Source organism: Rhinolophus sinicus, linkage group LG02, assembly GCF_036562045.2.
Source record: "Rhinolophus sinicus isolate RSC01 linkage group LG02, ASM3656204v1, whole genome shotgun sequence".
NCBI lineage: Eukaryota > Metazoa > Chordata > Mammalia > Chiroptera > Rhinolophidae > Rhinolophus > Rhinolophus sinicus.
The window spans coordinates 118,198,001-118,270,089 of NC_133752.1; the positions used below are offsets into that span (position 1 = coordinate 118,198,001).

Genomic DNA, 72,089 nt, shown 5'->3' on the forward strand with positions numbered 1-72,089 from the left:
GTTCTGATGGTTAACAGAATACCTGCTTGCACATTTTTGTGCTTTCTAAAATTTTCTATAGTGGTAGGTTTAGAGTATAAATGGCAGGTGCAAAATATTTTAAGAGATTAGTTTAGTTTGTTCTCGGTAACAATACCGTGTTATTGCTCTCTTTGTATATATTGGCTATTAATTCTATAACTTAGTTATTGTCCAATCAATCACTGCTTTGTAATCCTCAAATTTTCCTCATGTCAATATAAATAAACAAAAGTAATTATACTTTGTGGTCTTGTTTTGCAATAATTTTTAAATCTGTTTTTCAAAAATATTTCTAAATTTTTAAATTTTGTCTAAAATGATTAGTATTTTGAATTTAGAGTTTATTTTATAATAAAATTAAATTTATAATATATTCTTCTCTTATTTAAGGATGGATCATTGTCATAAGCAAGGAAATTCAAAGACTTTTTCAACCCATAGATGCATTGCACAAAATTGGCATTAATAAATTAGAGATTTCTCTAAGTCAAAGAAAGGAGAAATTTACTCCAAAGTCCTAAAATGTGCATATGCTTTTTCCAGAAATTCCACTTTTGGAATTTTCCTAAAGCTTTATGGCACTAGTACACAAAATTTGCTTACTACAACGTTGTTTACCATAACCATGAGTTAATTGAAGTAACAAACAAAAACATTGCAACACTCACCATTGGGCAAAACTATAGGCAAATTTTGATATATTCATACAATGGGATACTCTGTAACCATATAAAATATGATACAAAGTTATATGTATTAATAAGACAAAATAAGAAAAAATATTTTAGGTGAAAAGTGTAGGACATACGGGACAAGAGACACAGGCAGAGAGAGAGATGGAAATAGAATTCTGTTGTATATATAGGAATGTCTGAATATAATATAAAATATAAAATCTGAACAATGATTACTTCTAGGGAGTGGAATTGGAAAGTTAGTTGGGTGAGGAGTTGTTTTAACCTTAAATCCTGGAACTCTATTAAATATTTCAACATGTTATATCATTCATATATATTATTTTTATCATGCAAATGAATTAATGCAAAAATATAATAAAGCCTATTATTGACTGTTAGAATTATATTTTCATGTAAAATGCAAAGAGAAGTGGAAGCAATTGTAGAATGTGTTTAAAAATATACATCTATATGAGCATGAGGTCTATCAAGAGGAAAGACAGTTCCTTGGCTTGTAAAAAATACTGAAATTAAGAGTGGTAATATGATATATAGATGATGTATTACAGAATTGTGTACCTGAAACCTAACAATTGTCACCCCAATAAACTTTACTTAAAAAAAAAGAATAAAGCTTCACGTCTACCAACCATGACGAAGATACAATAACCAAACCTCAAACTAGAATAGTTTTAGTCAAAAAAAGCTTAAAAAAAAGAATGATAATATGATTGATGTGAGAAGAGAAAAAACTTTCAAATCCACTCCTTTATTCTCTGATTTGAAAATACAAACCACTTACTAAAAAGGCATTTACCATTTAAAATGTGTCTATTGAGAAAAGCAGAGTAAATAGATTAGGCACAACCAATTTGAAGAGTAAATACTTGTATACGATAGTGCTTTGCAAATTTTAAGAGAAAGCAAGTGTTCATTGAAATACTAAAAATTAACAACTATATTATGACACATCTATGTAATATAATTTCACATAGTAATTAAAAAATGGCATTAGAGAATAATTGCTAAGGATTTAGAAAAGTCCACAACTAATTGTCATGTGGAAAAGGATACAAAACCATAAGCATAATTTTGTAACATTTTTGTGAAAACCAAAGTGTCTATGAGTTTGTGTGTGTCTACATTCATACCCTAAGAAAAAATATCAAAAAACAATTATCTCTGGGCTAGAATATGTATTTTCATCTTTTCCCCTGTAAATATTCTCCAAATGTACTAAAATTATTATTTTCTTCTTTTCTCCTGCATTTTCCAAATGTGCTAAAACAAACTACTTTGTAATAAGAAAATTGAAGTATATAATAAGAAAATAGTTTGAAACCCCACTGATGAAAATAGAAATTTCTCCTCTACTAATAGGGAATTGACATTGTATTTCATCATGTTCTATGCTCTCAGATTACTTCACTTATGTAAATGCAGTCACATATTGCTACATACAGACTGCAGGAAAATGTGTAATATCATTCATTTACCCCATAGGGAGAATGAGGTCACAGTTTGTTTAGATGGAGCACTGGTAACACATTAGCTTTAGCACTTCATATGAGAATAAAAGACCTGAGACAGAACTTTGGAAATTTGTTTAATGGTATCCATCAATTAGATGATCTCTGAACATCATTCTAAATTTCTGGTTTTATGACTCTATGAATAATAACTCATAATAGCTATAAGATATTAAGCATTTCAATATATCAATCTTTTTTATTATGCTAACCCCTATACTAATAGCATTATACACATGGTGTGCTGTAATGCTCAGTTTTCCTACAGACATCATCATGTCCATTTTAAAGATGAAGACACTAAGGCTGTCAAGATTACATTGTATTTTGTTTTGTCTTTTTTCACTTTCACTCTTGGTAGTTTGCTTGAGGAAATTTCTAATCTTTCCACAAAATCTGGGTTCTACTACTTTTTCATTTCAGGACTGACATGCCAGAGTTCACCAGCTAGATGGTCACAAGCAGAATCTGCCATCAGATTGATCACAGAAAAGGAAACTGTCAAGTTGTGGTGAGCCTTGAGAAGTCCAGGTGGGACTCAGTTGATGTGGGTGAAATTGTCTTAATGGTGGTCTGCTCCCAGGTAACAGAGGGAATCCAGTTGATGGGCAGAAGGGGTAACTCAATCATTTAACATGGATAGTGACGAAACCTCCAACATGCATTACCACAGATGACCTAAATCTCCTTATGCCATACGTGGCGTATCCACCTCAGAGGTCCACAGTGTGGATGTGGGTGTGTGGGTGCATGCGAGTGTCTGATATACAAGGAAAGAAACTATCACTGAGTTATTTTTTTTCTGCCATTTAAAAACTATTGCCCAGTTAATATTTCAACTTTTCCTCAACTGATAATAATATTGTTTATAAAATATTTTAAATAAGTACATTAACTACCTGGAGTCAGTTCCAATCTGTCCATCCTCTTCCCAGTGGCTGAAGATGTTCATGATTTTGTTTTCCCATTTACTTGTTAGGTGACTTTTAGCAAATTATTTAAACTTTCTGAGTCTCCATTTCTACTTCTGAAAATGTGATAATAACACTTACGTGGATTTTAAAGCATCAAATTTAAAGCTAGAAAAAAGTTATTATTTCATAAAGAAAAATGCTGGGGATAGCTGGAATTTTTCAAACAAAATCTCAGATTATATAATCTGACACACTCAAAGTTAATGCTTAGAATTGTTTTAACTATCCTCTTACAATGAGCCACTTAATTTATGTGATTGGTTTATTTGTCTTCTTTTCTTGATTTCTTCTAAGTTCATTAATTTCCTCTACAATAAAACTGAGGCATTTCTATAATTTTCCTAAAATAATAATAACAAAATATGTTATAAATCACCTATTGTTCTATGACTTACTTTCAAGAAGATTATCATTCCTTTTTTTAACAGTTCTATGACAAAAATAAGTCATTTATTCTAATATTATTTTTTTAGGTGAATGAATTAGTGATCATTAACACTAAATCCTTTTCACAGATTTCATAGTGAAAAAAATGATATATTTAAATTATTTTAAAAAGGGAAAATTCTTACAATTTGGCAACATATTAAAATACCTAATTCAAAGTGTTCTTATAAACACGAAGAAAGGAAAATTTTGGAGGAAAAATCCTACAAATAGAGTTGATACAATCATAAAATGAAATAGACAAGGAATTAAGTAGATCTCCCATTTGCTAGAAGCATGCATCAGAAAGTGAAATAAAAGGTATATCAAAACAGGCCTTTGGGAGATTACAACATTGTATAACTTTTAGTTTTGAAAAACACATTTCTAGTATGCAATGAAGGAAAGATTATTGTTTTGTAATATTTTAGTGTACTTTTTCTTATGTTTTTTTTTTCTTTTTTTGGCATTAAGCTATTGCATACGCATACTGTCCCTCAGTAAGGTTTTGGATAAATTCCTAAATTAAATTCACAAAATAAGAAACAGGCAGGACATTGCTGATTGGTTCCAGACCTGAATAGCATAAAACACATCCCCTTAACATAAGAAGTAAACTGAAAATGTTAATATTTATAATTTGTATTAGAGATATATATATTATTTTTATTACATTTTAGAAACTAATGCAAGTTACCCTCCTGGCCAAAATTTAAGTTAGTCCAAGGAAATCAATATGGATTTCAAGAGCACTGGGCAAAAGGATTCTCAGATTCTGCTCATTTGCATTTTCCTGAAATAATGTATTGTTTATGATTTATGAGACCATTCGATGAACATGATAGTTGGCTGACAGCATCACACTTAATTGTTGCCACAGCTGCAGAAGGGAAAAGCTTTGCAAGAGAAATGTTCTGACTGTAGATGCCTCACTTGCAGCAGGATGCAATTCTTGGTTAACAGCTATGGCATTTGGGCTAGTTAAGCACATCTCTCTTTCCCATTCATTCCACGGGGAATGTACTGGGCTGTCCTTGCTCACCACGTCCACCTGCACTTCGTTAGAGAGCAGAGCGTTCACATGCCACACCATCAGCTCCCCACAATGACATAACTCCATTCAGAGACTGGCGTGACTGGGCTGGGTTTTCCCCCCTTCAGCTCTTGTATCACTAAGAATCTGGCAGCCAGTCCCGTCCTGACAGCGTTTATAGCATATATTGGTGGATTCTTGTCCATAGTGCATCTGCTTTAAGAATTAACGAAAGCAGAGTCAAGACAGTAAGGTAAGCGCTGTTTTAACTATAGCACTGGGGATGCTGACTGTTTGGGACAGTATTTATTGTAACAGGAACAGAAAAAATTCCAGAGCAACGTTGCCAATTGCTATTCAGCAGCATATCCATAGTTTTGAGCTTAACTTTTACACTTTGCTTAACATGTTTTCCATGATTTATGGATTTGAGATAAACTTTATACAGTATATGCTGTGTTTCTTGGCAAAGGAAATTGTAAAACATTTCATGGTTGGAATAAGAAAATATTTAAACTAGACAGTGAAAATGTATGGTAATTAAAATATTTGCTATTTCATGCTAATTAGTTACATAAGTTAGTATTGTCAAACTTAATTTTGCTGCCAAAAAAGGCCATTTCAATCAGTATTCAAAATATTTTGCCATACATATATTGTTAGAGTTTGTTACAATTTGCCATAAACATTTTATGTTGTTATAAAATGTGAACTGAAGGACTTAGACCCTTTTATTTCTGTTTTGTTAATTTTAAAGATTTGGTTTTTGGACATATGCCTTAATGAACATGTTTTGATGAAATTCTGGGAAATATGATTTACTTTGTGAAAACGCATTTCCTCCATAACCACAGGTATTTGAAAAAACTGGGGAAAGTAAATAAAGTGCATTTATGCTTCATAGTGGAGTCATTATATAGCTACAAACTCTCTTTGAATTCAGAGCCCTTGTTTTTATTCTGCCAAAAAAAATATGGAAGTGGTTTTTTTTGTTACTATTCAGTACTCACATTAAGTTACCAAGCTCTATTTTAGTGTAAAGTGAATTTAAAAAGAGATGGAAGCTTATTAATGAAGCAAGACAAATCTTTACAACATGAACATTACTGTAACTTCTAAAGAAGCCGTGCTGTGTAATTGTTCTCATGGCCAAGTCCTGTCAACTACAGTAAATGACTCCATCATTATCTTAGGGAAAAATTTACTGAAAATCTGGTTACATGTTATATTGTGTTAGCTATCAGAGTGTTTCCAGCACTATTTTTTAGGGTTTTATCTGCTAACATAAAGAGCCTTATAATTTCAAGGTAAAGCAGAGATGTTTAAATGTCCTGATACTGAAAATCCTACTTACCCCAAACTACCCAGATTCAATCGCTTGTACCATACTTCTCAGAGGAAGATATATTACCTTATGGTATCTATTGGAATATGGACCCTGCTTCACATTAAGGATTTCCCTCTCAGAGTTACCAACTTCTCCTCAGCAATAACCCTTCACTCCCAAAAGTCCAACTCTATGTCCCATTTCCCTTTACCTAAATATCTGACCCTGTACTTCCCCAAGCAATTAAATTGTGCTTTATTGAGCCTCACCTTAGACTGTTCATATAAGATCAGTGTTGCAAATTGTTTTTAATTGATATTCTCAATTTTATCCTTTCCTACATGGCTCCTAATGCCAGTGTTAAATATAGACTTTCCTCAATTCCCAGCTCTCTCCCATTTCCATTCTGTAAGAGTACTAAAATCTAGATAAGTGAACCATGCGTTCTTCAATTTTGGCATGAAGAAGGTAGAGAACTTGTGAGTTATTGACAGAAAGGAAAACTTTAAATTCAAAACTTGGAAAACAATATCTTTATCAGTTGAATCTCTTTATGGGTTCAAAAATTTTTAGAATTTGTGACATTTTCCCGATTAATAAACATTTGTTTTACTATAACTTACATTCTAAATATTAATTTCAGAACAGTTTTGTTATATGCCTAAAGGTATGAAATGTTAAACAAAAGTTGAAATAATATGCACACACACACAACCCCTCCAAGAATTCTGTTCCTCTTCTTCAGAATCACCAACAATAACTAGACATTTTAAAGGAATGTACTCCCCCTTCCTCTCCCCCGCCCACACACACACTCATAAGAACAGCTTTCCTCCAGACAAAAACCACAGATTGCCCTGTTCTCAGTAAGGGGTTTCTTAATGAGACACTTTAATGATGTGGAATGGTAGGGTAGAGCGTACAATTTACAATTGTCTTCTCATTTTCATTTTTTATGGTTTTGAAGAGTGTTCCGAAGCAGTGTTCGAACGTGGTGGTCAGTAGGCACCTTCCATAAACCTCTTGCAGGAAGGCATTTAAATAGAAGGAAGGACTTGGAGAGACTGACTCGAACAGTTAGGCCCGGCTTACCCAGAAGGGGGCGCATGTGTACGCAATCTAATTCGAACCTGTTCACCATCCCATGAGTTGTAAACGTACTTCCTTAGCCTCATACTTAAATAAAAATTAAAAATACATCATTAGATGCACGAAAAATGCACTATGAAATAAAACACACGTTTTGTAATGAATGTAACATTATAAATCGAATATCCTTTTTCTGAAAGTATATTATTTTATAATAATATGTTTCCACTTTATTTAGGATTCAAAGCGTTTGCCAAAAAATGAATCTAGGTGCGTTTACTCTCCTCTTGGCACTACTCGGTGGTGCCAGCAGCCAGTACTACTATGATTACGATTTCCCCCTATCGATTTATGGGCGATCATCACCAAATTGTGCACCAGAATGTAACTGCCCTGAAAGCTTTCCAACGGCCATGTACTGCGATGAGTTGAAATTGAAAAGTGTGCCAATGGTGCCTCCTGGAATCAAATACCTTTACCTTAGGAATAACCAGATTGACCATATTGACGAAAAGGCCTTTGAAAATGTAACCGATCTGCAGTGGCTCATTCTAGATCATAACCTTCTAGAAAATTCCAAGATAAAAGGAAAAATTTTCTCTAAACTTAAACAACTGAAGAAGCTGCATATAAATTACAACAATCTGACTGAATCTGTGGGCCCACTTCCCAAATCTCTGGAGGACCTGCAGCTTACTAATAACAAGATCACGAAGCTCGGCTCCTTTGAAGGACTGGTAAACCTGACCTTCATCCATCTTCAACACAATCAACTGAAAGATGAAGGCATTTCAGGTGCTTTTAGAGGTCTTAAGTCACTCGAGTACCTTGACCTGAGCTTCAATCAGATGAGCAAACTGCCTTCTGGTCTCCCAGTATCTCTTCTAACTCTCTACTTAGACAACAATAAGATCAGCAACATCCCTGATGAGTATTTCAAGCGTTTTAAGGGACTGCAGTATCTGCGTTTATCTCATAATGAACTGGCTGATAGTGGAATACCTGGAAACACTTTCAACATATCATCCCTGCTTGAGCTGGATCTCTCCTACAATAAGCTCAAAAGTATACCGACGGTCAATGAAAACCTTGAAAACTATTACCTGGAGGTCAATGAACTTGAAAGTAAGTAAAAGCTGTGCCTGTATTTAATTGATGCATCCTCGAGTTTTTAAATGCCTAAATTGTACTACACAAATATTGCATCTGGCTCCATTAAAATGTGAATTAAAAGGCCAACAAAATATCCCTCTAACTGAAGTACACAAGAATTCTAGTGCAGTTATTTTTCCAATATCTGGCCTGTCTTTGGAGTGAACAGATAAGAAACTATTAAGACCATAGAATTTAAACACTGATTTCTTCAAATTTAATATCCTGGACTAATTAATCCTCCTGTGTTATCGCCCAATATGTATCTATTATTATTAGCCTCCTTCATGACTTACATTTGTGTCCTACATTTATTTCTTGGCAAGATCTAGCTGAGGGAGGAACAAACAAGTCCAGAAGAAGCACAGCTAATAGGGGCTGCCAAACCCCCATCCCCCCTTTAACTCCAGAGCAGCATGTCTGTTCTCATGTTCTTCTCTGACATCTTTACTTGGGACTCAACATATTACTCTGCCATCATGGCCTCAGTCTCTGTCTGTTACCCCTATTATGGGGTGTGTGGCTACACAGTGTTCTTATGAAGAATGTGAGGAAGATTAAGGAAGGGAGGAATATGAAAATGATTTGGAATGGTTTTAAAATAGTATTACAGGGCCTCTTTTCTTATGCATCACCCTTCACCCTATTTGATTTTTCCAGTTTCTCCTTCCTTTCTCTTGTAGCTAGAGTTTATTTTTCATTTACCTTCTGGGTGGGACCTTGACCTGATCTACTTGGACTATTTATTCACTCTTCTTGTCTCTTGGGTCATTTTTCAATTTAAGCAGCACAGGTGGAAAATTGACATGTACCATTCCCCACCTTACTCTCTAACAGCTTGGCAGAAGAGAAATCTATGATTCTTGGATAAACTTTTTAAATAAAAAGTCAGTTGGGAAATACTGATTCACACATACAACAATTATATCTGCAAAATAATCTATTGCAATTGAGCATCTTTATGCCACAAAAGTCGGTTCCATTGTCACGTCGGACAAGAATATTGACATTCCTATCTGAAAATTTACAGTGTGTCTTATTAATATGATGCTTTGTATTCTGCAACAGTTTCTTGTAACTCCTAGTAAGGTTACAGCATTTTCATGAGTAATTGCCAACTCTAAAATGCCACATGCTCTTTCTTGTATCTGGAAAACCAACTTGTCATACAATTCACAGTCAGGCTATCAGAGCTGAACCTCACAGTTGTTTCCAATGGAAAATTCACTATCTGGCAATATGTGTGCCCACATTATAAACAATTGTGGTTAGGAGAAAGACTACTCAGACTGGCCAAAATGCTAATGGGATTTAAGATGTTTGAGGGCTGAAGAAATCCTGTTAGATGTGCTGGGTGGAGATTAGCAGCAGGAACAGGCCTTCTGTGAGATAAAGCAGAGAGATACAGGAGAATTTGGAGGCATAAAGACCAGTGAAAGAAGGAGGAGCGAATGTGGGAGATTGGAAAGGTGGTGGATGGGAGAAATGCCAACAGCCACTCAGTGCCACGTTGAGGTTGAACCCCCAGTGCCCTGCACAGATGGTCATTTGGAAATGAGTAGTTACCTTTCTTCCTTCCTAATCCTTGACATTTAGGTATATACATTTCAGGTGGGTATTCTTGTCATTTGACTTTGCATGAATGTCTTTAATTTAGTTTATTTTGCCACATGACAATTATGCATACCAATTGTCCATGTTCTCTTAGATAAAAGAATCCCTTAATATTTCTCTACCATTAGGAAATCTATAGCCAAAAATTAGTTCTCATATTTCAAACTTGCAATGTGAAACACTGGCTTAATCACAGATCTACCTAATGTAAAGTAGTTCAGAAAAGAAAACAAAATTAAGAGGACACCAATAATTATTTAGTGTATATTAGGTGCTAGCACTCCGTGAAGTGCTTTACATATCTTAATTAATTTAATCTTCATGCAACACATTGTGTAAGATATGTTATATCTAATATCAGAAGAATGATCCAAAGTCATCCATCTGGTAAATCACAGAGGTAAAAAATTAATATAAGCCTAAGGCCATGCTTTTCCCATTATTCCAGGCTAGATTAAATATGTCAAAAAAGTTCTTAGATAATATGATACACTCATTGAATGTATTTCTAAAATCAAGCCTTTCTATATCAAGAACTTAGAATAAATAATTATTGTTCTTTGAAAAAATCCATTGAATATCCTGATGCACCATAATTATTTTTATTAAATATCACTGTGTCATCTGGTAGCCTGAAATATTTCTTTTGTAGTTCCAAATCCATAGATACATCAAATAAATGACTTTTTTTTTTAATGGGAAGAAGTCCTATTAGGTATTATTATGGACTTGAGGAAATTTTCATGATTGTTTCAAGCCCATGTAATAAAAACAATTACAGTTTTCCATTCTTTCATTTCTAGAGTTTGAAGTGAAGAGCTTCTGTAAGATCCTGGGACCATTATCCTACTCCAAGATCAAGCATTTGCGTTTGGATGGGAATCACATCACCCAGACTAATCTGCCACCTGATATGTATGAATGTCTACGTGTAGCAAATGAAATCACTGTTAATTAATATCTGCTCGTTTCAGTTATATTCAGGTGTATCCTGGAACAACATTTGGTTATGTGTTTGTGTGTGTGTCAGTTTTCATAGTGTTCATTTTTTTTGTTGCTCTTTATTCCACGAATTTTAAATTCTGAGATAAAATGTTTTGTAAACATTGTGTTACTCTTTTTTTATAGAGAAGATGAAAGGCAGGCCTATTTCATCATGAGCACAGACAAATACACACACACATAGACAACAAAATTAATGCTTTATTTGTAATTTAGTGTTTTCTACATCTCTACTGTCAAATGATGTACAAAGCCTTTTGCTGGTTGCATGCAAGTCAGCCAAGTTTTATAATTCTTAAATCTTAACGTACCCAAAAGAATGGACTACATACACATGAATGTTTGCTGTCTTAAACCAAATTATCATAATATGTTCAAATTTGTTTAGCTGAAAAATAGGTGGTAAATTTTGAGACCAATGACTTTGCAAAATAACAAAATTCATGAAACCATGTACATTTAAAGCAGAATTTATAGTGTTAAGAATTTATATAGTTACCTAGAGAAACTTTTCTAGAATTATTTTTCAGTTTAATTCATGTGTATTTTTTATTATTATTTGCATGTTATGTTTAACAAGCTAATAGCAAAATAAAACATAGCAAATGGCATCACTGTGTTTGACTTCTGTGAAATTCATATTTCTCATATATAAAATACAGCTATGCACCACATCCAGTCAATGATGGACTGCACATATGAGGGTGGTCCCATAAGGTTATAATGGAGCTGAAAAATTCCTATCACCTAGTGACAGCACAGCCATTATAAAATCATACCGCACAGCATTACTCATGTGTCTGTGGTGATGTTGGTGTACACAAACCCACTGCCCTGCCAGGCGTACAAAAGTATAGCACATACAACTATGTGTAGTACATAATACTTGATGATGATAATAAATAACTAGGTTATTGGTTTATATATTTACTATACTACTTATCATTATTTTAGAGTGTATTCTTTCTACTTATAAAAAATATGTTTGCTGTAAAGCAGTATGCCCTGTTCCCCCAGCAGCAGCTTCACACATCCCGTGTTTACATCCGTCTCTTGATTACATCATTTTCTCTTGTGCTGATTTAATCTTGTGTTGTTCTGTGTATTTAGTGCAGCCTAAGTGAACAGTGTTTATAAAGTCTCCTAGTGTACTGTCATGTCCCAGGCCTTCACATCCACTCCCCACTCACTCACTGACTCTCTCAGAGCAACTTCCAGTCCTGTAAGCTCCATTCAAGGTAAGTGCCCTGTACAAGTGTACTCTTTTTTTATTCTTTTATATCGTATTTTTACTATACTTTTTCTATATTTAAATACACAAATACTTACCATTGTGTTACAATTCCCTAGAGTATTCAGTACAGTAACATGTTGTACAGGTTTGTAACCTAGGAACAATAAGCTATACCATACAACCCAGGTATGTAGTTGGCTGAACCATCCAGGTTTGCGTAAGTCAGTCTATGGTGTTCACAGATCAACAAAATCACCTAAGGATGCATTTCTCAGAACATATCTCTGTTAAGTGGTGCATAACTATATTAGACTAGAATTCAAAAACTATCTCTAGCTTGCAATAGTTTACTTATGTTAAACAAAACTTTCCACTCAATAAATTGTCTGCTTCTAGCATCCACTTGCAAAGAGTTTCTAAACACATCTTACATTAGGTACTTAAAAGTATACAGATCCGAGTTCCAGTGTATGGGGGCAGGGTTCCTTACCACCAACAAACAATTATCTAGACATCAGGTGGCTGTCTTACAGTTCAACTCAGTTCTGACCCTATCACTCGAAAGATAGTGTCAGATTCCATAGGTTAAGGGTTCAGACTTGTAAGATTGTCCCACCTGCTTTAGATGCCAATAGCCATCCCAGGATGTTACCAGTACTTCTGACCAACTGGCTGTAAATTAGAAGTTCCTAAAACCCCCTGCTTGGGTTTGATTAATTTGCTAGAACAGCTTACAGAACTCAGGAAACCATTTACTCACCAGATTATCAATGTATTGTAAAAGGATATAACTCAGGAGCAGCCAGATGGCAGAGGTGCACAGGGCAAGGTATGAGGGAAGGCACGGAGCTTCCATGCCCTCTCAGACTGTGCTCCTCTCCTAGAATCTCTGCGTGTTCGTCAACCTGGAATCTCTCCAAACTGAACCCTGTCCTTTTGGGGTTTCATGGAGGCTTCATCACATAGATATGAGTTATGAAAAATCATTGGCCACTGGAGATTGAATTCAATTCCCAGCCCCTCTCCTCTCCCAGAGGTGGAGGTGTGGACGATTAAAAGTTCTGACTCTAATCACACGTTGGTTCTCCTGGTAACCAGGCCACTATCCTTAGGTTACGTAAGGGCTTTCCAAAAGCTATTCAATTAACATAACAGAAAATCTTATCACTCTTATCACATAAAATTCCAAGGATTTTTGGAGCTGTGAGCCAGGACAAAGACCAAAATTATATGAAAAATATAATTTGAATGAGCAAACATGTGAATATATTCTTTATAAGTCATTATACTGCAGTATTTTAATCTCACAAGTTGCTTGGATATTTACTCCTATTCCCATTCCTGTTGTTTTTACTGATTCATATACAGTGGTATTCAATTAAATAAGAAGAGGCTAGGAGATCAGCAATAGCTGCTTGGTTGTTAAGCAAAAAAGGGTGGATAACTACCAAGACAGAAAGCATTGAATGTATATATGTTTCTGAAAATGAGAGTTAAAAAAAAAAAAAAATTAACGTACCTTGAAGCCAATACATTTGTAACATAGGGTTAAAGTTTATAATCCAGTAATAACACCTTTTAGCTTTCTATATTATGGATATCCATGATTCTATACAATGGGAAATAATGGGGCATACAATTTTATAAAAAATAACTTCTACTTTATCTAGTTAACAATAAAGAATATGTTTGGAGCCATTGTGCAGTCAAAAATACACTCATCCCACATAAGTGCGCACATCGTCTCAAGTGTATGTAAAACGAAGGAAGCATCACTCTTGAGTGCGTGTTTTAACAGAACATTTTTAGTGAATTCTGTCCTATGGTAAAATGGCCTATCATCAATGGACCATCATCAATTAAGACTGAGTTGACTGGAAGATATGTAAGATGTACATTACATTAGGTACACAGGTATTTTAGATTGTCATATCTTTTCTACATAAAGGTAGGTTTCTTGAGCTGTGGAAGCACTCTCAGGCCATTTCTTGGTATGAAATTAAAATCTATTTTCTCTCAATGAAACAATAATATAAAAGAAATGAAAATCAATTAACAGGAATGTTATAGACCTAAATAATCTTTTTTCTCTATATCACTTAGGGAAAACGTCTTTTCAGCTGACAGTCTACATCTTTAAAAGCCTTTTATTTATCTCTGTTCAAAGTCATGTTACTCTTAAGCCTAAAAAGCAAGACTATAACTTTTTTTTCTAATTAGTTTCTGGTGTACAAAACAATGTAATAGTTAGACATTTACACCCCTCACAAAGTGATAACCCCCTTCTCCCAATCTACTACCTCTTTGACATTGTATAAAGCTGTTACGATTCCATTGACGCTATTCCCTGTGCTGTAGCAAGACTATAACTTTTAAAGCAGCAATTCCCTTTGTAGTTAAGGTTGGTTGATAAAGACCAAAATCAGCACAAAATGACACTTTCTTATAGAAACATCTGGGGAAAGTGCTAGTTAAATCCTGTTATGGGACAGGTCCACTTTCTAGAAGACAGATCTCATCTCTCCAGGAAAGAACTGGAGAGGAGATGCTTCCTGCTTTCTCCTTCATTCACTGTGACTCCCCTAGTGAAGGAAGAACATGGAGGCTCCTTTATCTGCTGGTCCCTCACCCCACAGCCTACCCCAGTTAGGATAGTGTTTTCCAAATTTCAACTGTATACTCAGCATATTGGAATGCTTTTCTAAATGCAGATTACCAGACACAACGCCCGAGATATACAGACCCACTAAGTTATGTAATGTAGGATTCCACATTTTTAAAGAACATCAATGTTGATGCTTATACTAGTGGTCAGTGAGTGACACACATCTTTCAAAACTGGGACTTAGTGTCAACACTATGATCAAGCTACTGAAATCCCAAACAGTTAAAAAGCAGAAGAGTCCTTTTCTCTAAAGAAGCAGAATAGAAGAAAGACTGCTGTTTGTAATATATATGAATAAATATTATTTGTTTTCGTATTCTAACATATTTACGTTCTCTAACCCTCAATTTATTCATCTGTAAGCAAGGATAAAAAAAGGTAATTTTATAAAGATACCATGAGACAATTCTCCCACCCAGTTGACTCCAAAGTTGCTTTAGAGATATAATACTTCTTGCCAGCTTATGCTTCTTCCCCCTCCAGTGACCCAATTGGTACTTAATCATAAGAGATGGCTTAGGATTCACTTTGATTAAGTTTTCAAGAAGGTAACCAGGAAAAGGGGTTAACCACAAAGTGAATTTCAAACAGGAACATCTCTGTACTAGCTCACAAACAACAGTGATCCAGATTTTGTGTCCTTCTGGATAAACATCCGTGTAAATGGATTAAAGCAATGATGCATATACAGGTTTTTCCTTTCCTAAGATTGATTCCCTGGAGACTAAAGTGGAGACTCTGTTTTTGGGTCCATGAATGGAAAAATGGGCAAAGTCCCTCTTTAGTCTTAACATCTCCATTTGAAAATCAGGGATAAGTCGTGTCTTTATGGGAAGGAGAACTGTGATGTACTGGGGCTTTGAGGTGTGTGAGGAATTATCATGCCCTAATCAGTATAAAATCTACAGCCAGAGGAATGTTGATTTCCTAGTTAAAGTTCTCCAACTGTTAATAGCTATTTTCAGAAAAATTGGAGAGGTTAAAAATTTGGTTTTACAAAGGACTTGTTTGGTATTTTATTTCGCTTGTGATCTTTTATGTTTGGGGTACCAGATTTTTTGTTTGTTTTTGTTTTTCTGTAGCTGTAATTTTATCCTAACGATGACCTTAGATTTTTCTTTGGTTGGATTTTGCAACTATTATAAATATTTGCTTAACATGTTACACACAAGTCAAAGAAAATGACTCATTTTATTTAAAGTGAATGATAAAGCAACTTTACTACCAGAATTAAAATGTGTGTAAAATAACAGTAAAAGTTAGCAGACATTCCATAAGTATACAAAATAAATAGAATTTTTTTTAAATCTAGATAATTTTATTTAATAACTTATGCAATCCATAGCTTTTTGTTTCCTAATAAAGTATAAGAAACTGAACACAGTAGAGTCCAGGAAAGGAGAAATTTACACAACATAAGATGAGTGAGGTCTCATGCATCTTTATCTCACTTTGATAGCCCAAGATTCCACTTCTGCTTTGTAATAGCTCCTTCCTCACATTTTGGTTGGCCCGAAAAGTATCACTTGCATTTCTGTCTTATTCCTTAAAATATACCTACTATTCCAGAAAAGAGAATGCATTCTATGCTTTAAAAAATATTCAAGAGCCTTAGCTACCTTGCCTATGAACGTTATCTCAAATAAACCCTTCTGTAGTCACACTGCCATGGCTTTATTCTAAGAGTTGCTCAATTTTCATCTATATTTCTGAAGATTATCATGTTTTGCCTAATTTCATCATCCACAATGTTACCGGAGTGAGTTCTCTAATATGTAAATCTGGTCCTTTATTATTTACCTGTTTAAAACTATTCAATGATGCCCCATCATTTACAGGTGTGACTCAGGCTCTTCAATGCAACATACAAGGCAGCATACAAGGCACCCCAGAATATCAAAGGCCCTTTGCAGTCTTGTCTTTGGTTCTCTGTAGAGCCTCATCTCTTCCCAGGCCTTCCCGGGCCTTGCCAGGCCCCACCATGCACTATCTTAAATCACGTGATAGTGCAACCATACTTACCAGTTTGCAGTTGATTTTGCTCCAGTGTGTATGCAAATTCTGTCCTTTCTTCCTGGAATCTCTTTATATTCCTTCCACTTGGAAACACCTACCCATCTTTCAAGACTCATCTTAAGCTATTCTTTCCCTTTGCCATAATTCCTTCTGAATGTTTTCAGATAGAATTAAATCTTATATCATAGAAATAATATCCTTTATCACAAAAATTCTTTATCAAAATTCTAAGCAAGAATTAACAATTCTCTCTGTTGTGTCTCCATCTGTAACTTTTTCATTAATTTATTAAACAAATACTTATTTAGCTTCTACTATACTCCAGGAATGGCTTAAGTGTTAAGAATTCATTAGTGAACAAGACCAAGAAATTTTTCCCCTACCAAAGCTGCTATTCATAATGGATATATTGGGTAAATATTAGCAAAAGATCTGGTATAGCTCTAATCATAGCAGACAAAATGCAGTTTAAAATAAAATGTATTATTAGCAATGAAAAGATTCACAATATCACAACCTAAAGTTTAGTATAACAAAAAAAGTATAATAATTTTAAATATATTGGCAACTTATGAAATAGTATCAAAATATACATAGAAAATTGATATAACTATAGAAGGAATTTAAAAAAAACCTATGAGCATTGTGATAGATTTCAAAACATTTCTTGAAATTATTACTATTCAAGCAAATTAAATATCAGCAAAGATATAACAGATAAAGACTACAAAGTTTTCAATCTTAATTAATGGACAGATATAATATTCTATATCCAAAAATTAGAGAATTAACATCCTTTTCAAGTTTAAATAGAGCATTTATGAAAATTGATTTCATACTTGGCCACAAAGCCAAATTTGTTTCAATAAATTTTAAACAATAGGTAGTCTATATATCCCATTCTCAATTGAAAAAATTTATCAGAAATTGAAAAGAAAACATAATTCATATATATTTGGAAATTAAGAAAACAATTCTAAAACACTTACGGGTCAAAGAAGGTATCAAAATAGAGACCTAGAAATATAAAAGAAGTAATAGTGAATATATAGTATATCAAAATGAGTTAAATCTGTGATATAAGTAATTCAAGTATAATTCATACCCTTCAATCCTGTTACTGAACTGGAAATTAATGTTATGAATATTTAATTTAAATAAGAATGATTTTCATTAAAATATGAGATGAAGAAAAGATCTTCACTATCACTATTTCTATTCAATGGTTTATTGGCAGAACTTGCAACCACAATAGAAAAAGAAATGGAGTGAGAATTTAAAAACGACAATAAAACTCTAAAATTTTGTAGATCATATGATTGTCTACATAGAAAACACAAAAGATTATACAAATATATTATTAGAAATCATGACAGAGAGTGCCATTTGTTTACCTATTGAATCTCAGATCCAATGCCCTTTTTTATATTCTACCATGCTAGGGATGAGACTCTACAAACCACAGTTCCTAGGTGCCTTTGCCTGCAGGGGAGACACTGGAGGAAAATTGATAAATGGAAGAAGAAGTAAAGGAACTTCCAGTGTAGCTTTTTTTTTTTTAATGTGTGAACTTGACAAATGATTCTAAAATTTATATGGAAAAGCAATGAACCAAGAATAACCAAGACACACCTGATGGAAAATGATGGAAGACTTGTCTAACTATGTGACTATATAAAGCTATAATAATTAAGATAGTATGGTACTGGTAAAGGATAGGAAAGCTGACCAATAGGATAGAAGAGAAAATATATATCAATTTTTACATTTTTATGGAAATTTTATATATAACAGACATGTCATTGCATGTCACTAGGGAGAGTAGGAAATGGGCAATAAAAATCACTGAAAATAAGGTGAACTTGGATTCTTCATCTCACACACAAAAGTCAATTCCAAATATATTAAGAACTTAAATGTCAAGGACAAAACTTTAAAATGTTTAGAAGAAAAGGTAGATGAGTATATTTCTGATGTGGAGTCAGGAATGATTTCTCAAGACAAATCATTAAGGAAGAGATTGATGAACTTGTACATCATTAAGACCTCTGTTCACCAAAAAATATTGTAAAATGAGTGAATGAAAAAGCAGAAACTAAGAGAAGATAATTGCAATGTTTATAAAGTACAAAGGCTTAATAACAATTTTAAAATGGGCAAAATCCTGAGCAGAGTTTTTTGTGGGTTCTTTTTGTTTGTTTGTTTGTTGTTTGTTTTTGGCACTGAACTTTGTTATTTTTTTAAATTTATGTATTGTTTAATTAGTTTCAGGTGTACAAAACCATGTACTAGTTAGACATTTACACCCTTCATAAAGTGATAACCCTCTACCCCCAACCTATTTCCCTTCTGACATCATATATAGCCATTACAATTCCATTGACTCTATTCCCTATGCTATATCCCATATCCCGTGACTATACTCCGTATCCAGTGACTGTGTAGATTTAATTATAGTTGACATTCAATATTATTCAGCTTCAGCTTCAGCTGTACGGTATAGTGGTCAGGGATCTACACAGTCCATGGAGTGGTCTCCCTAATAAGACAAGTGCCTGTCTAACAGACTACAAAACCTTTACAGCATTATTGATTATGCTGGGTCAACAGGTTGTTCCATTTTCAATTTTTTGAGATACTGCCATACTGTTTCCATAGTGTCTGCACCAATCTGCAATCCCACCAGCAGTGCACGAGGGTTACCTTCTCGCCAGCACTTGTTGTGTGTTGGTTTATTGATGTTAGCCATTCTGACAGGAGTGAGGTGATAGCTCACTGTGATTTTTATTTGTGTTTCTCTAGTGATTGATGATGTTGAACATTTTTTCATATGTCCATTGGCCATCTGTATGTCCTCTTTTCTAGGTATCTATCCAGAGAAATCCAAAACACTAATCTGAATAGACGTTTGACAGAAAACACCATCACAACAACAGAAAGATGTTCAACTCATTAAAAATTAAGGAACATAAAATTAAAACCACAAAAAGACATCATTTTTGCCTATTCAATTGTCAAAAATTAAGTCTGACAATTTAAAGGATTGGTGGAGATGTAACTATTATTATTGGTTAATAATGTGAGTGTAAATTGGCACAACTGCTTAGGTAAAAAATTTGCCATTATCTTTCAAAGTTGTAAGTATCCTATATATCCTATAACCCAGCAATTCCCTTTCCACAATATTTCTCAAACCTTAATGTTCATTTGAATAGAACAGGGATATTGATAAATTGCAAAATTTTAGGCGTGAGCCAAGATTACACATTTTTACCAAACTCCCAGGTGTCAGTAGCTCACAGTGAGTAGCAGAACAAACCCAACATAAATCTTGCATATGTGCAAAAGGAAATGTGTATAAAATACACATAACAATCCTTTAAAAAATAGCAAAAGGCTGGCAATAGCCCAAATATACATCAATAGAAAAATTAATAAAAGTTAGAATACCATGGAATATTACACTGTAGTGAAAATGAATGAACTACAACTACCCAATAATATGGATGAATCTTGGTAATAGGACATTGAATAAAAAAGCAAAGAAATTGAGGAAAAAAGAGCTCAGATAACTTGCCCAGAGTTGTACAGCTGTAAATGACATCCAGAGATTTCTGAAGACAAAAACTAGAGGGCATCCTTGCTTTTCTCTTACTCTTGTACTTCAAAACTAATTAATCAACAAATTCTAATGAATATGGCACCAAAATGTATCCAAAATTTGTCTGTTTCCCCATTTCCATTTCTACCTCCCCAGTGCAAGCTTCAGTTAATCTGGCCTGAACAACATCAATGTTTCTAACAAGTCTTTCTGCTTCCTCTCTTACTCCCTGTTGTGGGTTGAATTGTGCCCCTGAATACTTATATGTTGACATACTAACCCCCAGTATCTCAAAATAACCATATTTGGAGGTCTCTGTAAGGATAGGGTCCAAAGTCTGTATTCTCAACCACTCACAACACTGTCTCTATCAGATTTCCAGAGCTTGTTCCTGGGTGAGTTGTTCTGTTTCATGGGCCAATACATCAGTGAAAATATTTGGGGTGGGTAATTCCGAAAGATGCTTTCCTCCTAAAGTCCCTCAAAGACTAGTAGAATCCTTGTATTGAAGTGACTTAATTCAGAGATTGTCTGGTGTTTTACTTTACATTGGGTATCATGTGGATTCTCACTCTACATGAATTTGGTTTTAATACTGCTGTGAAGAGATGAGGGGGAGGACAGGAGAGGTTATTTGTTCTGCTAATTACACTTGGCCAGTGTCAATTCTTTTGAGTTGTTCTATTCCCCAAACAAATGTGTAGACTGAACAGCTGGGCCATTCTTATGGGACCTGAGAATTTTGTTGATAGGAGCATGTTTTTTCTTCTCTTTGGTTACTTAGACTTTCCAAGATTTTGCAGTCATTTTTTTTTTTAGATTTGACAACTCACTGGCAAGAAACAAAAAAGTCCATCTGGTTTTCCATTTTATTTCATGGCATTTTCCCAGAAAAAAAATCTGGGATGAAGGTTTTGTTTCAAATTTTTAAACTGGCCCTTAGTCCTGCATACAATCCTCTTAATTCTAGGTTTATTATTAAACTTTTATTGGTCCGAGAAAACAATGACCTTTACTTGTCTAAGATGGAAATTACAGTACAATGACTTCATGACTATTAAGATGTATAAAGGTGTTCAAATGCCTTAGTCTTGAAAGTGTCAAGAAGTTCTCCAAATCTGTAACCAAGACTTGCTGAAAGAAGAATTAAATAAACACATAAAACAGTTTGCTAAATGTGTTGGTCATGGCTTAGATTTCACATGTTAGATCATTTCAGTGAGAAACACTGCCTAGTAAATAGACATTTAAGATTTTAGCAGGAAAGACTGCCATTGATACAAACAAATCACCACCGTCTCTGAAGTTGATGTACCCACATAAATTATTTTTCAGATATGGATATGAAAAGGCCCTTGGGGAGAGTTTCATGACATTTATAATGTTGAGAACTACCTCCAACTCTCAATTCCCAACCATTTTCATTGCTGTTTCAGCTATTACTAAGATTGGAGTTTCCTTGACTATCGATAGAATTCTTAGATATTTCTAGGGCTTCCCCCTTTCCCCCTCCAAAAAAGATAAACCTTTTTACTGTGTTTTTTCTATTTACCTCACTCACTCTTTGAGTTATTAAGCTAAAAAGGTAATAGCATTTAAAAAAAAATACTTAAAAGTGAGCCTAACAAACGCCAGAAAGTAACTCTAGAGCAATTTTAGCTTATCTTTTTGCAATAGATATATTTTTAAATATTCTCAATTTCAAATAGGACAACCATTCTGAGTTTGCTTTATCTCTAGCCCTTCTTGATCCTTCCCCAGACATAAGAAGCAAGTGGAATTAAATGTCACTTAGACCTTGAAAAAGCAATCGAGATATACTTCAGTGCTATTTGTAACCCTGATAGACGTCTCTGCACTCAGTACCAGAGAACTCTTTCATCTGCGTACTTTTTTCTAAACTGTATCTAATTCTCTCTTTAGAGATGAAGTATCAGGCAGCAGTCTGCCAGGTTCCAAATAATTATTTTACTGTGGAAGTAAAATGCTTCCTTTGTTTCTCAAGTAAACCCATCCAGCACCTGCAGAGCTGAAGCCTTAGATACGCAAATTCCAAAAGCATGAGTCCAAAATCTCCCTCCCGGAGAGGATGAGAATGTTTAGCTGAAGATAAAAGAATTCTCTCACTTGCACCTTTTCTGTCTCAAATTTAGAGTGAGGACATAACTGGAAGGTTTAATTATTCATCTGAAATGTGAGCTTAGATGATGGCTCCTTCCCCTCCTCCCCCCTCCTTTTCTAGCTTGTTTTTCCTTCTTCTCCTCCTGCTCTCCCCTTCTTCTCCTTCTCCTTCCTCTTCTTCTTCTCCTTCTCTTTCTTCTTCTTCTTCTACTTCTTCCTGTCCTCCTCCTCCTCCTCCTTCTTCTTTTTCTTTTACCTTTTCATTTCTTCACCAAGGACCATGTAAGCTGTACCAACAAATGTAAATAACATTGATAAAATAAATAACTCAATGTGTACAAACAGGATATTTTTTAGACGTCATTAATAGTTTTACTCAAAACTCCTTTAATAATCACAAGAGTTCCATGAGATAGATACTATCCCCACTTTAGTAAACCAGGAAATTGAGGCTCAGAAAATTTTTGTTATCCAGTCCAGTTTCACAAGGAGCGTAACTTCTGCAGCTGAGACTTAAACCCAGACATGTCTTATCCAAAAGGCTATGAATGTTAGTTTTTTATATAGACATTAATACTCACTTTTGAAAAGAAGAAAATGAAGAAAGGTTTCCTGGCCAAGTAGGTGGTTTCATATAGGCAGAAAGAGCACTCAGTGGGGAGTAAAGGGACCTGGGTTATAGCCATGCTTATGCCACTAAGTACCTGGCTGAGCGATTGCTTCTTTGATCTTTGATCTTCTTTGATCTCTTACATTAAGTCAAGAAGACTGGACTAAATGAGGCCACTTGCTGTATGAGTCTGTGTTTTTTAATTGATTGAAGGCCCCAGAGCTAGACTTTGAAATCACCGGGTATCTTATTTATCTCAATATTCTTCTTATCGGGCCCCCTTGATGAGCAGGAAGCATGGACACAGTTTACCCAGGCAATTGCAAAAAGCAGGGCTAGGCATATGCCATCCCACAAAGAAAGCAAAGTTGTTCTTGGGCTCATTCTGTGTTGCTGCCCTTTTCACCATCTCTTTATGTTCTATGGTTTCCCAATGGTTCACTCAATCTAAAATAACCTTATCTTACCTGAAAGCTGCCCAGAGACACTAAGAGGGACACCCCAGGAAGGAAATAATCCCCTGGGCTGTTCTCTATTCTTATACACTTAAGAAGAAACAGGTTACTCATTTTATAGATGCAAGTTGGTTCCTCTCTTTCCTTAATTTAAAGGTCTAGTCCATACTACCTACACTTTCCTGATGACCTAAACTCCACAGAACCTCCTCAACCCTGTAATGCACCTCCTCTGCTTCATCTGGTCATAGTTAATTTTATTATGACCTGAAATAAGTTAATAATATTCTTTCTCTTAGGAATATGAAAACTCTGAAGGAGACACACAGATGAATGTGGTCCTCCCAAGGCAGCAAACTAAAGAGGAAGTCCATCAACTCTTGGGGTGGAAGCCCATGTGTAGCTCTTTGGTTTCCTTCTAAAACTGTAATGTATTTATTTGTTTGTTTTGTTTTTGTTTGTTGGTTACATACTTCTTTGTTTTCTCTTCCTTACTTATGCAAATAATCCTGGTATCTTTCCAGTGTAGCTCCCTTTATGTTTAAATTAGCCTGAATTGATTTTGGTTGTAACTCAAAGAAACTAAATTGATTCAGGATGTTATGCCTCCTTCAGATCCTTGTACAATGTCACCTTGGTCAGATTCTCTTAACTAATTCTTGAAGTCTGTTTACACGTCCCATCCCATTCCCTGCACTTGTTACAAATATATATATATATATATATATATATATATATATATATATATATATATATATATTACATTACATTATATTACATTCTCTCATTATTGTTTCACCTCTAATAGAACATAAGTTTTGTGGAGGCAGGTGTTTTAATCTTTCATTTCTAATACTCTGATTCCAGGATCTAGAATACTTCCTGGTACATATATATGTTACTTAGTAAATATTTGTCTGGTACATGGACACTCATGGGACTAAAGTGTTGGGTACTGTTCATCTCTCTTTCTCAGGACTTTGAATCTCCTAATAAATTCTGCTGTTCTGCTCTTCTCTTCTCTTCCCTTTCCTTCCTTTCCTTTCCCTTCCCTTCTAATCTCTTCCTTCTACTTCTCTTTCCTTCTCTCTACTTCCCTTTCCTTTTTTTCTCCCTCTCCCTCGTGTATGTGTGTGTGTGTGTGTGTGTGTGTGTGTGATATCTGTGTGTCTTTTCCACAAAGCCAGTTGTACTTGTTAGCTTGCCTTTATGGTGATTGACAGATTTGCACCATGACACAGGATAAAATTTTCCCTGCCAGACATATGCCTAAGGCTCACCATTCTCATCTTTCTACTAATATAAAGTAGAAAAATTAAGGTATGGGCTTGGGGAAAACTCAGGATGCCTTCAATGTTATTGGCCGCTGATGTCTGACTCTAAGAAAAATGGAATTTTCCATGTAGGCCGATATTATTATAGAGTAACATTGGAGGGGGGATATCTAAAAGAAACTTGCATTTGTATGGTCTTTACTTCTGTGCATTTATTCTCCAGATGCCTGGGGTGGAAAAGAGAAATGGAATGCAGGACAGGATAGAGACATGGTGAGCCCTTGGTCTTGGCCATCACTCAATATTTTTTGTCCTTGGATACGGGAAATTGAAAAGTCAAGAGAAAAAACAAATGTCAAGAAACTACAATAAACAGAAGTAACTTGAGGGAGGCCAGATTCTTTACTCCACATGTAATTTATCAGGTTTCCTCATATTATTATTATTATTATTTTCTTAATGCTAGGGCATTCTATCCAAATAAATAAAATCAGTTCACTATTAGTATAAATTAAATATGCACCAATTTTAGAAGATGATACAAATCATTTTCTTTTGGTTTGTATGATCCTCTTGCTTTTTTTCCCCTTTCTTACAAGAACCACAATAGGATCAGTAAATTGTGACACTTAAGCCAGTTCTACCAAGACATGTATCCCTTTCCCAAATGCTAAATTATAACTGAAGAGGAGAAAAATGTAACGCCTGCAAAATCTTTTTTAAAAGCCTCGCTTCTCAGAGATTAGTTTGGCTTATTTTTTATGTTTTTGACTAGAGAGTAAAGAAGACTTTGTGACTTGAAGTCTTAAATGATTAGGTAGAAGAACTATTAAAAAAATGTTTAGACATTACCAGGGCCCGCAGTTTCTTATAAGTTCTTTCTAATCTGAAGGACATTTCTTATCATTAGTTTATTCCTTCTAAATTGAAATCTTTGATTTATTAGCACCACCTCCCGATTTTCTACCCAGCCTTCCCCCAGCTTCCTATGGAGCTGATGATCTTTGTAGGCTCTTCTGTAAAATGGAAGAAATCTCACTTAAAATGTGATAATTTCTATCAAATGCATATGAAATCATCTACTTAAGCTGTAAAACGTGACGTAACTCTAATTATTGTTGGGTATTAGAAAGATTGCAGATTTTTAAACAAAATTGGAATTATTGACAAAGATTAACGTCGAGCCTCATCTTGTGTAAAAACTTACCACAGCCAAGAAATTTGAGTCCTTATCATCACCTAGCCCAAAATGTTAAAGGAGAAAGAGGAGTTTGTTTTTTATAACAAATCCCCCAAGTGCTCAATGCAACCTGTTTTGTATAATACTCTCTAGCTCCCTCCAACCCTTATTTCATATCCTAGGGAACTTCTACTTGGCTAAATACTGATTAACCGAATACAATATCTGGTGAGGGGCTCATCAACAATAATTCTAACAACACCCCTTTTAGACTCAGTCTGATCACTTACTACTCTTCATATATCATACTTTCTTTTCTCACGCCCATATCTAAATGCATCAGGAGGGATTTAAACACCACTTTTTCAGTAAAGTCATGATTGTCTTCTGTCATGAGATCAAATCACCCCCTTTTCCCTAAATTATTTTCTTCCCTCATCTCCTCTCTCCCTCTCTATTTCTTTCTTTCTTCCTTTCTTTAATTCATCTGACCTCTATGACATTTACCATTGTCACATGCCCTTTTGCATCTTGTGTTAAGTTTATTTACACACCCTTTAGTCACCCATTTAGAATATGAGTTCTATAGAGAGGAGTTTATCTCCATTTAGTCGAATAAGTACTGAGGCTAACACTTTGCCAAGAAGTATGCTGGACTTGGGGGACACCAAGTGGCTCCCCACCTGCAATGGAAGTCTGCTAAATGTGTCAAAGCATCTGGTGTACCACACCAGTTGGGAAAAGAGTAAAGTTTCTTTTTCTATGCCTAGGGAATAAGCTTGTGATAACAAAGGAATGAGCAAAATGAATTAGCAGTGAAGACTATACTTTGTGCAATGATGTTTGTAAGTTCTAAAGAGATAGATGCAAGGCCTAGAAATAGAGATCCTGTCAACACTGGAGCTGACAGTTTGTCTACAGCACTCCCCACCCAGTCCAGAGGGCTTTTAAAATAAATTGTTATGATAGATTCCATCTGGTGAAAATGGAAAGAAAATGATGCAGGTTTTTGGTTACAGTCCCCACAATGGCATAGCGGCCAATTGGCAGAATGTAAATTCAAGGTTTCTCGATTTTTCTCTTCCTTCTCATAGGCTAAGGAAAGTTCTAAAGGACAACAAGGCTGTATTTCAGAGGTGACAGAGTGAAATTCTATGCTCTTCTCTCCACTTTAAATTTAAATAACTCCTTAACGTTAGATTATAATATAGCTTTAAAAAATGCCAGCTTTCAATATGTCTGCTGCAGCTGTGCTCTCCCAATAAGCACAAGGGAAAAGATGGTGGTTGAAATCAGAATCACAGTTTAACAAAAAAAAATGTAAAGGAAACTTGCCTAAAGCATTGTGCTTGGGTAATCTGAATCAGCGTCATTCCAGAGCCATAACAAAAAGGAAGATTCCTGAACTCCGTCTCAAACCTACTAAGTCAGAATCTCTGAAATCAGGGCTTTAGAACATGAGATTTTAACAAACTCCCTGGATGATTTTAAATGTTAAGCCTCCCTTAGGTAAGGGAATTGAAAATGTATTAAAAGATCTAAAAGGAATTTTTCATTTTAAAATGAAATATTTTTGGATTATTTATAACATACAGTATTTTTGAAATCTGAATTTAAATCACCATTTTTCTAAGAACTTAGAAGAGTAAGATGTATAATTAAAATTACTTTGGGGCACCTTCCCTAACCGTCATAGAATAAGTATGTTAAAAGCAATGCAATTAGTTGGCCACTAAAGGACTTAAGAAGCCAAAGAATTCATGTATTCTTTCATAAAGTTTATGGATTTTTGCTAAAATCCTAGAAATGAGTGTAGGGAGTGAGTTGTCAGCTGATAACTACAGCAGGTTGAAGTTGAAGGCTTTTCAGCAGTTGGAAATGAATTAACAGAGAAAATATTTATTGTCCTTTAGTGGAAAATATTTGGAATTAAGTTGTTTGGCTTGGGGAGAAATTTGTGAAATGTATAGTGGAATATGTAGCCAGCTTTTTTTAGATTTCTAATATTTCAAATAAAATCTGCAATTCTCTACCAGAGGGGGAAAAACGCTTTGTGGCAAGTACTCCTGGCCAAGTCACTTTAAGTTCCAATAGCTTTCTTTACTTTACAAGAATTCTTTTCTATAAAATGTGTATGCTCGTTCAATTTTCCTCTTCCATTTTTTTCTCTAACAATTCTCTTTAGTCAAATTTCAAGCAGATGTAAGAATAACTTTGACTATAATGGAAAATATACTAAGGTGAAAATACTAATATACTATTTTGGATACAGGTCTCTTTATAAACAAAATGCTTGAGCTCACTTGAAAATTTCAGCTAAATGTTAAAGAAAAAACAACTATTTCATAGTTTGGAGACGCAAGGGAAAAAGATATTTTGAAAACCCAATGTCTATCAGTCCTTTTGTGAAGGTGTTGAGTTTGATTTCAATGTGCTAAGATTATTTCAAAGGGCTTCAGACAGTCATTTGATACCATCTCATGTGGCTCAGCTGATCATGTTTCCCCAGGCACAACTGGAAACTGTAAGCTATTATAAAACTGTAATTTGATATTGGCCTTTCCCTTCTGGTTCTGAGGCAAACCCATCTTTATATATAGCAACGAGAGAGAGAGAGAGAGAGAGAGAGAGAGAGAGAGAGAGAGAGAGAAATGTTAAGCAGTCTAAAAATAAGATTTTCAGTATCATTAGACTTAGTTAAAATCATGTGGTAGATATCATTCCATCAGATCTTCATAGTATAAAAGTAAAATGTGAGAAAACACAACATTCAATTTGGATTTAGAGAAAAGTTTTGATTGTGTAACATTTCAGTTACAAAATGTAAGAATTATTTCAGGGAGGATGTATTCTAAACTCCTGTAATACCCTAACACATATTGTGTACTATGCTTATAATTATTTAATATGTCATAATAGCCTTAAACACTAATTATGGGACAGCAATATTGAGTGGGCTTTTTAATAATAAATTAGTCTTGGGGTGACTGGCAAATGGACAAGGAAGTGGTTTGACACTGGAGCTATTTTGAACTCTGAGGCAGACTCTTCTATAGCACTGTCTAGTGTCTTTAATAATACTTAGCGAGCTATATCATGCTTATTTGTAAATGATTGTTAACCTGAGATGATATTGATTTGGAATTGAAATATTGGAATTGAAACATTGCTCTGCTTAAAAACGTGCCCCGGTGGCCACATAATCAAAAAATTTCCCAATATTGCTTTCTACTCAAGTCCTTCACATTGTTTTTCTTCAGTAATAGCAGTTTATGAGGCCAACATTTATTGTCATCAGTAAGTTACCAAAGATAATGACTATTTCAAAATAGTAATTCTCCTTGAACTTTCTAAAGCATTAAACATTGATAGTTAATTGATACTAAAATTTAAGTAAATTAAATTTGTTTCTTTTTTCTTGACCCTGAATCACATAGGTTCTTTTTTCTACTTTTTTCTTTTGTTCATTTAAGTTTACTTAATTTGTATTTGTATTAGGAAGAAAAACTACACTATATACAAAATTGTGAAAACAATTTTAATCCTAAACCATAAAAGTTAATGATGAGATTTTTTTTAATGCAAAAAAAGTCGATAACTTTTCCTTTGTACCACTAGAAAGTATCTTTAAAAAAAATTGGATAAAGAACAAAAGACATCAGATTGAGGCTTTCCCAAAACATTTGCAATCATTTTACTTCTGCTTCCTTAATTTAGTAGCTAGAGGGTGGAGAAAGGTTAACTGCATTACCTTCAGTGCAGTTTATTTCTTCAAATTCAATAAATGAAATGCCAGTGGTTTCTGGAATCTCCATTACTATACACTGGCAACAAACATAGAATGACAAACTTATTTGGTTTTATTCAAGAATGACACACAAGAAAAGTGTGTTTGTGCTACACTTCTTTAAAACTTTAACTATTGTAACCACACAAAGGCACCAAAAATTCTTTCTTTATACTTTCTTAGATAACTTCTTTCTTAATCCCTCAATTAGAAATGGTGTCCTTTTAACAGAGGAAAAATAGCTTCTTATTCAAAATTATGAATATGGAAAATATGGATGTGGTCTCTAGCCAGGAATATGAATGACTATTCCAACAAGAGAAATGGAAAGAACATTGTTATACAACATCCTAGCTGTTTTTCAAAGAGTATCTCCTAAAGAAAAAGTCGGATTCTCAATTAGAAGTAGGGGACAAAATATACACATTGCAAGGTTCAGTCATAAAAATAAATTGCTGGTTGAAAGAAAGGGGACGGTGACATATAACCAATTACATTCATATAAATTAAAAATGCATTCATACGAAAAATAGAATTTTACAGGAACGGATACAAATAAAAAGGTATTCATTAATTACATTAAAAGAATCCTACATGACAAGAGATATAAAAAAGGTAAATGATAAAATTGTAAAATATCAATAAAATATGATAGAGGCTTTTATGGACAATTAACACAAGTATACGCACTTGATATCTAGCTAAATAAACAAACAGAATGCCAGTTTCCTGATTTCACTAAGACGTATTTGAGGGACATTTCATGAACCAGCTTTTCCTTCTAGCATTCTGACACTTCTATGTCTTTTGATATTAGTGATATTGAAAACTAAGCTTAGAAGATTGCCTTTGTTCTACATGTGTTACATGAATTATACCTGATCTTCAAAACAACCAATAAGGTAAGTGCCATCATTACTTCTATTTTACTAATGAAGAAGATTAGAGGAATCCTCCAAAATCACAGCCAGTCAGGAACCTGACTCCGGAGTCCTGCGTCACCATTGTCCAGATGCCACTGCAATTCCGCACAGAGCTGATGTCGGTGTTAAGCATTTAATTGCATAATATCTTTAGCTGTCCTTTTAATAAACAAAGTAATTTTACCCTCCAGTAATGAAACTACTACAGCAGTGCTTTCATTTAAAACTATTTTGCTCTAATATATTTTAATTTTTGAGGAAAGTACAAAAAGTCCCTAGTCACGGCTTATTTTTTTCCCCTAAAAGTTTTAAGAAGTAGAAGGATTTAGCAAAATAAGAGGGGGATAAAAGGAAAAATTGCTATCCATATGGAATATCCAATATTGCAATATCCAATATTGGAATATTCAATCCCAGAGAGTAGTTATAATCAGTGGAACTGAAAAGTTCTATTAAAATAAAGGATACATATAACTATTATGGTATTAAATATTTTTTTTTTAAACAATTGTCACAATGGAGAAAAGAGTTAAGAATTAGTTGCTTAAAATTCACGAAGACAAGTAGCTTAATATTATTTGTTAGGAGTTAATGGTTGACTAAAAGGGCTATGAGAGCTATTGACTGAATTTAATCCCTCTTCCTTATCACATAAGCACCTATTAAGCACCTATGACATGCCAGCACAATATTGGTCAATTAAAAAAAATTAAAAAGCAGAAAAATAATTGCCTGCCATCAAGGAGTTCCCAGCCTAGAAGACAGATGTAGAAACAACCACAGAGTGTTTTAGTTGGAATTATTTGAGTCTATATTGGGTACAGTAGTTTCTAATAGGAACATATATTTATTTGTGTAGGTGGGGGACAGGAACTACTGACATATTTTATAGAGAAAGAGTGTTTTACTTGAGTGCATGTTATAAGATGATTTCTGGTAGAGGAAACATTAGAAGCAAGGCTAGGAGGGAAGATATGCTGTGTATATCAGGTCTACTAGGTAAATTCAGAAAACTGCAAAATCTGAGTAAGGCTACAGCCTCAAGTGTGGATGCAGAGCAGGCTTGAGGCCTGGTTCTGGGGTAAGCAAAAGAAAAATCATGGAGAAAACTCCTGTGGGGAAGGAAAAACTGAGAAAATCGAGTTTAATCTTTTAGTTAAGAAATTGTGTATCCCTGGGTAAAAGACAGTCACTTTTTCATCTACCCCAACTCCCAATTCTTTTCCTGTATGTAGAGAACTGTCCTTGATGTAATTTTAGTGAGGCCCAGTAGCCCTTAAGTATCTCTTCTCTCCTTACCCTCACAAAACCAGGTGGAGTCTGTGGCAGTTTTAGCCAAGAAAATGCCTGTTGGTGGTTTAGAATTTATCAATGGTCCCCAGGGAAGGCTGTCAGAGGGACCCTCTGGTTTCCGTGATATGCTGCAGTAATGGCAGGGACAGCCTGGCCAGATTATTTCTGTCTATTTTCTAAGAGTCTCCTTTTATTTTCTGCTTGTTTTCCAAGTCTAGTCTTCAAGCCTCCTCTCATTTATGTAATCCCACTGATCGCCTTCAAAGAAACACTTTTGTTTGGTTAAAACACCCAGAATTGCTATCTAGTGTTTGTAGCCTAGGAACCTGGTTGACAAAGATATCGATACCAGAAATCTGTTAATAATATCAGATTGTTGGGAAATGTGGGGAAATGCAAGAGTGGTTATCTGCACAGCTTAGGTATTACATAAGGCAACCAAAACCTTAAAAGTATGCAGGAATGGGAGCCTGGAAGACAGTGACCCGCAAAAATGGAACACGTCATCTTTAGTTACCTGGTGTGACACATCTCCTGATGGTAAGGCTTTGAGGGACCATATAGCTATTGTCACAGGAAGTATAATAGGAAGGGCATGAAACAGGATTGAAGGGCAGGGTGGCTGTAGCTAAAGGCCCATGGAACAGCTGGAAATGAGAGAACAGAAAGCTCACATTCCTAAATCCTCCACTTGAGTTTAGGGCTTGAAATATAGGCGGTTTATAAAAGAATTTTTAAGAGGTGAAGGTCTTAAAAGGTCTTATTTCTTTCCATTGCAGGATGAGAAAGCTTTTTTTTTTTTTTTAATTAAAAAATTTAATTTAAAAGAATTTTTCTGAATGAGAATGAATGCATTATTCATCTTGCCATCTATTCTCTTCAGAAAATGTTAGAGAACTGATCTGGAAACAGAAGGCCCTAGGAACTGGAATAGGGACTCCACGGATTAGTGGGATGTGCCTATGGTCTCCAACCCCACTGAACCTCCTGTGCTTGCCAAGAGAGCCCCACTTTCCTTAACTTGTAAAGCAATTCCTGCTTTTTTGAAGATGCTACTCCCTCAACTCAAGCATTAACTTTAAGAGGAACTTCATTCTTTTCATGCCCATTCCCCTTAATCTTCAGTGAGTCCCAACCTACAATAAGAGGTAGCAATATGATATCAATTAAAAAGTAAAATCTAGGGATGAAAATATACTCGAACTACCGGAACGTCCGAACTTATATGGACTAAATATTCTGAAAGAGATTCCGAGACTACTCAGCCAAGGAGATATAATGATACTATTAGATCAGGCTGAATTTGGTTTTTTGAGTGTACTCCCTGTAATTCTGGATTCACTAAATTAATTTAAGCAACTGGGAGTCTATTTGCTGGAACACATCGCAAAATGGAACTCAGTAGACGCTTACATTAAATGAAATTGATCCCTTATTATAATACATTATAAAGGCAGGAAGTAAAAAAAAAATCACAAAATTGAATTCTATAGTGGATTTATCATGTATAACCACCCATCCACCTTCATCAAGCATTGAGATATATATTGAGGATAGGAGTATCTTTAAAAAACAAACAAACAAACAAACAAACAAACAAACAAACAAAAAAGTAGCAATGCTTGGGGGTTGCTGGTGGAAGCCCCAGCAATAAAAACTGATGCAGGACAAATCTGGAGTGGAAAGGATTAAGTAGCGTCATTTAGTTTCCAATGAGTAAAATGGATGTATTTCCCACTAGTAGGTATAAGGATCAGCGTAAAGTCAAAATGGGCTGATCCAAAAAGGAATTAATAGCCAATTGAAAATTGAATTTCTGAGAATGAAAGAGATGTAAAGTCCTTCATGGAGTTGTTTGATTTGTAAAGTCAAACACCCTCCAGAACTGCTTATTAGAGCCTTGGATGAACCATTGTGATGTATGATGCAGAATATCTGCCCTTCACTGAATTTTTAAACTTTAGCCCAATCATGGACCTAGAACTAGCAGAATGAAAGAAAGGATATCTTGTCTTAAATAAGTACCTTGCAATGATATCACAAATATTATACATTTGTGATATATATATATATATATATATATATATATATATATATATATCTCCAATAAGAACAAAGAGAGTTTCTTTGAATTTTGGAGGCTGCATATTTCTACATGTGAGTCTGGTGCTGAGAAGCTGTAAGACTTGAGTTTGTCCCATGACAAGAAAAGGCTCTTCAGATAGTTGAGATCACAGTGATCCACTACTTATCACTCATCAGATTAAATGATGTTTAAACAGTGTGAGGCAGATCATGTCACTATATGCAGTGTGTGGTAAGAGAATTAAACCCCTCGCTTTCCAAAGCAAGTACATACTATATCGAATATATGCTTACTATCCTTTTGAGAAACTAGACACAAAGGGAGGCTACACAACAATGTGACATTCACTGCCTGTAAACTCAGTATTATCTGATCTGTTTAGCCTAATTTGAATTGCCCGGCAGTGCTGACTCAGCAAGTACACGATATAAATGGGAATGAGACCCAATAGGTCCTAGTCCTATGTCCCATGCTGTCCCTCCCTTCAGTCACACATATTACCTCAGGGTAGCTTTCTCTATGACCAGCTGACTGAGAAAAGTATAAATGCAATGTGGGGACAGAGCCAGGAGTGCAGTTTCCAGGCTCTTGGCCTCATGTGGAAAGGTGCTGCCTCAGGTAGTAAATGGCCATCAACTGTGATTGGATGGCCATCAGCTGTGTCTAGTTGGCCGTCAGCTGTAACCAGTGAGCCATTGGCCACTAATATAACTGCCGTGGCTACGCTAGCAGAAAAATGGGGGCTAGCAAGTAGATGGTGGCTGAGCTAGCGCAGATTGCTGTTGGGACGGCGGGTTGCAGATTGTGTGGCTCCTGCTTCCTGTGTCTCCGGCCCAGCCACCAGTGAGAATATAGTAGCATGACTCCCTCATCTATGGCTCCGTGGGTGTTCCTTTTTGGCCTTACCATGTCCTGCGTTCTTATGTGGGGAGCAGGACCAGACACCCCACCTGATGACCCCGCAGGCTGCCCCGCACGACATGCAATCAAGATATAATCGATGTTATAGGACATGCAGGATCCAATTAAGAGTGGACTGCTGCAGCAGTATAACTCCAATCGGGGATGGCCTGGAAGGGCAGTTTGATAAGGAGATCAGGATAACAAGAATACGTATACAATTCAGTGAATATCCTCAGATTACTGGAGACATCATGAGTCTAGTGTTAGGTTGGTGCAAAAGTAATTGCGGTTTAAAAGGTTAAACATAAAGGCAAAAACCACAATTACTTTTGCACCAACCTAATAGTAGTATGTTCTCAGCATTTCAATGTTGCCTTGTAAGAGACTTCTTCTGAAGTTCTTTGGAAATGAGCTTTAAGCTAATTGGCTTTCAAGTTGCTCACCTCCTGTTATCTTAGTATCTTCGGAAAGACAGTGGTGCTAAGGCTAACTTGGTAGAAATGAAAAGGGCTGGAAAAACTGGAAGAAAATTACTGGAGAGAAGAGTGGTTCTGGGTAGTTTAGTAACAGAGCTCACCCAAGAATCACAGGATTATTTTTATTTTTTGATTATGTAATGAAAGTCTTCTCATATTGTCTCTTTGATGTTTATGACTATCTCTGGTGTCAGTTGTCGTATCGGACAACTGACACCAGAGACAGTCATAAATATCAAAGTCTAATGAAAACATGAATAGCTTAGAAGTGACAGAACTTATTAGTTTTGGGTCAATTTGGGAATCAGGATAGCTTCAGAATGTTTCAGATACAAAGGCTAAACTATAAATAGAAGATTATTTGCTGTTTATTCACAATAGCAGAAAAAAACTAACGTTAGCAGTCTTAATAAAAATATAGTTATTAAAAGTACACTGAGAGTAAGCATTGACTTTTTTTGTCAATAGATACCCAACACACACACACATATACACTCATATACATACATATGTGTGTATGTGTGTGTGTGAACTCACATGTTTAAAAAAATGTGTTTATTGAGCCCACCTATAAATAGTTGGGCTTTTTGATTTTTGAATGAGGTAAGAGAAGATAGTAATTACATGAATTTGATGTAATTTTTGAATGAGATAAGGGAAGATAGTAATTACATGAAACAAAAGAATGCTTTAGAAAAGGAGCAACCAGATAACAAGTTCCCAAAGTAAATACATGATATAGAAATTTTAAAGGTCAGAAGATATAATTAAGGGACTCTGTTAGAAAGCATAAAATATTTTTGAGAAGGGAAATACAGGAGGTAAGATAATTAGACAATCGAACCATGAGGTGCACTATCTAAAGACTTACAAAAAGAGAAAATAGAAAACATATTGATGGACTATATGGACATGAATTTTGGATTGAAAGGACTCCTTCGATTCCCGGTGTGGGATAGATACACACGATCTCAAGGCGTATTGTTGTAAAAGTTCAGAAACTAAAGATGAAAAGAAAATCCTACAAATTTTCAGAGGACAAAAGGTGACATTTTGAAAACTGAAAACTACATTTTTCCAACTTTTAAATTTTAACTCCAGAGGTAACAAAACAATCACCTTTTTTAATATCTCCAAAATTTGAAAGAATATTATTTTAAATTATAATTATATCCAGTCAAAATATCATTTAAGGAGGTGGGCTGAATAAACACATTTTTTAAAAATGTGAGCACACACACACACACACACACACACAAACAAACACACACACATAAAGTATCTCATGGGCAGCGAAAGTGATCAGAGCCTGTGCTCTGCCAACATCTTTCAGTGAAGCAGGAAAGAGCAGAACACAAGACCCAGGAAGTAACAAAGGATCTAACACAGGAAATGAGTGAGGGAAGCCCAGACCACAACAATCCAACAGACCCAGGGAATAAGCCTCGTATTATCCATCAATGTACTTTAAATGATGGCACTTGAGCAGAGAGTGTGATTTTTGTGTATAGTTTTAATCCATACCTTAGTTATGCTTAGTTAACGTTTAAAGAAATTTTCTAAATGAAGACTCACAGTGATGTTTTAATGCCTATTGCAAATAAGTGCCTTTTTGATAAAATACAATTCAGCTGCTCTTAATTTCATCAAACGTAACACCTGTGTGTAGGTCGTAAGAGAGGATTCCTATAGTCCTCATTAACTCTGAGAGAACTAAAATGTGTCCTAAATACCTAACAATATCTCATCTGCCAAATTTGCTTTGCATCGGCAAGCAAACTAGATTGGAGGAAGTGGATATGGAACTCCAGGGGTAATATCTTTCAGGAGAAAAAAGTGAACCTATTATATCTGATTTTGTTTATTAACGCTTTTATAATGTTCTAAATGCTTTTAAAATATTAACTTATTTAATCTTCACAATGACCCTCTGAGATGGCTATTATTGCTATCATTATTATCTTTTATATTATCCTTAACTTATAGATGAGAAGACCTAAGGCAAAGACAAATAATTGTTCCAGGTCTCACACCTAGTAAATGGCAAAGATTTATTCAAACCCAAGAAGGTCTGGCTTTTAGCCAGCACAGTATGTTGCCCCTACTTACCGAGTGCCAAAAAGTTTCTAAAATGATTTTACAACTCTGTTTGAGATTTTGGAAAATGTTAGTGAAATATGTGTATATGTATATAGAAAATACTATATGTAACTTTATATATATAGCAAATAAATGTAGTACAATAAAGAAATTAAAGTGGTTTTCTACTATTTTAGAAGTAAACAATACTTCTGTTATATAATAATTCATGCAGTGACTATTCCATCAAAGTTTGTGATATGCATACATTAGGAATTCCTGAAAGGAATCAAGGAGTGAAACTAAGCAAGGAGCTAAATCCTTATCTAATGAGAAAACAATAGATGTTTAAAATTTCTAAGTCAAAGAAAAAGAATATGAGCAAGAATATTCAGGTAAATACTTAAAGAAATCCATAATAGAGTGAGAATAATGACCTCTTGGGAGAGAGACTTACACTGAAGTGGGTGGTGTGGGGAATGCTCTTTTTCATCAGTTTGTAGCAGTTTTGATTTTTTTAAATATATCATACTATATTTTAAATGTATTATTTTGACAAAATATTTGAACAATGTATATTAATATGTGTTAGCTATATATTTTAGGGGATTTCTTTTATGTCTCTAAATTGTTTAGTCAAACAAGGCTGAAATTGATGCATAAAGAGAAAATGTTTTCTCCCAGCAGAAGTCCAGGTAATTATACACAAACAAGCTCCTGGGAGCTCCTAACTAGTCCAACCGTTGCTAAAATCGATGTGTCGGACACACATTCCACCATGTTTGAAATCATACTGAAATTTTATGTGTTTTACACCCTCATGCATTGCCTTCTCTTTTAAAATGTTAATGATCTTCAGCGATGTCCCCAGATAAATTCCTCAGACTTAAGACAATTTAGCAAAATATCCTTCCTATGTTAATAGGTGGAAGTAGAAGCAAGATAAGCAAAGAGGAAACAATATAAAGTGTGAAAAGGAGGAAAACAGTTTAAAACAACAATAATACACAACTTAACAACTTTACCCCATCCCAAGTTTCTAGAACAACTTTTCTCAGGTAGGCCAAATGCTGACATCACATTCTCTGCTGAAAGAAATTTCTGGGCCTCGTTTTTCTTATGTGGAAAAAGAGAGTTTGAAGAGATGATATGTAAGTACTCCTTGAGTTTTAACTTTTTTCACTATGAAATTTTCCTACACGTTTCTGAGCATGTTCACCTTCTTTATCTCATTTGATTTTCAAACAACCCCTCCTAGTAGTCAGGGCAGGTGCATTATGGGTGGAATTAGGCTCATGATGCTTATAAATAGCCTGTGCAAGCTCAGACAACTAATAAGTTGCCTAAAGAAAACTTTAATTCACATATTGTTGTTTTTGTTGTTTTACCATATTTCTAAGACTGTCTACTATGTTTCTATTTACACAGTTATGCTGCTCAAAAAACTCATGGCTATTAAAGTGATATTTATGCTTTATGTATTTATTTGTTCATTTACTCATTCAGTAAATATTTATTGACTATCTACTATGTCTAAAGTTCCACGGACTTCTAAAATATCAATGTGTCTTTGGAGAGATAATGCCAAAACCACATTTAGGCCTTCTTCCTCCCTCTTAGCAGAGTCAGATAAGACTGAGCAAAGTCTTGCATTAATTCTTAAAAGCACAACTCAGACATTCTCACCATCATCTTAATTTAATTTATTGAACTTCTGCTATACAAATGAAGAGTTTAAGTCTCCATTCTTCAGGAATCAGTAATCAAAGGAAGGTAGATTAGATTGTTATAGGAAAAATAAAGAAATAGAGAATATACTAACAGTGGAAACATCCTGGTTTTAGTCTGGAAATAATGATACCAAAGCTGGCAAGCATTGTAGATGGTCATTTTTATTTATATCATGTCTCCCAGGATCCTTAAAATGTAATTGCTATCATATGCTCATAAAATAAGAGGGAAGAATTAAGAATTATTTCCAGATTTCTGGATTAAAAGACTGAATAAGACAATAGTGTCACTCAAAAATATAGAATGACAAGAGCAGTTAGAAATAAAGAGATAGTAATTGCATTATATATTACATATTTTATTTTACATATATATTACATATATTATATATATTTTTATATGACATACAACAGGAGATTTCTAGAAAGCAGGTATATACACATAATGGAGGGCAGGCCTTCTTCCAGAGGCTGGCTGGACAGAGATACACAGGAGTCATCAAAATAGAGGCAATAGTTAAAACCATGGAAAAGCACACGAAATATGTATACAACAAAAAGAGCACAGAACACAGGGTAGAATCTTAAACATCTCTAAATGCTAGAAACACTTTAAAAAAAATGTTAGAGGAAACAGAGAACTTCAGGATATAGACCGAGAGAGGTCAACAGAAAAGGGGAGGAAAAAACTAAGAATGGCGTCAGAGAAACTAAGACAAACATTTAATTAAAGGGGAGGGTGAGCATTCTCAAAAGTCACAAATCAAGTAAGCTAAATACAGATAGACTTCAATAGGTTAATAAGCATAAAGATTATTGCTGATTTTTGTCAGAGCAATTTTAGGGCAGTGGAGGGATGATGAGAAGCCATATTTTGATGGGTAGACCATGGATGGAATGGTGAACAGGAAATTAAGATTGAAGGCAACCAGTATACTACTTTAATTTCCTTACAATGAACATGTAACAACATTTGTGTAATAAAATTAAGAAATGACTGAAAGAAGTTTCCCTAAAAGAGAAAATTAAGAAATAAGAGAGTAGTTACCGGAGGGCTGCGCAGATTTGAAGATTACCTGTTGCTTATATACTGAGGGTTTAGAAAAAGAAGAAAGAGAAAAGAAAAAGTGCAGTAGATAGAGAAAGTCATTGTGAGAAAGCAAATAACATTTGTGTTGTTTTTTCTTAAAATACAATATGAGTGTGCCTGTAAAGCTATGAAGAGATCATGTATCAATCAGATCTCAGTCTATAAAAGCTCTTAAACTTGAATGCATTTCCCAGTTGAGAATATAGGGCTAATACTAAATGAAGAAAGGCTTATATTTCCATAACCATGTAGGACAAGCTGGAGCCACCTTTAGTTTGTGAGGTAGTCCATCACTATTTAACAGATGACAAACTGAGCTCTAATTGAACTGCCAATGGTTAAGAGGGAGGAGGCAGATAGTTCAGAAATGTTCCTTTGAATCCAATGCTCTCTCCTGTTCCCTGTGCTCTATCTCTGATAATACTTATGTGAACAGTTTGAATGAGTCATATAAATTAAGCTTTCTGATCAAGATAGATTATGAAAAACAAAATAATTGCAAACAATACAATAACCTCTGAAAAATGAGTTTTGTTTATTGGTGTCTTTCATCAAAAGGCATAACAATTTTTTCCACAAACATAAGAACTAGAAGACATTATCTTGGGCATGTACGTTAAAGAAAAAAACATTAGCAGTGAGACAGAATGTCCTGTAATGGACTAAATGCAAAATATCTGTTATAGTGAAAAAAAAATTTATTGAAAAAATTATTTGGAATAAAACTCACAGTAGGAAATAGAGATGCAAAAATTATTTATATAAAACAGCCTGACACCACATTCAGTGCCAACATCAGGTATGGCTTTTCAGATTTCTCTTAAAAATGTTTCAAATACAGAGGGTGCCAAAAAAAATGTATACACATTTTAAGAAAGGAAAAACACTACTAAAATTGCAATACTCAATATATACTGATAGCAAAAGATGAATACAAGTCAAAAGATGAGTATAAATTTTGGCACCCCTGGTATATTTTTCTATCTCTTTTTCCCTTAATCAGACACAATATATCTAAAAAGAATTTTAGAATCTGTTTCATATGAGAAAAAAAAGTTCCATATAAACAGAGGACATTGGTCCTTCTTTGTATTCATTTTTTAAAAAGATCTTCTAGAAAAAAAAAGCAAAACACAAAACATGCTTCAAAATCTTTTTGTTACACTTGAAACCAAACTGCTGATAGATCAGGTCTAGATATCAGTACATTACAAAATCTTTGGAAATGTGAATTCAGAGTAAAAATTGCCCTGAATTGTTGTTTTAGGTTCTTGAGATTAAAGTCAGAATTTCCTGTGCTGGGCTGCCTAGGTAACGAGGTGCTGTGGTTGTTGGAGGGGTTAAAGTTGGAGCTCATGATGCATATATATTTGGGAGGATTCATAAAAAACACGACAGTGGAGCTTGGGTCAATCCATTACTGTGGATGAGCAGTGACCAATAGAAAGGGAAGAAGAAGATCCAAGAAAACTGAGGTAAGCGGGCTTCTGAAGCCCTGTCAAAAGTGGAAACAATAGATCAAAAGGTGTGCGTGGTGACTGGTCAGCGTAGGTTTTATTTTTTTCTCATAGGAGGTTTGACAGCATAAAATAAAAACAAATTGCTTTAGTCAAAGTTTTGTTGTTGTTTTTTTCTTTTTTCTTTCTTTCTTTTTGTTTTTTATTTTTTCTTTTTTAACCGATTGTTAGCAAACTTCAGATCCAGACACAGGACTCAACGGTATATTCCTGGACAGTAAGGTAAACTATTTTGTACTTTTTAAAACTCTTAAAGTTAAGAATCTGAAGTTCTGATTCATCAGAGGCAGGGTTACAGCTTCAATAACTAAAACAAATTTCTATTCTGGAAAAAAAAAAGAATATTTTAATGTGTTTTTGTTGGAAGATGACCAGAGTAGCATTCTGCAATTGTAAGAAATTTGACAGCTTGCGCAAGCAGCTCTACACTTGTCATTTCCCTCAATTTAGTGACAAAATTGAGACATCAGCATTTCATAAATGATGTTGATTTCATCTTTTCCAAAGGAATCAGTAAAATTTATTCAGTCCTTATTATCAAGTGGTTGAACTAAATGTATATTGGTTGAATATTACTGTTGTATAGGTATATATATGTAAATATATGTATACACATATGTATATCTATATGTATGTGTGGATGTATTTTTTCCTGTTAAAATTATTCATGGTACCAATAACCTTGTTGATATTCAATGGGAAGTGTTTATGTTTTTCAGATGTATCATTTATCAGTAAGTGTTAACCTATCATTTGCTAGCAGCCATACTGGAAATATGGAGCTCTATCTCCATCATACACATGTTCTTTGTTTTGTTTTGTTTCTTATTAATCATAGTAATGCTATAGTTGATACATTATTTACCTAACTGCTATGTATATATAGACAGAATTCGGAATCCTTATTTCTTAGCTGAACAACTTGATTCTGTACTTATAATATTAGAAGTCTCTCCCCGGACCCCCGAACAAAACTTACCTGAGCAGTTGAGCAACAGAGTAAGAGATTAATCACACACTTTTCTTCAGATCTTTAAATCTTCCTCACAACAAACTGCTAAAACATTCTTTGATCACTTTCTGTGGTTCAAGGGCCAAAGAGCCTGGGAAATCTCATCCAGATGTTCTGCTCATTTAGGAATAAAAGTAAAAGCATATGCCTACTTCTTAGGAACAGCACAGACTTTTGAATTATTTAAAGGTCATTTTTTGTACTCTTGTATTCAATCCGGGTTTCAGTTAACTCCCTTGCATTAAGTAGCTTGAAATGGAAAAGCACTTAGAGATCCTAAAATTTGCTTTCCATTTCTCAGTTTTCATTGTGATTGGGTTAAAACCAGAAAGCTACATGTTGTTGAGTCAGTTTCAGTGTTTGCAAAATGTTTTGCACATAGTGTCTACTAAATAGATAGGTATTAATTGATATCTGTGTACACAATGATGATATGTGTTTACTTTTCCCTCCAAGAAGCAATGTTTATTTATCCTTTTGGTGCATACACTTCTTTAAATATCAAGAGCTTCAATATCTAACAGTTGTGTCCCTTATTCTATAATGGCAGGTACTATAATGGCAGCCACAATCTGTTTCATCATCTGGATGGTATTCGTAACAGATTCTGTATGGACCCGAACTGTGAGACAGGTCTATGAGGTACATGATCCAGAGGACTGGAATGACCAAGACGTCGATTGTCCCCGGGAATGTTTCTGTCCCCCCAGCTTCCCTACTGCTTTATACTGTGAGAATCGAGGTCTCAAAGAAATCCCTGCTATTCCTTCAAGGATCTGGTATCTTTATCTGGAAAACAACCTGATAGAAACCATTCCTGAGAAGCCATTCGAGAATGCTACCCAGCTGAGATGGATCAATCTAAACAAGAACAAAATAACTAACTATGGAATTGAAAAAGGAGCCCTGAGCCAATTAAAGAAACTGCTTTTCTTATTTCTGGAAGATAATGAGCTAGAGGAGGTACCTTCTCCATTGCCAAGAAGTTTAGAACAGTTACAATTAGCGAGAAACAAGGTATCCAGAATTCCTCAAGGAACCTTCAGCAATCTGGAGAACCTGACCCTTCTTGACCTGCAGCACAATAAACTATTAGACAATGCCTTTCAAAGAGACACCTTTAAGGGACTTAAGAACCTCATGCAGCTAAATATGGCCAAGAACGCCCTCAGGAATATGCCACCAAGATTACCAGCCAATACAATGCAACTGTTTTTAGACAATAATTCCATTGAAGGAATACCAGAGAACTATTTTAACGTAATTCCTAAAGTGGCCTTCCTGAGACTAAACCACAACAAATTATCAGATGCAGGTCTCCCTGCAAATGGTTTTGATGTATCATCAATTCTAGATCTTCAACTGTCTCACAATCAACTCACAAAGGTGCCCCGGATCAGTGCTCATCTGCAGCACCTTCACCTTGATCATAACAAAATTAAAAGTAAGTAACCATCAGGGTGTCTCTTGGACTGAAATGGTCATGGTCATTAAATTAATTCTCTATCTTCTTTAAGAATAACAATTCTGTTGGGTCCCCCCCCCCCCCAAAGAATGTGCCCTTAGATTTTTTTAAGTGTGTTTCCAATTTTCAGTATTATGTTTATCCATTTAGAGACAGTCTCAATAAACCAAGAAGGTACAACCTTCAAACTGCAGATTGAAAAGTGGATTTTAATCCAGGAGGCTATTCTCTATCTATTGGAGAAAAAAAAAAAAACTGGCTCTCTTTTCTTTAACTCCGAGGAGATTTCAATATTTCTGCCTCACTGAGTAGATTTCTTTCAGAAAGTGTTCCAGGCACAAACAACCTCATGAATAGTAACAGAAGACATAAAATTTACAAGGCATCAGAAAGACATGTATGGCCTAAAATCTACAGCACAACTGCTGCCTGAAAACACCCCAATCAGAGTTTCTGCTTTAGATGAGAGGACTTCTCAAACTTGAGTGTGCACTGACTGGTGGCCCCACCTCAGAGTTTCTGACTGAGGAGGTCCAGGTGAGACCAGAGACTTCTCATTTCTAACAAGTTCCCAGGTGATGCTGAGAATGCTGCTCTGGGGACCATGCATTGGGGACTGTTAGGCTTTGCTCAACTTACATGGAAACCAATGCCCCTGGAGGTTGGCAAGTAAGGATGAATGATAATCAACAAAGTAGAATAAATAAATACCTTTTCCTTCCCTGAAAATAGCTTTTTATAAGGGAGAGGGAGAAGAGTGCAAAGTGCCTTGGAGGCAGAGAAGCCACCAAGGGAAGATGTAGTTGTAGAATGTAGAGCCTGGAGACATTAAAGGCATACTTGGCACCTTCACAGTTTTCCCTGAGATCAGGCTGACTTTGGTGTAGAAACGGGCAATGCGTTGGTGTAGCCATAGGGGTATTGGGAGCAGCTGGCACCTATCCGTGCATCCTCAACCCCAGTACAACCCTTGAGGAAGGTAACCTTGAGGAGACTTCTCTGGAACAGCCTTAGAAAATGCGTTCCTAAAGTAAGGCTCAGTCATGTGGTTTGTAGGAAAAGAACACAGACAATTGTCAGAAGGTTGTGCTTTCTCGTTATTATTATTCACAAAAATTTTCTTTAAGCATATAATCACATAAATATCCCATTTATAAAAAAGAGGCAATTTTCTACTGGGTGCCGCTCAGTTATTCAAGACTTGCTTGGTTTTCCTAAAGCATTCTTGAGCACAAAATCCAGGAAGTAATAAGCAGGTTACTGCCATAACAGTTATTTTTCCATGGTGATGAGACAGGTTATTGACTCCTGCAGTCAAAAGCAAAAGATGCAGAGGAAAAAAAATGTTAACAGCTGAATCTGTTCCACTGAACCAAATACCGTGTTTCTCCAAAAATAAGACCTAGCCGGACAATCAGCTCTAATGCGTATTTTGAAGCAAAAATTAATATAAGACCCGGTATTATTTTACTATAATATAAGACTGGGTTTTATATAACATAACATAACATAGCATAGCATAACATAACATAACATAACATAACATAACATAACATAACATAACATAACATAACACAACATAATATAATACCGGGTTTTATATTAATTTCTGCTCCAAAAGATGCGTTAGATCTGATTGTCCAGCTAGGTCTTATTTTTGGGGAAACACAGTAGTACAACAGACACTATTGACCTGAATATATGCAGTTTTTTTCCTGATGAAAATTCTGTACTTCTGCAGGTGCATTCCTTATCTGACAACAAAAGCCACACAAATATTCAATGTGGGAAATTAATTTCAAGTGATTCTGTATGGGTCCCTGTTTACGAATTAGGGATTTCCCTGAGAATTTGAGAATGAGGGTATCTAGGAGTGACATTGCAAAAATTCAACACACAGGTAAGCGCATATGAAGGGCACTTACCTCATTATACAAAATTACACAAAGAAGAATAGGACTCTGTACTTCTTCACTCATGTTTTAAAGAGTTTTCCCAAAGCGTGTGCTCATATATTCCTATTTTTCAACTGTTCTCATAGCTTAGCACGCATCAAAATCACCTTGAGGGCTGTGTCTGACTCAGCAGGTCTGAGGTGGAGTCTAACCATTTAGTTCCCAGGTAGAGTATTGCTACTGCTGACCCAGGGACCACACTTTGAGAACCGCAAATTCTCCTCAAAAGAGCCTCGTTTGCTATTATTAGGAATTTCTGAAGAAAGAGAAACTGAGGCTCAACTAGGGGAGGATATTTGCCAAGAACAGTCAGTATAATAGCCAGGGCCTGAGCCTAGAACTTCTCATTTTAAGTATTTGTTTCCCCACTCATAGAGTATAATCACAGCATTGAGTATAATCACAGCACATTTTTCTTCAATTCTGAGAATAAAAAACTTTAGAAAATTTTCTATCAATACAAGTAAGAATAATTTTAACACCAACAACCTCAACAAAGAGAAATTTATTTATTTGCTTCTTTATGTAGATATCAAACATGGTCATTTCTATGTTCCAAGAAAATACATTTAAAATAAGTATTTCTCTGGCTAGAATTATTGGCTTACTATTATATCATACTGAGTTATAATAACTGTTAAAGTACTTAGTTCTTCTGGCCACATAATCTACTCTAATTGTTAATAAAGTGGTTTCCAAGAAATACACCTTTTATATGAAGAGTTCTCAGAATTTACAAGGCAGTAAACTTTTCTTATGCAAAAGTATGGAAACACTTATTTATTTCTTCTGAACACCTTAAGAGATTTTAAATTTGGCAAAATGTTATCTATTCAAATAAGTTACTTCTAAGTGGCCTCTCAAAAACACCACAATTAATTTATGTAAGTATAACTAAATTTAGAGTACACATTTAATTTTATGTTCCATTTTTCCACACATGCTTTGATTATGGGGCATGAGGGTGAAAAGGGGGTAGCACATAGAAGGGACACAATCTATGCAGTAGGCAAAGGACGCTTGCCTACTGGAGAGATTGTGCAGAAGGAAAAGGACTAGGCTGGGATCCAGCTCTGCCCTCACTTGCCTAAATACCTTGTGTGTATTACCTTACCTGTCTGAGCCACGATTTCCACAATACCCAGGTAGGGAGAATAATAATGTTGCCTGAGAAAGGCTGTGTGATGATGATAAGGTGGTAATGTAGGTGAGAAAAAAATAACTTTATAAACACAAAACTGTTATACAAATATGAGTCATTATTTTTAGCTAGTTCAATTCACAAAATGTCCTAAGATCATAGCAGTGCAACCTCACTGTAAGCATAAAATCCTTCAACACATTGTATATCTGTATGTGCCAACAGGACACAAAGAGAGCCATTGCCCAAGTTAGGTGGGTCTCATCTTCTAAGGGAGATCTCTTGCTTGAAAGTTTCAAAATGAGATTTAAAGGCAATATACAGGTTCATTAAGATCAGTTATTACACACACTTCTCTGAATTTTGCTAGTTTAAGAGGCCTGCTCTCCAGAATGCTCCAGAATCTCAATATAATCACTGATGCCAAGGGCTCTGATCCAAGGCAGGGGCACAATCCTAACCATCTGAAAAGGCTGATGGAATATTTCCTGTCTTGAATTCTTTGTAATTCAATTCTTGGCAAATTTCCTTTCCAATTACACACATTTACGTATGAAGACTCAAGGTTGTTTTCTGTAAGTGTTACATATGTATATTTACGTTAATTGTACTTTTTAAAAAACTTGTCATTATATACTATGAGTTGGAAGTTTTGCATTTTAAGATAATTTTCAAGCACTTTCTCTAATCAACTGATTTTCCACCCATGCATCCATCTAGCCATCCACCCACCCATGCATCCACCTATTCTTTCAGTACCAGCTCTGAACCATTGTCTCCACTTCTAATGCCCCTGAATCTTACCTGTCTCATCCTACAGTAGTCTAAGCATACCTTATCTCACCTTGTTTTTCATCACAGCTTTGAACAATGTGTCCTTTCTGGCGCTCTGTACTAAGTATAGCAGAATATGGAGTGAAATGATTATACACATGTTACCTGTTCTGTTCAGGATTACTCTCATAAAATGGGTATGCACAACCCTCAACACAAAAATTATTTGCATCTCTGTCACTTTCATTGGTCATAAGACTGGCTTTAATAGACTGTTGTAATAGTTTCTTGGTCTTTCTTTCCCTGATTTCTTGTGTTCCAATGCATTCATTCATGCTATCTTTGTCTCCCCAGATGTGAACGTCTCTGTAATATGTCCTACACCTTCCACACTGCCTGCAGACCAAGATTCCTTCAGTTATGGACCTCATCTGAGCTACCTCCGTCTGGATGGAAATGAAATCAAACTACCAATCCCAATGGATTTAATGACCTGTTTCAGGCTCCTTCAGACTCTCATTATTTAAACACATCTTCAACAATCTAAAACTGGTTTAATAAGCTAATATCTCTGGTATAAAATTTGGATACCGTTCATAGGTTTAAGACAAAAGTCATATTCCCAATTCCTCTTGGTCACCCTTTTTATTTGTGCAGCTAGGTTTTTCTATTCAAAGATGCTTTCATCAATGATATATAAAACAACCTACTTTTAAAAAATAAAACAGACACAGAGTGAAGATAGTTTATCAACTCAAAGATAGTTATTTTTTGTCTCTTTCACAGCTTATAAATACCAAATAATGCAATTGCATTGTTATGCCCTAGAAAAGACATGTTTGTTTGCATATGTTCAAAATAGCTTCTGCAGATATTATATTTACAGTATAAGTAAGTACAGCAACCTAACAAGAGGTAGGAAGATCTGAAGAAAGTTTAAAAATGAGATATTTCTTTATCATAATTATAAAGAAATAATTAAATTCAGATAAATAGCTATGTAGCTTCTGTAGGTGTAAGTTTAGTATTTCCCTCAAGAATGGGTATTAAATGCATCAAATACTTCACAACAAGAGAACTTTAGTCATTTAATACCAAATAACAGGGCAACAGCCATTTTTAGTTTCCTACTATTTTCTATAGCTGCTGTTCTTAGATATAGTACAGTGTATTTCAGCAATTAAAGTCCTAAGTTTTACATTTATTATAACACATTTCTGATAGAATCTTAAGTGTTTTAACATTTGAAATCCACTTGAATTGCAGTATTCAACTCATATATTTGTCAGTGTTTTTTTTTGATATTTTTAAATAAAAAGAGTGAATGCTTTTTAACAAAACAAAAGTAAAATATTTATTTTGGGAGCATTACTCACAAGTTTTATTAAGAGTGTATTTTAATTGAAAGTGTTATACTAAAAATCATTTCCATTTCTCTAGCATGAATATATGCAAATATATTTTCCCACTTTATTTTTTCCTTTTGTTACAGTAAACATAAGAAAAAACTCACATTTTAATTACCTGACATACTCGTAATACACCTATTTCACATAAGTTAAAAAATATCCCAGAATTTTGTTAAGTAGCAAAGTATAGTTTACTTTAGATTTCTGATTTTGTAAGACATATGCTATAAACAATAAATATTCCATTGAGATTAATGCATGCTTTATATATTTTACACAGTATTTTGAAAAATTCTATAAAATTTTGTATATGTCCCTAGAAAAGGACCATATATATTTGTGAAACAACAGATGAAAGAAAACCTAACATGATACTTTACTCCAAGGCTTCTTAGAAACTTAACATGTTATTCTGTAATGTGAATTCCCAAGAAGAAAATATAATGTACAGTATTTCCTACTTATTTTCATACCAAAACTTACTTGGGATGGAAGGAAAGAACCAACTAACATACTTTGAACATATTTTTTTAAATCCTGGATGAAGGCAAGAAATTAAATTAATTAACATTAAGAAAAAAATAATTTTAAAAGACTTCAAAGCACATAAATAAAACTATGTCATATATAATTATGTCATAAAAATACAACTAATCAGATAGCTTTAGGCCAGGGAAAAGGAATATGTTGAGAAAAACATATTAACTTTAGATATTTGAAAACTTGCCATGTGAAAAGGGAATAAAACATATTCCAGAAAGCTCCAAAATGAAGAGTATAACATATGGTAAAAAATTATTATGAGCCATATTTTACTTCTAGCTAAGAAAGAATTTTGTAATAGTTAAGATTCACTCAGCAATGAAAGCAACTTTTCTTGAGGTAGAGTTACCCACCATTGGATCTATTCAGAGAATGAGTGATGATTCTGGGAAATAATATAAAAGGGATTTCTGATCAGGAAGAAAAGTTGTGAAATGTCCTCTTAGACCTTTTCCAACTCTAAGAATTCTCTTCCTTCATTCCTTCCTCCCTCCTTTGCTTCCTCCCTTCCTTGCAGCTTTTTCTTTTTCTTTATATCAGAAAATACATTTTGAGCACCATATATACCAACTATATTACACACAGGGGATTTAATAGTGCACACAGTTTATAATATACTATAGTGGATGCAACACAAGTTAACCAAATAATCACAAATCTGTGATAAGTACCATTAACAAAGAGCTATATGATGCAAAGGAAGTACTAATAGTGATTTGACAGAAAGATTCCCTAAAGAAATCAAGATTAGGAGAAACACATAAGGATGACAAGTATTTCATAACAAACGATAGGAGGGAAAACTATTACAGGTAGGGTTTAAAGACTCTGTAGTCTTTAGGAACGATTTGAAAGTAACCGAAGTGTTTTAGGTCAGAAGGGATTGTGGTCATTGAGAGGTAATATCTTGTAGCGCTAAAGAACATTAGTACTGAAGCTAAATTGCTCAGTTCACATCCCAGCTTCACTGTTCTGTGGTCCTAGGCAGAATCTTTAAATTCTCTGTGCCTCAGTCTCTCCTCACTTACAAAATAGGACTTAAGCAATACCACCTACCTTATGGTGAGAATTGAATGAGTTAGAATATGTTAAGTGTCTTGAACACTGCCTGACACATGGTAAATAAGTGCTTAGTAGTAGTGGTAGTAGTATGTATATACATACCTATATGTATATACCTATATCTATTTCAATACAGATATGTATATACCTGTATACTAGATATATACCATATAGATAGATAGATAGATAGATAGATAGATAGATAGATAGATAGATAGATAGATATAGATATAGATATATACATATACACAAAGTTTCTTATTGGTGCAGTGGGTAGAAACGTTTGAAGGGAACCAAGACTAGAGGTGAAAAGATGAGTTAGGATTTTAGTCTTACACAACAAAGAAAAGAAAAAAAACTAAGGTAGTGTGGAGTAAAAGGGAACTGATGGTAGTGGTAGAAATAGTAGTGGACAAATAGAGAATTAAGAGGTTAAATAGTCAGGATTTGGTGGTTGATTGGATAAAAGGAGTGAGGGCAACGAGGGTATTAAGGGTTTTGTTTGCATAACTTAATAGATGCCAGTATACTTTCTAAGAGAAGCATGTTTAGAAGATCATGAGATTGTTTTTAGATGTGATTTGTTTGAAATTATTTTGATTTATTCAATATGAGACTTTGTGTAAGTTGTTGAACGAGAACTAGTGTTAAAAGGAGAGCTCTGGATAGATTTATGTAAACAGTGTAGGTGAAATTTTCTAGATTCTGTTAATAATTCCAATAACTTTGGAAGAATTCCACATTTAAATATTCATACTCTCTTGAGGTAAGACTGAGGCAGGGGTGAAGATAGACTAAAAGGCAAGGAATAATTATCACTATTGACAAATAAAGCTAGGAGAAATACAAGGAGCTTTCTATCAGTAAGTTTTTAAAAATATATGCACATAGTTAATATAAAGTCTTTAAAATTTACAAGTAATATGCTGTGTGTTTTTTTCCCTAATGTTGTATAGGTTGTGACTATTACAAAAAATTTTTTTAAAAAATCATAAAAAATAACTAAAAGAGAAACTCTGCCATTTTTGAAGTTATGGGGTCTTAAATTCCCATCCTAGTCTCTCATTTTGTGACCCTAACTAAAACAAAAAACAAAGCAAAACAAAATTATCCATAATCGCTTCATGTAAATATCATAAATTTAATTCATAGGCAAGAAAAAAGGAGCAGAAATCAAAGAATGATAGTGACCAATGTATTAGAAAATTATAATGTTAAATTTTTTTGAAAGGTAATCTTTTGGTGGTAAGAGCCCTGTAATAGATTTATTTGATTTCACTAAATTCTCTTTGAAACTAAAAACATAATAATAAAATAGAGCAAAGAATTGGCATGGTGGAAGAAAATCTCCAGATGATATTTTTTATAAAATTGGTGTCAAACCCTCTCCCTCAAAACCCAAAATAAATGAATGTAAATATGTGTGGATATTAATAGATAGATGGATGGATCTATAAAGATACTTAGTGTTCTAAGAACCAGGCATTGGCCAGCAGGAGTGTAAAGTTTATTGGTTAAAGTGAGGATTCTATCTCACATATGAAGGATGAATTTTTTTCCACGTTAACCATAAAAATATAGGTAAAGAATATATAACTGTCAAACAAATATAAGGGGAAAATAGAGTGACAAAGAGTACTTATTGAGTTCAAAAGAAGTCAAGAAGAGAAAGTTTTGAAAAAAATGACAAATAGGAAGCATATAACAGAGTAGTACCTTTGGTAATTACATGGTATAATGGTTGGAGAGAAAAGACTGAAATTCAACTCCAGCCAACCAATTCTTGGTCTTTGGCAAATGTCTTAACATTTCTAAACATTGAATCTTTGTCTTCAAAATAGGAAACAATACCAACTATCTTATACAGTTGCTGTGAGGATAAGAGAGAGAGCAGATGTGCAGTCCTTATCACTTGACACATACAAGTACCCAATAATAAAAATTTAATTATTAAGAAAGACTCCAATACACACAATTGCACAATTTTTTCTCCAGACCAGACCATTTTGCAATAAGAAACTGAGAAAAATGAATGGTGGAATGGATCCAAGTTAAACGTTTTAAGTTTTGGTGCAATGGAAGAATAAACAGGCAAGTGAATTTGAGAGGGATGGAATGGAGGCTAGTAAACCAGGAGGCTGACGTTGAACAGTGAAAGAAATGAAATCAGGAGTGACACATAAATTGGGAGAAAAGACTGAAGACTCCATGGGATGAAGTACAAGTTTGAGAGGAATTAGAGTATACATAACTGGAAGGAAAGCAGTCTTCTCAGCCTGGGAGAATACACACAGTTTAAAATGTCTTACATAGCCTAATGCTGAGAAATGAGAAGATTCAGGATGACACCACAGGGAGAAACTGCCAAAATAAAGCAAGAAGGGAATGTCATTGAGGTCAAAGAGATCAAGGAACCATGATTTTGTAAGAATCTCAGATGCAAGTGCTTACAGTTCAACACTTTGAAAGGAGGAGTCAACACAAAAGGAGAAAATTTTTGAACAATACAAATAATTTAAGTATCTTGTTTAGTGTCGTGTAGCTGCTGAATGACAAACACAGGATTCAAATCCTGGTAGTCTGGCTTAAGAGCTTTTGCTTTTGACCGCTATGTTATACCACCTCTCATGATAACATATGCCATTATAATTGAAAAAAATTAACAAAATTATTCTAAGGTAATATGTGTATACCTATAGCAAATGATTATTAAAATACCAGTTTAAAATACAGTGAAATGTCCTATTCATGAAAAACTGTGGAAAAATTTTGTTATTTTTTAATTTGAGGTGGATCTCAGAAATATTTTCCTCAGAATATTTTTGTACTGGGAAGACAAATAAAATGATATATAAGTATATTGTAGAATTCAAATCTGTGAAGCAAATAGAACATATAATTTGAAAATTCATAACAAATAATAACAAAATTATTATCTTGAAGTTTTAGTTTATTTTTCTACCTCTGGAAAAATATCACTTTCTTTGTGACAGTCAGCTGAGTAAACAAAATGGAAGTGTAGAAAGAGACTCATTGTCAGTTCTTAAAGGTTTCTGAAGACAAGTTAAAAATTGTCCTGGAAAAAGATCAGAACAGTAAAATGGCTTTTGCAAAACTCACTTGAAAAGTTATCCATAGCGTATGTCACAGTGCCAGGGTTTGTTTCCAACAGGGCAAGAGCTCTGCCATATATTTCATTTGCTGAACTCCTCCTTGCATTAAAATTGACATAACAAAGCTGCTGGTTACTGGGAATATAGACTTGGAACACTATACAGGCCAACAAGTAGAAACATTGCCTTCAGAGTAATAGAGAGATGGAACAAAGATGTTTTTCTACAGAAGATTAGAAAAATTAGATCATAAACACAGTCTTTATACAGTTAGGAGGAAAGGCACAGAAAGTGACTTAGTAGTTACTGATGTAGTAAAATTAAGGATGGTGAGATAGAGTAATAAAAGCATTGAGGATGTAGAATCAGGTTCAAATGAAGTTGAAACCTAGATTTGCTAAGAGAAACTGAACAAATTACACAAACTCTTTGATTATAGTAAGCAGAAAAGTGCTATGTACCAGTACTTTGCATGACAGTTCTCTAAGGATAAGTAACATATTTAAGATGCCTGGAATATAACAGGTGCTCAATAAATAAGATTATTACCATTAGTATAATTGATATTATAGTTATTATTTGAGGTTGTTAGACAAAGATGTGCTAAAAAGTTTTAGTCATGTAACTGGAAGGAATGTGTGATAAAATAATAATAGTTAATGACAGAGTCTAGGGACTTGGCATATAGGTAGTCACTGTAAGAGTTTTTCAATTTGGTCTAAAATTTTAGAAAAAAATATCTAGAGGCAGAAAAAGGACTTGATAATTTATTAGTTCTTTTTTATGTATAATATCCCAGTGGTTTGTAAAAGCTACAAAATACTAATAATGTTAAACCTATCTAAATCGTCATTGTGATGGAGAGGTCCAGTTTTCATCCATATCATTTTCCTTTCTTTCTGGGCACACTGAAGGATTAAACTTTCCTATCCCTTTGAAAGAAAGCAGAGAACCCAGGAGACAATTTCTGGATGCAATGAGTGGAAATGACAGGTATCACTTCCAGGCCAAATATTTCATTGTTGAGGTGCAACTTTCTTCTTCCATCCCACTACTGTGAGGAGAGGAAAAGTCCACATGCTCTAGGTTCCAGGGGGTGGTGGGTCTGCCACTCTGTCAGCTCTCTGTGCAGCTCTGGAGGATTACATGGGACAGATAGCATCTGAGGGAAAATAACTTTTGTTGTTGTTGCTGTTAAACCAGTGAAGTCTGTGGTATTTGCTATTGTAATATAACAGTCTTTCCTTAATACTTTATTCATATTTTACATATCTTTTTAGTAATGTGAATTGATAAATTCTGAAAACTTAGTGCTATATAATCAGTATAATATTTGTAATTTAATTTTTAAATTTCTATTTAAATGATGCACGAACTTGGTAAAAATCAAATAGCTAAGAAAAGCTTCCAACGAAAGCAATGATTCTCTGCCCTACCCTTTCCACTCAAGTTCAATTCTCTGGAAACAACGCTATAAATATTTACTGATTTTATTTATTTTTGTAGTCGCTCCATACTATAATGACATATTTGTCCCTCTCTTGATTTATCAACTTTAAGCAACCTAGATTAACTCTGTTACAAAAAATCATTTAGCATACTCATACCTATCTATGCCCTTCTTCCTATATTTTGACAATTACCTTATTTTTTGTATGTCTTAAGTTACATAATAATCTTGAATTTAAAAACTAACAGCTCCATTTCTGATTTAAATAGCTCTAGAAGACCATTTCACCCTTTCTCTATATGAGATAAGGTTATTAACGTTTTAACCCTTCCCTTTACCTTGCCTTAATCTCCTGTCAGATATACCTTAAATTTCATGGCCAAAGTTGTTTAAGTTTACACTTTCTTAAACATTAACTATGTTTCATGTTCACTGCCTATTAACTGATTCTAAAACGTGAAAATTAAAAAAAAAAAAAAAAGAACGTTTAGAGTATAATGAGTACATAAATAATGTTTTTTCCTGAGTTGCAGTAAGAGACAGGGTCCTCCTTTTCTGTATCCATTCCTTAGCAAATACTGAACCATAACTCTCTGATTCACCAGTTAACACATGTCCACCTTCTTTCCACTATTGCCCGAAAAGATGTTTAAATCTGCCATCCACAGTTGGCGTCTTCCTCAGCTCTCTTTGCTGAAATGGATTTAGTCCTTTTTAAATTCTGCACAATGATCTCAGTCAGATCCTGAGAGGAACACGAGACAAATATGCTTACATACATCTTCACTGTCCATTGTTACCCCACTAAAGATTTAATGTTGTGTAGCTGTTTGAAATCTCCTACCAGTAGTATGCTTGAGTCCTTGGAGGTAGATGTTAGAAGTAGGAAGAAGTGTGTGGCAAAGTGTCAAGAGGTGGGAAGTCAAAAGTGAAGATGAATGGAGTAGAGGGTCGGAAAGGAGCTACAGCCAGAAAGGAAGAGAATGAGGCATGGCCCCTGTCTCCTGGGTCACTTGAATGAGGTGACTAAATCGGAATGACCTTGGACTACATTTCAGCTTGCAAGTGTAGAGGTAGTTACTCATTTCACCTTGGGAGGTCAGTGCCCTGCAGTGAACATTATCCTTTGTGCTTTTAGTAAAATCGCATCAGTCTATTTGGTCTATGTATGCAAATTTACTGGACGTCTCACTGATGACAATCCAACAACACCTCCATAGCTCCTCTCCATACACTTCCACTTCCTACATGCCTAATATTACAAGGATCCTCTTCCCTCTAAGTACAAGACTTTGTTTTTCAGTCAAATATTAAAATTACCATGTCATTTCCTCCTCTTTTTCCTTTAAATTTATGGAACTCCACAAACAATTTGTACTTGATTGTCACTCTTTCAAAATTTATGGTTAAACGTATTTCTCTTGTTATAACATTAACATCTATATATTCCTGTGATTGGTAGGTGTAATTTTCTTGCTAAAGCTGCCATAAGAGAATACCACAGATTGTGTAGCTCAGACAACAAAACATTTATTTTCTCACAGTCCTGGAGGTCAGAAGTTTAAGATCAATGTGTTGGCAGGTTTGATTTCTCCTGAGGCCTCTCTCGTTGGTTTGTAGATGGCTGTCTTCTCTGTGTGTCCTCATATGGTCTTTCCCTGTACACATGAACCCCTGGTGTCACTCAGTGAGGTTAAATTTCTTCTTATATACACCAGTCAGATTAGATGGGAAATCACCTTTAAAAACAACAATCACCACCAAAACTCATGTTAGCTTAATCACATCTTGAAAGATCTTATTTCCAAATACAATCCATTCTGAGGTACTGGGGATTAAGGCTTCAACATGTAAATTTTGGGGGATACAATGTAGTCCATAACAGTATTCACCTGAAAACTTAGTGTTTTCTTAAATGTTTAACTATTTTATTTAATAACTAGTAAATGTACACACTAATAGATTATTTGAGAATTTTCTCACATTTCACAGACTATTCACTAATACACACAGGTGCTTTGAGTGCTTAGAGGAAAATCTGATTGTGTTAGTTGATATAGCTGCAAGAATGATCCAATTTGTTCTTTGAAAAAGTTTAAACGCAAGACACCCCAGAAAGAGGAAAACACACCAATCACAACTAAATTCAGTCCTCTGTTTTCAGCCCTACAAAATAATCAGACTTTAAATTAATCAGACTTTAAGTAAGCATACATAATTTCTGACAGAAATAAAACTCATTAGTGAAGTGTTATCTAAAACCCGTCCACTGCTTAGGAAAATGAAAGTTTTTACTCTCAGAATCTAAGCAAATAAACTTTATAAGGCATGAGTGCACAATCTAAATTATCAGCAATACTAAATGGCCAAGATAGTTCAAGAATTTCTTAGCTATCTGACAGAATCTTTTGGTCCTAAGTAATAATTCCAAATGTGCGGGCAAAGAGCTCAACAGAATAAAATGAGAATTGCCACATCAAAGCTTCTGTGCTTATAAAAGAAACAGCTGTGACTGAAAAGCCTAAGGGCAATGAATTAATATTCCAAATTATCTTTCTGAAATGGAGTTGTGAATTTAAACATGTTCATGAGAAAATAAAATAAGTCCACACCCACTTGAAATGATCTTTACAGATGCAATGTAAATATATACCACTCCACTCTGCAATTAAATACCACATAATTAGTTCAGGGACTTCATGCCAAAAGTATGCTCTAATTCTACTGAATTTAAATTGTTCACAGTGGTAAATGAGAATAAATGTTCCAAAATGATAGTTCATTTAGCATATAAATGCACACGTGCACACAAACACACACACACACACACACACCCCAAATTCAAACCAATGCAAATCTGGAAATAATTATATCATCTCTTTATTGGCAAACCCAAAGGAAAACTTCACAAGAAAACTAGTTTTACATTTAATTTCTCATATTTCATGCACAGGAGGAAAAAGAAATGATGGCAAAAAAAGTGGTTTCTATGTATCTTTTGTTGCAATCAAAACATTGCTTATTCTATGAACATATTGTAAAAATGTCCAAATGTTCTTTCTTTATCTACATTACTAAATGGTATGTATTTTAATTCCAGATGGTACATATTACACAATATCATTCATCAAAAGTTGTGTGATTCCAAGCACATAAAACTCTTGCAAAGAAGTAACTTCTCCAGAGTTCCTTTCTTTTTGTTGTTTGTTTCTTTCTCCCCTCCTTTTTTTTTTTTTTTTTTTTTTTTTTTTGCAAGGGTGGTAGTATATAAATTTGTGGTAATGTGACATCTAACAGTATCATTGAAAAGCAACAAAGATTCAGACACCACTGAATTCTTTTCTAAGTGAAAAATTAGCTTTTCCTCACCATTCTTTTAACATTTCTTGAGCTATGTGTAATATTTTGTCTTAAAAAGTCTGAAGGCTATGCAATAGAGGACTTAAAAAAAAAAAAAATCATGCCAGGGATAGCAAAGAAACTCATCAGTAATTTGAGTGGAAGATAATGTGTCAAATAATGTTATGCTATATCTATGAGACTGTTTTTTTAAATCAGAAACTAAAAGTCCTACCAGAGTCTTATGTCCTAGTACAATCAGTTTCCTATAATCAAATCAACGTGTTGAAGAGAAGATAACCTAGTCACCTAAGTTATCACTGAGATTAAAAAGAAAAAAATACACATAAGGAAACAAATGGCTGTTATATTTAACTACCAAAGGTAAATTGCTATATATAATAATTGATAACATTATGAGTACACAGTATCTAATACATATTGAGCAGTAAATAGAAATTTCAACTACGCAAACAAATCAGTAAAATATTTAGTAAATCAAAGACATTATTTCTCAGTCTGGAAAGCATAGAACAGATATTATAGAATCAACTAGGGGGAAAAAAAAAAGTCCAGTCCACTTCTATTTCTGGTTTTATCCAGCCACAGGGAAGGAGTTCTCACTTCCTGTAGTTAGTGGCTAGTAAATAACAGATTATATTTGTCAATCACACCACTGACTTTTTGTGTGATTTCAGCAACTATAACAAATTTAGACTTTAATTTTTTTTCATTTGTTAAATGAGATTAATAAAGGTTGCTATACAAAAATGTTTGGTTGGCTATGCCAAAAGCCATTGCCAAGTCCCATTTTTTTTTTCATTTCCCATTTTCTTTATAGAGACTGGAGAGACTAAATACTTCTCAGTTCTCCCTTTGTTGTCATTTTGGTTATCCTCAGATTCTGAGAGAAGGATTTGGGTATAATTAGGAAAAAAAAGAAAAGGAAATATTTTAAGAGGAAGTGAGGCAGGAAAGCAAATAAAAGGTGTGATAATGAGCAATTACCTTGGTGGGCAACTGAGGATCAAACACTATAGGGACTCAGAGACTGTGGAGAAGGCATCTTGAAATTATCCAGTGAGAGGAGAGGATGCTGGGTTTTTTATATAATTACCCACATTCTTACCAATTCAATTTTTCATCACTGTAAAATGGACAACTGAACATGGCTGCATCATGAGTAATTGGAGACGCAAGGATAGTTTTAAAAAGTTGTGTTAAAAATATGTGCTTTGGGGAGTATTGCAAATTTGTCCTGTTAGTAGAAAGAGCACAGAATTTGTTCAGATCTGGGTTTTATCTCATCCTGGCTTTGCCACTAGCTGATAACAAAATGGGATAGTGTCTCTCTCTCTGGGACTTAACAGTTTTAACCCTTGAAAAATGGTGAGCTTGAATTATTGATGAAACTGTTTTTTCCAGCTGCAAGTCTCAAAAATCTTTCATTAAATACATTTTTATAGTTTTACAATAACTTTGCTCTTTTTGTGTGTGTGTGTGAAGAACTAAAAACTTTCAATGCTACATTTATAGTTTTTCATTAAATAGAAAATAGAATGATTTCCCAATGGCAGAAAGCCATCTGCAAAGTGAATAAATTAACAGAGCTAAAACTAAAATCTCTCCATGGGAGAAATCAAATTATCTGTTAAAATAATTGGACATAACACACAAATTTTTATGATAGTCCATGTAGTGCAAGCAATATTACTGCAATTTCAAATTTTAAAGAGAATGACACCATGTGTAAGTAATAAAGCTAGAATCCCAAACAAACCAAATCCTCAAAAAAGCCCTTATGATTAAAATTGTTTCCTAAACTCCATGTTATTAATGCCAGATGTTAATCATGAAAACAGAAGATAAAGAACTTATGCAGCAAGAAATTTCCATTTTAAACAGTAGGACATTAACTTAGGAAAGTAGGAGTCAGTGTGTCTGGTTAGCCAATAAGCCTTCTGCAACATATTAAAACATTTTTCCATGAACCATAGTTTATATAGTCAAAATCTTTTCTACAGGATGAAATGCATAACTTTTTGGTTAAAAGTCCTAGACTGCCAGAAGTTAGCAGCCATGTGATAAATGCACAAAAAGTTATGTCTTATGAGATTTCTGTGAGCTTTTCCTTTCTCTACACTGAGATTAGAGTCTCAGCTATGATTTGTAGCTATATCTCCAAATTCTGTCTTCTATTATAATCCAGATGCACAATTCACAGCTGTTGTAGCATCTTTACCTGGTTACTACTTCCGCATCATAAACTTAGTATGCCCAAACTACTTTTCCTTACAAGTCCTTTTCTCCTGCCGATCTCCCTTTCATTCTATGATGCATTCTTTTATTTAGTCATTTCTTCATTCATTTATCATTTCTTCACTCAATAAACATGTAAATGTCTACCAGGAGGTAGACATATTGGTAGAAACTAAAGCAGATACAAAAAACAATAAAATATAGTGCCTGCTCTTCAGAGTCTAGCATAGATTATTACATAGGGTAGTTATAATAAAATGGAGTAATGCTATAATGGCTATTCATGACTGAAAATTCTCATGAAGTTAACTCAGATGGAATCACTTGACTTGAATCTTGAATGTTGGGTGAAATTTTTCAGGGTACCAAGAAAGGCAGTAATACAGCATAAGCGAAGTCAAAGCAATGCGGGAAATGAGAAGTGCAGCATGTCTAAACTTTAGATTCATATTCAAATAATACAGTTCCATTTATTCCTCATTCATTGTGCTGTTATTATAGTAGATATTACATCTACATATGTTAAAGTTCTCATAAAAGAGTCTGTCCAGTTCTGTTGGATTCAGATACTCTAATATTTTTTTATTTTTTTATTGACAATGTCTTCGTTTTACTTTTATTTTGGAAGATTTTGTTTCTAAATATACACTCCATGGTAGACATCATTTCAACACTTTAAAGATGTCATTCTGATGTCATTTGACCTGTATCATTTTAGATAATCAGCTCTTATTTGTATTTGTTAATCACCTATAAGTAATGTATTATTTCTTTGTGCTAACTTTTTAAGATATTCTCTTTATTTATTTATTTTTTATTTTCAATTTATCATGATAAAACTAGCTGTGTTTTTCTTTATATTTATCTTGCTTGGGATTTTCTGAGAATCTTTGATCTGTCAATGAATGTTAGTTAGCACATTTGGAAAAATTCTGGCCATTATTCTTCTGTTATGTACTATGAACTGAATCGTGTTCCTCCAAAATGTGTATGTTGGAGTTCTAACCCCCCAACGTGGCTGTATTGGGACATAGGGACTATAAGGAGGGAATATATGTCAAATGAGGTCATAAGGGTAAGGCCTTAATTTGATAGGACTAGTGTCCTTATAAAGAGATACATCAGATTTCTCTCTCTCTCTCTCTCTCTCTCTCTCTCTCTCTCTCTCTCTCTCCCTCTCCTCTGAGCCTTACCCCTCCATATGCCCACAGAGGAAAGGAAAAGCCATGTGGGGACACAGTGTGAAGTCAGTCATCTACAAGCCAGGAAGAAAATCCTCAAGAAATCAACCCAGATGGCACCTTGATCTTGGACTTACCTCCAGAATTGTGAAAAAAGTTAATTTCTGTTGTTTAAGCCACTCAATCACTGGTGCTCTGTTATGGCAGCCTGAGAAGACTAATATATCATCGAAATATATATATAGCTTTATTCCCAATTTTTTCTCTGCTCTCTCTCATGGAATCCAATTACACATATCTTAGAACTCTTGATATAACTTCACAGAACACTGAGAATCTATTAAATTATTGTCAACCTTTCTTCTCTCTGTTCTTTATTAAAACTGTGTATTTTCTATTGATCTATTCTCAAGCTTACCATAGTAACCATGTATTTTACCATATATGAAGACATATGTATTACATATTACTTTGCTCAGTTGTAGAATTTCCACTGGGTTATTTTCTACAGTTTCCATTTCTCTTCTGAGATCCCCAATCTACCTATCTGTTATGACCATATTTTACTTGAAGTGTCCTAAACTTATTTATAATTCTTTATTTTAAAATCTTTGTATTTTAATTCAACATTCAGGGTATTTTATATTTGGTGTCTGTTGACTGCTTTCTCTTGATTACAGGTCACAATTTCTTGTTTCTTTCTCATCTCCTAATTTTTTAAAGCATGGTGTGGATGATACATCATAGACACTGCTATGTGTTATCCTTTTCTGAAGATTATTTATTTTTATTGTAGTAGGTAATTAAATTGGCTTGACTCAAATTCAAAATTCAGGCTCCACTGAAGTGGACATCTGCTGAAACTACTCATTTATCTCAGTCTTCTGCTGCTATTTCATTGAAAACTCTGGAGTCTCCCCGGCATGCAAAGGATTTAAGTAGAGTTTATATATAGATTTGGCGCTCTCCCCTCTGTTATTTCCTCTTTATGAGATCTCCCTCCTTACTCTCCCCAATCTAGTGAAATTGAAAACCTAGTATATGTAGTTCCTTTCTTTCATGGGTCAACTCCTTCCAGTTTCTGTCTACTTTGTCACTCTCTATTTCTTCAGATATTTTATCCAGTGTTTATAATTGTTATCTGCTTGAGGGTTGGTCATATACAAGCTTCTCTACCATTTCAGGAATAAAATTTGTGGAGAGTTTTCAATAATGGGTTACATTTTCAATAGATATTAGACATATCAGATTTTCTCTTTTTGTCATCTTTGTTAATTTGCATTTGCAAATACTTGCTTATATAATATATTTTTGTGAAATTTATTTGCAAAAAAACCTGTCTTTTACTTATTGTGTCATTGAGTGAATTATCACAGATTCTGTTGCCTGCCCTGCCTCTGGACTTTTAGTTGTGAATTGTATATTGTTACCTTATATTATAAATTTGATTCAGATTTCTTTTCATTGGTTACCAGAAATCATCTTACTAAAGAGGATGTATTAAATGTTGATATGAATTAAATTTCTAAAATCAAGACTTTTTACAATTTTAAAAAATTCACTTTGTTTCTACATTGCCATGGATGAAATGACAATTTCTCTATTTCAAATGTTTCAGTAACTATCACCAATCTCTGGTAATGAAGGGCAAGTATAGAAAATTTAACTGTTTCATTTAAAAGCTTAAAATAACTTATTTTAATTTAGTCATTTGTGGATGCAAGTAAAACAGAATTATTCAAGTTATTGTCAAATAATGCGGGGGAGGCTTTTTATAAGGATACAAGTGGATATAAGGAAGTATGATACTCAGGCATGCAACCAACTGTGACGAATACTGGAAACCATAGCACCACCCAGTATCTCAAAAATTAGACCTGGATTCCAAACAGCTCTGAGCGATTCAGTAGTAACCTACCTTTAATGCGTTTTTACAGGTTTCCAAACACTGGTGTTTTATTCTTTGCCCAAACCAATCTATTTCCTCATAACATTTGCTCTCTCATTACTTTGGTATCATTGTGATTTCTCATGCTTTTCTCTAACTTATGAATGTCCTCTATCTCTGTTTCTTTTAAGTTTCAGATTTCTTTGCCTATGCATAAATTGTCTCCATTTAATTGGCATACTTTCAATTACAATTAATAGAAATCCAAAGCAAAGTAAAATTAACATAAAATATAATTTATTGGCATACAGAACTAATAAGTGAATGTTTCCCATTGAATTCAGGAATGGTTAATGCAGGGGCTCAAATAATATTGTTCTCTTTTTCTATCTCTGTTTCTCTATCTCTGTTTCTCTAGATCAAATTGTTCTATGTCATGGGTTGTTTTGCCACTACCAGTCCTAGAGTTACATCATATCATTTTAGTGACATGGTTGAAAGAGAGTGTATGAGTATTTTCCAATTGCTCTAACATAACATCCACAGAATTGACTCTAATTGACAGAACTTATATTATGTACCCACCAATCTTTTTGTCATATCTGTGACCGTGGAGGTGGAACAGTGTCAGCCCTTTCTGAAGCATATCTAATAGTTTTCTTTTAAGTAAGTTTATTCTATTCCTAGAAGAAAGGTGGAAAGTATTATTGGACATAAACACCAAGAAGGCCAGCACACTCTATAGCTATGTCACCATTGAGAGCAGTCTCCACTGGACGCTCTCATAGTCTGGCATGGGTACACTTTTCTTGGGTGCAGCATTCAGTCATAGGCTAGTCATAGGTGCTTATGGAGTGACAGCACACTATACAGAACTAGGTGTACAGATTAATCTGCAATAAGAGGTTTGTAGAATTGTTTTTACTTTAGAAATACGAAGTCTTCCAATTAAGTTCTCAAACTCATCCTAGGAAAAGTGCTACATACCTCATTGCTGAATATCACTATGGTCACCTTCAAAGTACTCCCCTAGGGAAGCTATGCACAGATGCCAGCACCTATTCCATCCTTCAAAGCAATTTTGGAACTCTTTTTCTGGAATGGCCATCACAGCTGTCATTGTAGACCCTTGAAGTCCTGAATGTCATCAAACGTCTTCCTTTCAACATTTCCTTTATCTTCGGGTAAAGAAAGAAGTTATTGGGGCCAGATCAGGTGTGTAGGGAGGGTGTTCCAATACAGTTATTTGTTTACTGGTTAAACACTTCCTAATAGACAGTGCGGTGTGAGCTGGTGCATTGTCGTGATACAAGAGACATGAATTGCTGGTGAAAGTGCAGGTCGTCTTTCATTCAGCATTTTCAGAATTTCCAAATGGTAAACTTGGTTAACTGCTTGTCCAGTTGGTACAAATTCATAATGAATAATCCCTCTGATATCAAGAAAGGTTAGCCACATGGTTGCAACAAGTTCACAAACTTAGTTGTCAGAACTTGTATATGTGGGCTTGGCAAATAACATAATTGTCATGTTTAGTTAACTATTATTTCAGATGAAGAAAGTGAGTTGGTTATATTTCTTTTATAGACTCCAAAATTCATCATTATTCTCTTTTAATTTCCATCTACTATGTCTATAAATCTATGCCTTAACTTTTATTATAATGACAAATATTATAAAATATTGGCATTTTTATAGATTTGAGTATACTGGCAGATGCTGTATTTAATATTTAGGTGGACTAGAGAGGCAAGGAGGTAGTTGTAACCAGCAAATTGCCTCTACATGAACTATTTGAAGCCCTGGATTAACTGTGATTCATTCCATCAAATTAAATAATTCAAGAGGTTGAAATCTTTATTGAAGCCAAAGATAATGTTTATGCAAAAATGACTAAACAAGACAGGGGTAGAACAGATTTCATCCAGAATGATGTCTATATTATTAGTTGTACTAAATCCCAGTGTGTGCTTAAATTCTGAATGGCTTTATAATCTAATATTTTAGTATTCAAAGTAAAATGTGTAAAGAAAAAAATACATTAAAAATCAAATTAAGAGTAAAAAAAACCATATGCAATTGTCTGGTTTTAATATAAAATAGGATATTAACTGGGCAAAATTTTGCGTCATATCTTTAGGTATTGTCTGTATAACAATTAGGGCATATACAATTTGAATACCCAGCTGTCTAAAAACTAATATTTTAATTCATAAAATAAAACACAAAACAGAATAAATGTTCCTTTTCTTTCTATCTCTCAACCTAGGAAGAGGCTTAACTTTGAAATGTAAATTTTAAATTAAGTATTCAAAAACTCTGAAGATTTTTCAGTCAAATTAAAAAGCAATTCTTTTTTCTCAACTGAAAATTCCTCATGCATTCCTCACCATAAGAGATATGGTTGGGCTCATCTACTGACTTATTACAAACACTTGTGTCAACACAACTTTTCCATAAAGTTCATAAAAAGTTCACTCTACTTTCCAATCCAACTGCACATGTTTGAAATATTACACAATGCTTACCTTCATTGACAAATAGCAACAGAAGAATCAAACCATCACTAGAGAGTTTCCCTCTAGTTTTTAACTTAGCTGTATTCAGTACAAGTCTTTTAAAGCAACAACAGTAGTGCTAAACTCATCATTTGGTTTCTTAGGTATAATATTGGCAAAGTACTCATCCAGGCTTCCATAAATGAGGCACAAAAAGTGATTCCAGGAGGGACCACAGGCCTTTGAGACCACAGGTAGACCCGTGGCTACCGCGGTATTGGAGTTCTCCAATATAACATTTGTGGTAAATTGGTTTTTAGCTAAACCATGATCTTCTACTTCATGCCATTTTATGAGACACTTCCTCTAATTTTACAATGTAAGGAATATGAGATCTTAAGCTTGAATCATGAGCGTCTATACATATAAACATTTATAATTAGATTCATGTTCATATTTAGGAATATATGTATATAAACATATATATTTAAGAATTTAGAATAAATATATTTTAATTCAAAAATTTGTAAACTTAAAGAAAATTGATAAAAACAAACCACTGTATGTCTGCTTCAAGTTTATTCTGTACTCCAGGCTGACTTTATCTACTCTTTCTTTTAAAGTCAAATTTCATGAAAATTTAGTCCTCACACTCTTTTTCCATTTCTCTTTCTCTAATTACTCTAATTTGACTCCTGACCCTACTATATCACCGAAACTGGGGTTTTTTGAGCGTCACCAAAGACATCTTTGTTGCTAAATTCAATTATTAATTTAACTCCTGACACAGTGTTTGTTCCCTGCCCAATATCCATTCTTTCATTCTGTGTTAAAGAGAACAGTAATTTTCACTGGTGTAGCTATATCCTCTTAAGTGTGTAAGTGTGTGCACGCACGCGTGTGCACGCACAAACACAAACACACACACACACACACAAACACAATTATATTTATCCATTTGATAAACACGTCCAATGGAATGATGTAAGTTGAAGACTAAAAGGCATTTTTTTCAAGTATGTTTAGATTTACTGCTATAGTCACCATATCCACTGTTTGGTTGTTTCCATCTTCTTCTTTCTGCTTACATTATGGACAGAAAGCTATAGAGAGTCATTTTGTGACTATAGCTCACCAGAAAGGAATTGTTTTTTATATGTAGTGTAATACAATCTTTAACTGATACATCTTGGCTGCGTTTATATGACATATAATGTTGTTTATATGAAATCAATATATTGTCTTGGTTTTGTGACACATTAACACCCTTGTTTTTCTCATTCCTCTCTGTCTCTTCTTATTATTTAGTCTATTTATTTGAGTTTGATTTGTGTTGCCTTCGCTGTATCTTCATTTATGTACTAATTTTATTTTCAATTTTCCTGAGCTCTGACAAATTGTTTGAACTTTTCTGTTGTCTTATTAATTTTTTTTGAGTGCTTATATCTCTGCTTCACCGTGTGAATCAGAGCAAGATATTTAGTCTCTGTATGCTTCAGTTTTCTCATTTTAAAAATGAGAATTATAAAAGTATCTATCACGTCGTTTTTGTGAGAATTAAATAAAATAATGTATTTCAGTCACTTAGAACAATTGTCACAAAATCAGCATTCAGTATTTGTTAGTTTTATTACTTTATTAGCTGATTACTTCAATGTTTCTTAAACATTTTATAGAAGTATAACCACATATAGTAAAGTGTTAAATTCAATGAATGACAATAGCTATGAACAAAATTTATTCACATAAATTTTCTCAAAATATCCTCATTTAATTTTTTAATGTCTCTGGGATCTGTATTTTTTTTTCTTTTTCATTCCTGATACTATGTCTCCTCTCTCTTTTTTCCACTTGATCAAATTCATAAGAGATTTATCAATTTTATGAATTTTGCAAATATCAAATTTGGTTTTCTTGATCTTTTCTATTATTTTTGTGTTTTTTTTTATTTTTTTTTAAATTTGCTTGGTCTGTTTTAATTTAAAAAATCAATGAGAATAGAAGACCACTCAGCCATAAGAAAAGATGAAATACTGCCGTTTACAACAACATGGATGGATCTTGAAAATATCATGCTTAGAGAAATAAGTCAGATGGAAAAAGTCAAGAACCATATGATTTCACTCATGTGGGATATAAAACTGAAAGCAATGAATGAACAATACAAGCAAAACCTCATAGACAGTATAGATAGCAGTATAATGGTTGCCAGAGGGAAAGGGAGGATGGCGGAGGTAGAAAAGGGTAAAGGAGGTAAAATATATGGTGACAGAAGAAGATTTGACTTTGGATGGTAAACACACAATGCAATACACAAATGATGCAGTATAGAATTGTACACTTGAAACTTGTATACTTTTATTAATCAATGCCACCCTAATAAATATAAAAACAAATCAATGTGTATGTGTGTGTGTTTAAAGAAGTGTGTTCCAAACAATGGCTTTTTCTAAAGAAGTAAATTTGTCTTAAACGAAAAAAGAAATTCTCTCCATGAAAGATGAAAGACTCATTTCACAGATAATTATATTGCATTAATGATTTGATCAATGGTTTACAAAAGTGTTAAAGATTTTATTTCAATTAGGACTGAAAGATCAAAATAAATACTGATGGTGGGTGGGCTGGGGGAGTGTTTTATATCCTGAACTCCAGTGTCCTGTCCTGTTATTATAATTTGCAAAAATCTTAACCACAAAGTGATTCAAGTTTTTGTGATTTCAATGTTGTGTTAGAGGACAGTGAGTTTTTGCTTAAAGAATTTGTCATATCCAAAGACTAGAAAGGTATTTCACCATGATAATTAAATACGTAAAGTGTTGGTTATTCCTTAATGCACCCAATATCTTATTTTTAGTTCTGAAGTAGCATCTGTGTCTTTAAACTTCCCTGCAATGTGAGCTATACCAAACAGGTAACTGCAAAGGCCAGAAGTGTCTGAAGAGTGGTATTTATTGTCAATAATCATCTTGATGCAAAGCAGATTTAGTTCCATGTACAACAATGAGGATTAGGATTCTAGATAAAAGGAAAGCAATCTTCTGCAAATGGAGATGAAGACATTTAAGCAGCTGACTTTGAGACCAACTACAAGAGGAAGACTTGCTGTGCTGCCTTCAGTGGTTATATGTCTTCACCTAATGCCTCAGCAGGCTTTTCAACTGGCCTTCCTGTTGGACCAGCTCATCTATTTCCTTCTGATCGGCAATTTGATATTCCAAATAATCTCTGTTTATCCAAGAACTCACCCAGGAAGTCTAAGATCGGTTCCAGTGTTCTCAAAAGTAAGAACTTTGCTTAATATGTTCTCCTACTGCAGAGCAGGTTTTAGGGCTTGAAAGCCACTTCCTTAATTCTCTGTCATCCCTCTCAACAGGCAGGAAGATACTACCTTCATGTTTTCTTAGATCTCTTAGGAACTGCTTTGCATATCTCTCTTTATCTCAGCCTACTCCTTGACAATGTGGCAAAGGAGGTGTTTCCATCTCTTCACCCTAATAACAGGCCATAGATATGCAATCATTATCAATGTGCAGCTCATAAGATGCTACTCAGTTAATAGCAACCTTACACTGTTCGTGGAGAGAAGATTGGACCTGGATTCAAGTAGTTTATTACTGTAGTAATAGGTAGGTCTTGCAATTATGTTTTTGAGATCTTCTATAGCTTTATTGATATTTGTCTTTTTTTCCTATCGATTTAATTTACAGAAATGCATTTGGTCATTGCATTTAGCATCATGTCCAAGTGTTATTTTTCTATAGATTCTATGTTGGTGCAGCTGTGTTTCAAAATTTTATTACAAAATTTTCAGATACACTGAAAATTGAAAGAATTTTGTATTGAACACTCATATACTCACCAACATGATTTCATAATTAACATTCTAATCTACTTGTATTTTGATGTATTTATCATATATAAATTATTCTAGTCATTCATCATCCATTTATTATTTGATAATTGTCAAAATAAATTATAGATATCAGTATTCCTCTTCCTAAATAATTTGTTATCTAGAGTTCAGTATTTGTTTAGTTATTTCTTTATATATGTAATTTCCATACAATGAAATATATTAATATTTAGTGCATATTTACTGACTTCCAACGTGCACCTACACCTGTACAAATCCTTACCAAGATAATGAACATCAGTGTCAGTTAAAAAGCCAACTCTTGACCTCACTCTCCTTTCAACAACAACTGTTTTGATTTTTTCCATTATAGATTAATTTGCCTGTTCCAGAATTTTTTTCCCCCTTCTTCCACTCCCCCCACACACACTTCAGTTCAAGCCCATTGTTTTTCAGTCTAGTTGTGTAGGACAGAGCTCCCTGGCCCATGCTGGTATTATGAGCCTTGTGCTCCCCCCTGCTGAGGCAGTTAGTCACTGGTCGTAGGTCGGCTGCTCACAGCAGCTCATGGCAGCTCACGCTGGCTGCCAGCTGTTCACGATGGCTGCTGGCCACCGGTCGCTACTGGCAGCACATGGTAGCCCACGGCAGCCCTCAGCAGCCTGCAGCAGCATATAGCAACCTGGGGCAATTCACACCAACCTCCAGCGGCTCATGGCAGCCCAGCTACAGGGAGAGCTGTTGTTCACAATCTTAGCTGTAGAAGGCGCAGCTCACTGGCCCATGTGGGAATCGAATGGGCGACCACGGCTTAAGAGCACGGTTACAACCACCTGAGCCACCAGGCCGGCCCTTGTTCCAGAATTTGATATAAAAAGAATCACAGAGTATACATATTTTGTATAAAGTTTATTTTATTTAGAATAATATTTTTGAGATTTTTCTACATTGTGGGTATATTAACAGTCCATTCCTTTTCATTACTATGTAGTTTGCTTTTCTTGTTTCTCTATTTGGACAACCTTTGCTTTTGGTTTTTGTTTCTTTATTTCACTAACATTTAATGGAATTATTGATGTTCATAACTTTTAGGTCTATCATTTTACTATTTGTACTGTCTTTTCTTCGATCTTCTATTCTCTTATTTATCTTTTTTGATTATTTGAGTGTGTTTTAGAATTCTATTTTTTAGTTGTAGATCTCCTTTTGTTATATTTTTGGGGATTACTCTAGAAATCAGACTATGCATTCTGAACTTTT

At 34.4% G+C, this 72,089-nt stretch overlaps 2 protein-coding genes across 4 annotated transcripts; both read left to right on the top strand.

The window, feature by feature from the left end:
• Positions 1–4,657: 4,657 nt before the first annotated feature.
• Positions 4,658–11,455, top strand: LUM (lumican). Its single transcript, XM_019742157.2, has 3 exons — positions 4,658–4,913; positions 7,315–8,201; positions 10,646–11,455. Exons 2-3 carry the CDS (start codon positions 7,337–7,339, stop codon positions 10,798–10,800), a joined length of 1,020 nt encoding a protein of 339 aa, XP_019597716.1. The 5' UTR covers positions 4,658–4,913; positions 7,315–7,336; the 3' UTR covers positions 10,801–11,455.
• A 564-nt stretch (positions 11,456–12,019) lies between these two features.
• Positions 12,020–49,873, top strand: KERA (keratocan). Of its 3 annotated transcripts, XM_074325294.1 has the most exons (4): positions 12,020–12,082; positions 30,605–30,689; positions 43,447–44,340; positions 48,586–49,873. In XM_074325294.1, exons 3-4 carry the CDS (start codon positions 43,455–43,457, stop codon positions 48,756–48,758), a joined length of 1,059 nt encoding a protein of 352 aa, XP_074181395.1. In that variant the 5' UTR covers positions 12,020–12,082; positions 30,605–30,689; positions 43,447–43,454; the 3' UTR covers positions 48,759–49,873. The 3 variants fall into 3 exon arrangements, with proteins under 3 accessions (XP_074181395.1, XP_074181394.1, XP_019597715.2); XM_074325293.1 differs by lacking the exons at positions 12,020–12,082; positions 30,605–30,689 and adding an exon at positions 41,392–41,842; XM_019742156.2 differs by lacking the exons at positions 12,020–12,082; positions 30,605–30,689 and adding an exon at positions 41,887–42,106.
• The last annotated feature ends 22,216 nt before the right edge of the window (positions 49,874–72,089 follow it).

What these genes read in the sequence shown, in the direction of transcription:
- LUM (XM_019742157.2), top strand. Translation starts at nt 7,337, where the DNA reads ATGAATCTAGGTGCGTTTACTCTCCTCTTGGCACTACTCGGTGGTGCC. An exon ending in GGAGGTCAATGAACTTGAAA is followed by an intron (nt 8,202 to 10,645) that starts GTAAGTAAAAGC and finishes TTTCATTTCTAG; the next exon opens with AGTTTGAAGTGAAGAGCTTC.
- KERA (XM_074325294.1), top strand. Translation starts at nt 43,455, where the DNA reads ATGGCAGCCACAATCTGTTTCATCATCTGGATGGTATTCGTAACAGAT. An exon ending in TGATCATAACAAAATTAAAA is followed by an intron (nt 44,341 to 48,585) that starts GTAAGTAACCAT and finishes TTGTCTCCCCAG; the next exon opens with ATGTGAACGTCTCTGTAATA.